Genomic DNA, 60948 nt, shown 5'->3' on the forward strand with positions numbered 1-60948 from the left:
TGTTAGAACTCCTAAGAGAGGTTTTATTGATGAAGAAATCCAGATAAGGGTGATGGGAGCGATTTTCAAACTTTAGGTAGTGGAGGAGGTTGGTGGTGGTGGAGGGGGGGCAGACGGTGGTGCATGGGGAAGAGGATGATGGACGGTCAGTGGGGTCCAAGGAGGTGATGGCAGATGGGAGAGAGAGATTTTTTCTGAGGATGGTGAGGAAACCCCTAGGTCGTACAATTCTGTACACCTAGGTAAGGAGGTTGTGGGGCATGTAGAGAGGGTCTCTATTGAACAAAAGGAAGGTAATAGTGATAACTTTTTGTTTGGTCAGAATAAAAGGGAGCTTTTGGAGGAAGTAAGTTTGAATAGTCATGATGGACAAGTGCCTGCGGTGCAGAACACCTTTCTGGTGGAGTGTAGCGATGTGCCTTTTGATGTGGATAAGGACATTTGTAATGGTCAGCTAGAGAGGAGACAACTGATGACTCACGTGGGTCCACTTTCTCCAAACTTGGTGGATTTTCCACCTTTAAGGAAGGCACTATCTAGTGGGCATGTGCCTGTTCTATTGTTGAGAACTTCTTCTTCTATGTCCATGGGGAATAAAAACACCACGCCTGGGCCTTGTGTTGCAGCTGTTAGTGACTCTGTACTAATTACTAATAAGGTGTACTCTACTCACAAAGGGATCCAATTAGCAAATAGTCATATTAGATTCAAGGATGATTCCGAGTGTTCGGATTTTAAGTGACTCTATAGAAGATTATACGAATGAAGAACAGAGGACATTGAAGATAAAAAAGAAATTGAGACTTGAGAAGCAGTCTAGAGGGCCAAAAGGAAGGAATGGAGCTTTGCCAATTTCGGTTTCCACTCCTCCTTCGGGTATTGATTTGATGACTCATGATCAATTTGAGGTGGTGCCAGAGACTCAAGTCGATGATGTGAATGTGGAAGTTTTGGCGGAGTCAAAACTTGAAGCTATCAAAAAACAGGTAGGTTTTTCTTTCTCTCCTAAAATTGGCAATTTGGTTGATAAGGAGTATATCAAGGTGGATCCATGATTGTGTCGACCATCAATATTAGAGGAATTGAGGGAGGGGTGAAGAAGAGGCGGATTAGGGAGTTGATAAGACAAAATAAGGTAGACTTTTTAGCAATTCAAAAAACAAAACTAGAGGACATTTCTTCGGCTCTTTGTTACAATCTTTGGGGTAGTGATGATTGTCAATGGTATTTTCATCCGTCGGAAGGGAATAGTGGAGGAATTCTCTCCTTATGGAGGAAATCTTATGCTAATGAGGTTTCTTGCTTCGGAGGAGATGGTTATGTTGGTGTGTGTTTTGAATGGGGGGTGCTTAGGCATAAGTGTATTGTCATCAATGTTTATGTGAAGTGTGATTCTATGTCCAAACGAAGGTTGTGGGAGGCCATCTTGGAGGAACGTTGCCAAAGAGGGAATGGTGCATGGTGTGTTCTTGGAGACTTTAATGTGGTGGCTAATAGTGATGAGCGTTGTGGTATTCATGTTGAATCATCCTCGAGCCAAGTGGTAGATATGAATTGGTTTAATAGGTTTGTGACGGATATGGAGGTGGAAGACCTAAATGTTGTGGGCCGTCAGTTTACTTGGTTCCATCCTAATGGGGTATCTATGAGTAGAATTGATCGAGTTCTAATTTCGGAGGAGTGGATGAATGTGTGGGGAGAAGCCACTTTATGGGTGCTTCCTAGAGACGTTTTCGATCATTGTCTGTTGGTATTGAGGGGTGATGGATGGGATTGGGGGCCGAAACCTTTTCGCTTTAATAATTTTTGGCTTACTAATTATAGTTTTAAAGGGGTGGTGGAGGAGGAAAGGTGTGTATGGGTGGATGAGTTTTGTGTTGAAATCAAAGCTCAAGAATCTTAAGTCTCGACTTAGAGAGTGGAATAGAGAGGAATACGGCGGTATGGAGGAAAGAGTAGAGGTTGGTGGGTGATATAAAGGAGTTGGATGAGAAGGGAGAGGAGGTGGGGTTAGCGGAGGAAGAGATCGCTAGTAGGAAAGCTAAATTTTGTGATCTTTGCAAGATTCTTAGAGCTAGGGATGTCTCGATTATTCAACGCTCTAGAGCTAGATGAATAAAGGAAGGGGATGCAAATTCTAAGTATTTTCATTCGTGCATCAAGAGACGATCTAGTTCAAACTCCATGAAGGCTTTGAAGGTAGGAGATGGATGGGCGGTTTCACCTTTTGATGTTCGGAAAGCGGTGGTGGATTATTTCATGATTCATGTTTCTTCTCTTTTGTGTGATAGGCCAAAGTTGGATGGGGTACCGTTTCCATCTCTATCCGAGGATGAGAATTTGCGTTTGATTGCTCCTTTTTCCTTATTGGAAATAGAGGCGGTGGTTAAAGATAGCGATGGGGATAAAAGCCCGGGACCGGATGGTTTTAATTTTGCTTTTATTAAGGATTTTTTGGTACTTGATTAAAGATGAAGTTAGAATTATGTTTGATCAATTTCATGCAAATGGGGCTTTGCCAATAGGAATGTTGGCTTTCTTTGTTACTTTGATTCCAAAGGTTTCCTCTCTGTTGGAGCTTAAAGACAATAGGCCTATATCGTTGTTAGGTTGTCTTTATAAATTGCTTGCGAAGGTTTTAGCTAGAAGAATGGGGTTATGACATCTATTATATCAACTAATCAATCGGGGTTTCTCAAAGGAAGAAACTTGGTTGATGGAGTCATGATGATTAATGAATAGGTGGACTATGCCAAAAAGGTGAAAAAACAATGTTTGATTCTTAAGGTTGATTTTGAAAAGGCATGTGATTCGGTGGATTGGGGTTTCTTGGTGTACATGTTGGTTAGAATGGGGTTTAGTGATAAATGGGTGAATTGGATGAAAGCTTGCGTGTGTGGAGGGAGTATGTCTATTCTTGTGAATGGAAGTCCAATGGAGGAGATTAATATCCAAAGGGGCCTTAAACAAGGGGATCCTTTGGCTCCTTTTTTGTTTTTGGTGGTTGCAGAGGGTTTTAGTGGGTTGATGAGGAATGCGATTAATATTAATTTGTATGAGGGCTTTCGTTTTACCGGTAGTGAGGTGGAGGTTTCTCATCTACAATATGCGGATGACACTCTTTGTATTGGTACACCGCCGGTGGAGAACTTGTGGACTCTTAAAGTTTTGCTTCAAGGATTTGAGTCGGCCTCCGGTTTGAAGATTAATTTTGCGAAGAGTTGTTTGATTGGGGTTAATGTTCAAACCAATTTTATGGACATGGCGAGTAGTTTTCTTCATTGTTCTCAAGGTTCTCTTCCTTTTAGATACTTGGGACTTCTAGTTGGTGCTAACCATAGGAGTAGCGCTATTTGGCAACCTTTGGTAGATCTTTTAGATCGGAGATTAAATTCATGGGGTCACAAATATATTAGTTTCGTGGGTAGAATAGTACTTATTAATTCGGTGCTTAATTCTATTCTTATTTACTATTTATCTTTTACGAAGATGCCAGTGGTGGTGTGGAAAAAGATTGTTAGATTGCAAAGAGAGTTCTTGTGGGGTGGAGTTGGAGGTGGGAAGAAGATTAGTTGGGTAAAGTGGAAGTCCGTTTGCCAAACAAAAGATAATGGTGGTTTGGGAGTGAGATATTAGGGTTGTTAATGTTAGTCTCTTAGCAAAATGGAGATGGAGATTGTTGGTAGGGAGGAATGCTCTTTGGAAGGAGGTGTTGAAAGCTAAATACGGTGACAACATTTGTAGTAAGGTGGAGGGAGCTTCTTATTTGTGGCCTAGATTCACGTCGTCTTGGTGGAATGATATTGTTAATCTAGAGGGATTTTATGGGAATTCGTGGTTCAATTTGGAAGTGGTTAGATGTGTGGTAAATGGTACTACAACGAGTTTTTGGAATGACATTTGGAGAGGTAATTCACCTCTTCAAGTTAAATATCCGCGGCTTTTCTCTATCTCAAGCCAAAAAGAGGATAGTGTTGGGATGGTGGGGGAAGTCCTTGAGTCCGGAGTGGAGTGGAATTTTGTTTGGAGGAGAAGATTATTTGTGTGGGAGGGGCAATTGGTGGATGATCTTAGAGATGATCTTAGGGGATTTCGGTTTGTTGACGGGGAAGATGGTTGGAGGTGGAAGTTGGAGGAGGATGGGTGCTTCTCGGTAAAATCCGCTTATGAGAAGTTGGTAAGTTTGGTGTTGATAGAAGATTTATGGAGGGAAGAGGAGAAACTAGTGTTTTCACAAGTGTGGAAAAGCCCGACACCTTTGAAAGTGGTCGCGTTCTCTTGGAAGTTGTTGCTTGATCGTCTTCCAACAAAGGTAAATCTTCATGTGAGGAATGTCCTTCCTTTGGAGGCCTCGATGGTTTGTGTGTTGTGTGATAATGGAGTGGAAACATCGAATCACCTTTTCCTTCATTGCTCGGTGGCTTCAAGGGTTTGGAGGGAAGTAATGAATTGGTTGGAGTATAACTTTTTAACTCGACCGAATCTTTTTAATCACTGCCTATGTTGGATCGCTTGGGAGAGGAATAAAAAGATTCGGCGTGGTCTTTGGCTCATTTGGCATGCCACTCTTTGGTCCCTTTGGAGAGCTCGGAATAACCGGATTTTTAATGATCAAGTATCGAATGTGGAGGATATCGTGGAGGACAGGGGCGGTTCTAAGGCCCGGCGACCCCGGGCACTCGCCCGGGCTCCGGGCCAAATTTTTTGCAATTTCTTGTGTAAATTTCTATGAATTTCTTATATAAACCCCTATAAATTGGGCAATTTCTTTACATTTTTTATTATTTGCTTGCAATTTCTTATGTACGCCCTATAAATGTGTTGCAAATTTTTTTTTGCCCGGACTTTAGAATATTCCTGGCTCCGCCACTGGTGGAGGACGTCAAGGTGTTATCTTGGCGTTGGTCGTTCAATAGGATCAAAATTCCGGTTTGTTTGTTTTATGAGTGGTGTTGGAATCCTAAGGAATGCCTCAAGCGTGAATTTTTTGGTTAGCTTTTTATTAGTGGGTTGTGGTTCTGCTAGCTGCTGGTTTTTTGGGGTTTGGTCCTGCAGGTTGCTTGCTGTTTCAGTGATGCACAGGGGTGTAAGTATTGGAGTTTTTCTTGATATATGCTGAATTAGCAGTTATGCTTCCCTTGCATTTTCTGCTTTTCGGTTGCCTGCTGTACTGTTTGGTGTTGTTGGTTTTGGCAGTGTGCAGCTTCTCACATCCTTTTATGTTTTGGGTTTAGGTTCCATTTATATACCGGGCTATCTTTTGGTTGGTGTTTCACATATATTCAGTACCTTGTAATTCTTCCTTTCTTGCTCAGTGTGTCTTACGCCGACTAGATTTAATAATATTGGTTGATTCAAAAAAAAAAAAAAAGTTTTCAAATTATCTTGAAAGAGATTCACAATTATTCTTATTGTACTCAATTTGCATGAATTGATTGAACGAATCAAACTTAAAATTTAGTATATTTACACACACTTTAAAATTTATTTGTGTCGTCGTCATCATCTTCTTCATGTTTAAGTACATGCACCGTTCTCCAAGTCAATATCTCACTATCTTTAAGGTTCAAATTATTTGTAAAAGAGATGGGCTAATTGTTTACGTATTACTAGACGTTTTCATTTCAAGATTATTTCTTATACATAAGGAAGACAACTTAGTTGGGTTGTCTCATACATCCCTAATTATGCTTTAAAATATACTTTCAATTATGCTTAAAAATATAATAAAAATTTTCAAGATAAAACTAATAAATGAAATGGTTGATTAACCACCACCAAAAAATTCAATTTTCATAAATAACCATCGATATATATATATATATTGTCAAGTAGGTTAGTGGCAGATTCACACACATTATGTGTGGAGAAGTGGGGGAATTCAAGGTTCGAATCCCGATCTTTGCATAAATTATCCCTGGTAGCTACCAACTGAGCTGCACTTACGAGACTTTTTTTGCGGTTAGTTGGTTTATATCTTATATAAGTAAAAGTATCGTGATTTTATTTTGTTTATTAATTACGTTTGACATATTATTTTTAAAAGTTAATTTCATTTTTGTTTTTATATTTGACCCTCTAAAATAAAATTATGGTAGCTCTGCTGCTAATTGTGAGTTAGGCATAGATGTGAGGATGATTTTATGATAAATATTCATCCTCAATTATGGGATCTTCATCCTTAGCCACTAACAATTGGGCAACTTTAAGCTATAGTATACTAAGAACAATCATAGTATTAAAATTGGATATCATATCTAGGCTCAAAACCTTACGTCATTGAGTTTATATGTTCTCTCACTATATGTTGTTTAACTTCAACTATTTCATTTAATGTAGGACTTTAACTTATATTTGACACATCATAATACATTCATTCTTTAAAGTGGGTTCATATGATCATTTATCCTCTCATTTTCTTTCACTAGGTTGTTTCGTTTTTATAACCTATCAAATTCAGTGTAATAATGCAATATTTGTATATCAACAACATAAATCTTCGACATATCTTTCAACCAAACAAATTTCTTTTTATTAATAAATTTAAAATTCAGAATTCAAACCTCAACTTTTACATAATACAATATCCTTACCACACTTACTTAATCTCACGGAAACAACAAGCTTTATTTTAAGTAACCTCTAGTGGAATGTTGCTTAACATCATAGATTAAAAAATTATTTATATATCACATCACATAAATTAATAAAAGTAATAAATTAATGGAAAGAGCTTCACCAAAAAAAAAAAAAACACCCACAAATGGCTTTGTGTGGCCGTAAAAAGCTCGAGTGGTTAATTATATTTTAGGTTCTAATAAATAGGCGCGTTTCTAACATTAATCCCTACTTAAATTTTATTAAATTTTTTGGTTCCCAACGTTTTTTTCGTTAGCAAAATAGATCCTCGCTGATAATTGTTGTTGATTGAGCAAACAGTGAAGCACACATGGATGCCACATCTGATTTTTTTTTGGTTAAATATGTTTTTAGTCCCTGTAAAATTGAGGCATTTTAAGTTTAGTCCTTACTTAATTTTAATAGTTGTTTTAGTCCTTACAAAAATACTATGCATTCAGTATTAGTCCCTGCTCAATTCAAATTTGTTCAATTTATGCTTAAACTCTTTATGTTGCCACTAGTTTTGCATGAAATGGAAGCATGTGGGTTGGTTCGAATTAATATCGAATTATTTTCCCACGCTCATTCAATATTTTGCCCCTGGTTAATGATATTAGGTTCTATTCAAATAATTTATGCCGATTCAACATCTTTTGGTCAATGTAATTTAAAAAAAAAAGCTTATTCTTCGGTATCTCATATAGGTTTCATAATTCTAGGAATTGGTTCTATAAGTGATATTGGACTCAACGGGGCCGTTTTACAAATAATATTTCGTGGATTTATTGGCGCTAGCCTTTTTTCTTGGCAGGAACTAGTTATGATAAACTACGTCTTCTTTATCTTAACGAAATGGGTGGAATGGCTATCCCAATGCCAAAAATATTCACGATTTTCATTATCTTATCGATGACTTCTCTTGCATTGTCGGGCATGAGTGGTTTTGTTGCCGAATTGATAGTTTTTTTTTTTTGGAATAATTACTAGTCAAATTTTATTTTTTTTGAAGGAATTACTAGTCAAAAATATATTTTTATGATGAAAATACTATCATAACTAGTTTTAGTAAGTTTTTTAGTCCCTACAAAAAAAATTTACTTCTAATTTTAGTCACTGCTAAAACAAAGTTTGTTTAATTATCCTTAAACTCTTAAATTTTTGAACGATTTTTTTTAGACAAGTTTATAACACTATGAAAGGTTCAATTACTAAAATTTAGAATTTTTTAACATGAAATGAATTAAATATGAATTTTTTAAAACGATAAAAGTAATAAAATCTGGACATATAAATCAAATTTTACGATAATTTTTTGCGGAGGAACTTTTAGTAATGTTCTTAACACGTCTACAAAATTGTTAAAAAACTTAAGAGTTTAAGCATAAATTAAACAAATTTGAATTGAGCAAAGACTAATACTGAGTGCATAACATTTTTCTAAGGACTAAAACAACTATTAAAATTAAATAACTCCTTCTGCTGTTTTTTTAAAGAAGTTGGAACATCAAAAAAAAAAAAAACATATTACAAAAAAAAGTCAGATGTGACATTCATGTGTGCTTCACCGTTTGCTCAATCAGCAACAATTAATAGCGAGGACCTATTTTGCCAACGGAAAAAAACGTTGGGATCAAAAATTTAATAAAATTTAAGTAGGGACTAATGTTGAAAACGCACCTAATAGGAATCTAAAACATAATTAACCCACTTTACTTCTACTATAATCAATTCAACCGAGAGCTATTTTTATCCAAGGATGTTTCATCTACTTTAAAAAAGCTAGCGGATTGTTTCTTTCAACATCAATTGGCGGGGATTACAGTCCTTGACAAACCGTTATAGTCTTACTCCTATTTATTTCATCTTAGAATTTTGTCAACAATGGTCCTTCGTCTTTAAATCAATAATCATATGAATCAAATCTTATGCTATTTTATTATTCTATCAGTCAAATACTGAAGAAAAAAAAGAGTAAATCAATATAGACTAATGGCTTTGGACTTCACGTATAGCAACTGTTTATGGATACTTTTTAAACAATGAAACTATATTCCTTGAAAACATTCTCCTCCTTTGCACTTGTCTCAGTCAAAGAATTCCCAATGCTATCATCACAAGTAGCACTGATAATTGTCTCGTTACTTGCACGTACACATTGGGACTTCGAATTCATGTCTGAAGATTCTGTGTTCTTCCTCTTCCTCTTTGAGTTGAGAAATCCGTACTCAAGAGCTTCCAATGCCTTTGTAGTTAACGGCCGGTTCCTTGTACTTTGACGGCGGTTAACAGTGATCGGTTGCTGCTCCTTATTTAAATCAGGAATCTCCTGTATCGCATTGAACTGGATTGTCTCAGATGAAGATGACAGTGTATGCGCACATAGGTCATCGTTTTGCTGTATTGCCTTAGAGGATTGTATTTCCATTTCAAGTGCTAAGTCAGGTGCAACTTGAGGAAAATTCAAGTCAAGTGCAGCTTGAGGAAAATTCAAGTCAATCAACATCCTGTTTTCAGAATTTTTTTCTGAAACTTCTCCAACCTGGTGATTCTCACTAACGCTGCCTTCATTGTTCACGTTCGGATTTCCTTTAGCCAGATAACTCGGGAAAGACAGAGTTTCTAAACTTACATTCAAATCCAAGCCCTCATATGCTTCATGTGGATTTGACGGTGAAAATGGCTCATTTAAATCAAAATTTCTGTCCATAGAAGTATTATCAGCACTAAGGCTAGACTCTCCGTTGTTACAAGCTCTCAACTGCTGCATTTCTGTGGTGCAGGGAAGATTTTTTGTGCAATCATCAGATGTCATCTTTTGAACCAATGGCTGCTCATTGATCTCCCTCGAATGCTCATCATCATGCAGATCAGAATGGCATTTTTTATTTTCTACTTCTACTTCAGTAGTGTTGAGGGTCTCTAGATTACGAGTATGACCTGATGAGTCTACGCAGACCCCCTTATCTGAAATTTCTTTAGGATGGATGTAGGAATTAGCATGTTCAACATGGAAAGAAGAATTAGCATGTCCAACCTTACCTTCAATAGGACTTGAAGCATTAGATTGCTCAATCTGATGTTCAACCTGATCTTCGACAGAACTAGCATGTTCAACCTGATCTTCAACAGAACTAGCATGTTCAACCTGATCTTCAACATGATGCGAAGAATTAGCATGTTCAACCCGATCTTCAACACGGCATGATGAATTAGCCTGTTCAACCTGATCTTCAACACGGCATGATGAATTAGCCTGTTCAACCCGATCTTCAACATGGTGGGAAGAATTAGCTTGTTCAACCGGATCTTCAATAGGTATTGAAGCATTAGCTTGCTCAATCTGATCTTCCAAGTCTTCAGATGTAGTTGTCTCAGAATCACTAGAACTGCAGCTTGAGATGGTAGACATATTCGCAAGTTGGAAAGGTAGGCTTTTCATCTGTCTCACTTTACGTTGATCTGTATCATGAACCATGCTGGTATCTACAATTGTAAATTTCACGAGATCCGGTTTGCAATTTGAATTGTGAGATTGAAACGAAGGACATTGATGTGTATTTGACACGCCATCTAGGGCTTGTTTGTTTTGCGTGTTTTCCTTATCTTCACTACTCTCAGTTGCCAGAATTTCAGTCTCAAGAAGCCTAGGGTCAGATGCCACTTTATTCAGTACATCACTTATAGAATCGAAGTATTGGCTACCTTTTGCCAGTTTCCTTCTTGAAAATTTCTTAACACCAGGCACAAGAAAAACCAAAGATTGTTTTGTTCCAGAAACAAAACTATCCTTTGGCTCTTCAGAACGCCAACCGTTTGCTAAAAGACGAGGCCAAACAGCTTCCCAGAAGAGATCACTGGATCGAGCTTTACTTAATCTAAAATTCCCCGTTAGAATCTTGATTATATCTGCAGATGCTAGAGAGGAGCAAGCTTTGCCGGCTGGTACTTCATGGCGAACAGAAAAGACGTGATTGGTCTTTGGTGGCTCAAGAGCAGTGCCTGTGAGGTCATGTTTCCCTTTGCCGATACCTACTGCAGCTATAAGGAAGTCGATGCCAACAGCATTCTTTAAAGCAAATACATATTCTTCAAATGGCATCTTTCCCTCCCCAAAATTTCTCGAAATCTGCAGTGTGTAATATTTACGTTAGTTCAGGAAAACTGTTTTTTGTGAGGAAATACATGGGTTTAGAAAAATACAAAATTACAAACGCAGCTTAGCAGCATGTTTGCAATGGCTATGTGAACTATGAACATGTTTAGAAGATAGCATCTATACTAATATTTAAGAAATGGTAATATTAGAAATAATGTGAAAAGGACAGTTAATTTGGTACGATAATATGTAAATAGGATAGATAAGGCTGTGTGATAATACGGTAACTTTTACCATGCTCGGGAAATGTTACTTTTTTTTTATTTTGAAAGAAGAAATGTTACTTATTTGAACAGTCTTGGTCAAAGCATCAAATTATTCAAATGCAGAGACCCAGGAAACAAGGAAAATCGCAAACTCTGCTACTTGGTTTCTTCTAAGAATGGGAAATGTCAGATTATCAGAAAATTGTCGATAAGAGCATCATCATACACATTTGTTGTTGTCATGTTTTTGTCTCTCTTCTTTTCCCTTGATTACCACATCTATTCTTAATGCAACATCAATGACTAATATAACAGCAAATAGTTGCTGAAATTTCTAATTTATAGTACTACTGATTGTCAATATGCATCATGATAGTCCACATATCAGCAAAGATGTTTCATAACAGTATGGTCCTGGTTATGTTGAAACGATATCTTTTATTTCAAGTTCAAATATTAGCATCACCTAAGGCCACTACATGCAAAACTACTTCACAGGATAGCTAGTAGCATGTCCGTGATAATTTTCCAGAAGGTAGTTGACAAGATCTTAAAAGACAATAATCATGATAGAAACATTGTGGCCAACATATGTGCACAAAAAAAAAAGGGCAACCCGGTGCACTAAAGCTCCCGCACAAATTGAATATTATACCAAGGATATACAACTAACAGAAATTGGTGAAAATATCATTTTCAGTTGTTTCTTAACATGTCGATGAAATCTAAAGCTTGCTGATGATTAATTAGTTAACCTCCAACAAAAATCATTGTTTAACAAATAGACCTTTTAAGCAAATATATAAGTCAAGAGCACCAACTAAAATGTTTAAATCCTGCTGGAACATTGCTTAACGAGGTATACATTTATATGGCAATTCCATTTCGTTGCAGCCGAACTCCGGATTACTAGGGCCCCCTTCCCCTAGGAACCGGAGGGTTAACAAAAAAATAAAAATAATGTCAAGCGTCTCAGATCAGAGATATACCTCAACCAAAGTAGCTTGAGAGTCCTGTGACACACGGGAAAATAATCTTGATAGCAATTCTTGTTGCCTCCAACCGGTGAATATTTTCTGGCCAAATATACATCGCTTAGTTTTCGCCTTCCGGCATCCTGACCATCGGGAATATCCTTTAGACTTAAAAAATTTACTGTAGTAGAAAAACAATATGTCTCCCATACTCTTAGTCCCAACAAATCTCTTCAAAAAAGTAAGGTTCTTCCCAAATGCATAGAGGCCAAGAAGAAAACTGTCATATTCAGTATCAGTCCAAGACTGATCATTCGGCAATTCAGGAAGAAGATACTTGCCACTCGACGAGTCAATATCTGTCTCACCATTTCTATAAGAGGATTTAAAATTTGAAAACCCTCCTCCATTTTTTCCTGCACAAAAAACATGGCCCTTTCGACTTGTGACAGATTCTAAAGGCCTATAACCGCAACTCCTTACGGATTCACAATGTGTCCACATAAGAGGAAGTGGTAATCCTACTAAAAATGATTCTGGCATATTGAGCTCGGTTTCGGAATCTCTTGTCTTTTTTGCAAGCTGAGAAAGATAAGGTGGTGTCACAAATGGAGGAAGTTCTGCCTGGTACTCGTCTCCAACACGAGGTACCACGTCCGGGTCATCTTCAATGCCAGAAACACCGGCAGGTTCCACTTCAGTGTCTTCGTTGTTGGCATCAAAACAACTCGGATTCATCTGCTAATAATGTACAATGGGTTGGAGAAATCATAACATAACAAGCTTTTCTAATTTAAAGCAGCAATATCATCATTCATTATTCTTGCACGGACACTTCTGATTGAAGTTATGTCACGTGTCCGACACGTGTCAGTGACACCAACACAACACAAACACATGTGATTACATTGAATTATGTCATTTTCTCAAATTATTATCAAAGTTCATGTTGTGTCCGTGTAAGACACGCATATGTCGGACACTGAACACGTCTTCAATCTGAAGTGTGGATACTACATAGCTTGCCCCTCATTGCAATTGCAAAGCATTAAGCACAACAATTTATTCAATCACAATAAGTGAATTGGTAACCAATTCAAATTCATAAACAAAACTAAAGGAAAATCTTGTATGTTAAATTAAAAATATTATTTTTTCAAAAAAATAATAATTAAATTCATATTTTACTCACATCAGAAAATTGATAAATATATTTATGCATTACTGCAGAAAATGTAATTCATACATATTTCCAATAAATAAAATAATTATTCCGTTGCTAGAATACAAAAAAAATGGATGTGAATCTTTACAGAGATAAAAGAGAACATTCTGATTTCTGAAAATCCAATCACGCAAAAAAGGCACTAGACATTCACAGCTAACGATAATTTCAAAAGTAAATCAAATTTCCACTTTATAGTGATTAAACACTAAAGAAAAAAACAATTAAAAAAATAAAAAATCGAATTAGAAAACGAAATACGAAGTAACTTCACAGTGAGTGATAAAAAAAAACAAACTTTGATATATAATTATACTAACAAAGTGAAGTAATGACAGAAGCAATAACAATGGGGTTTATTACGAAAATTGAGAGGAAAACCCCAAACTTTGATAATAAATAATTAAGACAAGTAGAAAAAACATGCAGAAAGTAGTAATGATTAGAGAAAAGACATGTAATGTAACCTTGATAGAGTTGAAGAATTCCCACGTGTGAAAATCGACCTGGGAAAATGGGTAGAATCAACAAACAAACCTCAATTGTCAACGTGTTTATTTCTATGCTGCGGTGCTGTTAAGAACAACTGAAAATTATAATAACACAGACATTAATTAAATTAATTAAACAAAGAAAATGATTTATACTATACTAATATAAATATAAAAGTGTAGTAGAGAGAAGAGGAACATAGTATAGATTAAGATTATTACTAGTAACTACTCGTGTTATCGTAAACATAGCTAAACTTTCATGACAGCAAAGTTGTGTTTCACCGAAGAGAGAGAGAGAGAGAGGACCAAGAAAGAAAACTAGCGATCAAAAGAATAAAGAAAGGAAATTCTCCGACGTTGAAACTTGAATCTAAGCTAACTTTTATATTCATTCATTGGCTAAATAAATAAATAACTCCTCACTTCTATGTAAACATAAAATAAAAACAATGCTTCTTTTAAAAATAAAAATAAAAAATAAAATAATGCTACATCATATCTCTTCCCTATTATAAACAAATAATTTGTTTTCAATTCGTAATATAAATTATGTATTTAGACTATAATATAAATCAAATACATAATTTATTCAATAAATCTAAAAAAAATGAATATTTGTTTTCTACACCGATCGAAGAGAGTAAAATTGTATTTATTGGCCTAAATTGTGATTCATTTAAGGATTAGACGTCTTCTAAAATATTCTTTATAATGAGTAATTTATTTGTTAAAAAAAAATCTCAAATAAATACACAAATACTTAAAGGTTATTTTTTTTTATAACTTTTGTCAAAGATACTATTAATTTTAAAAAAAAAATAATCATTTTTAAGAGTATTATATATTTTTGTTAAAACTTTAAAAAAGTAAAAAAAAAAAAAAAAAAAAAACTTCAATCGAGAAGCAGATATAATTTATGAATAGTTTTTCAAAAAGAGATATTTTATAGAAAAGTGAAAACAAAATAGAAATATTTTAGCATAAAGATATCCTAAAAGAATTAATATTCAAAAAAATGATTTTTTTTTTTGTCAGTTTCTGCGGAGTTCTGATGGAATCTGGTGCATTAGTGCTGGTATGATCGCACCTAAAAATGGTTTTTATTATGATGAAAAAACACAAAATGGTTTCTATTTTTTATAAAATCTTTAATTTTTTTTTAAGGGATATAAAATCTTTAAATTATTAAATATTAAAATCATTTTTTTATAATTTGTAAGAGACTCTAAAAAGAACAGGTCAATAAAAATATGATTAATTTTATTTATCGTTTTTTAATAAATGTCAAAGGATCGAATGGATATTTTTTAGAGAGAGTCATTTATTGTGAGATGGGGAACTACCATTTATACATGCTGCAGATATCTTTTATTTTTTCTTAATGATGCAAAGATCTTTTTATTTAGGAGTGCTGAGATCTTTCATAAAAGCTATTGGATTGTATTATCTATTAATTGTATGACATCTTATTGGTTTTATTTTTTATCATTTCTTGATATATTGATTTTTATAACACCGTGAAAAAAATATCCTTAGTAAAATATACTAGAGTATTTGTGATTAATTTAATTATGAAATAAAAAAGGCTACAGTATTTAAATTCATCTTACGTGAGACAAGACAGCACATCAAGACATTGTTTTAATTTGTATTAATTGTGTTTGCGGTCAAAAAAGGAATGGTATTAATTGATTTTTTTAGAGAGATTGTATTAATAAGTTTTTTTTTTAAAGGAGGAATTGTAATTAGTTATTAACTAATTAAAACAGTCCATATTTGATTTTTTAAGAATTTTCAACCAATCGTGGTCTTTTTCTTTTGAGAAATAATATTTGTACAATCATTTTGTGATAACTTTTGTACAACTTTCTCTCTCATACTCACATGATGGTTTTTTCATCTCTCTTTCTTTTTCTCTCTCCATTGTTTTTGACCAATAAGAAGAAAGAAAAAGAAGATTGTCACTAAAGTTGTCGTGGAATAGATGTATAAATATCATTGCTCTTTTTTTTTTCTTTTTTTGGCTATAAACTATCGTCGTTAGTCTTATCATCTCTAATAAAATAATATTAGAAAATAAAAAGAAGGTTTGGTCGTTTAGTTGGATCTATGAGATCCCTGTACACGTCCTCATACTGTTTGTTTTTAGAGAGAGAAACGGGTGGGAAGGGAAAAATCGATTAGGGGTAAGGTAGTAAATTGAGTAGTGTAGGACTGTACTGTTTGCCTTAACATTAACAATAGCAAATCATCATTTTTGTTTGGATTATGGTTGAGCTGGCAGTGTCCCTGAGCAAATAGGGTACAGTTACCGATTCCAACGGAGACGTGACAAACTTGCAAGCAAGCAGCAATGGTTGTCCTTTTTTTTATCCCTTAGTTTTTATTTTATTTTATAATCAGGAATTTGATAGAAAAGTAAATAAAATCTAACAAGTAATTACTTGCAAAAGCTATGATTTCATATAGTTTTAAACTTGCAAAATTACATTTATTACTTTTATTTTGAAAAATTATGTAGGTTTAAAATGAGGTGATAAAATATGACTACATGTCTCATGATCATAGTTCAGTTTGCATGGTTGGTTCAAACCACACGCACCTCATTTGTTCATCTTAAAAGGTAAATTATAGCCACTAACATACTTGATACTTGAAAAAAAAAAATACATGAGTACCCATGAGCAATGAAATTGCAAGAGATTTCTTCTAGTTTAACCATAGATTTTTTGTTCGAATCGGTGTTAAGAATGCAACAATTTTAAATCATTTAAGAAAGTTCAACCATCAATTATGGTTTCCAACCCAATTGAAGTTGTGCAAATATGATACTCAAGAACAACAACAAGCAAGTCTCATCTCACCAAATGAGATAGTTATATGGATCATATCAAGTCATAATATTTTATCATAAACCATATATTCTTTATAGTTTTTCTAAATTTTCGTCTCTATTAAAATATAACTATCCTTCTTCTGATTTATTATCTTTACTAAAAAATATGTCTTTTCTCTATATGCCCAAACTACATAAATCTATTTTCACCATCTTTTCTACTATAAACCAAAAAAAAAATATATGACTTTTATAGTGTAGTACTATAGTATCTATGAGAGGTGCCAGTATAAGATAAAATTGTGGTAAATTAAATCTCTCAGTAGTAAAAACGAATGAAAAATATGAGATGTAAGGTTAAAGTCGATTTTCGTATGAAAAATACTTTTGCTCTAAATGTATCTTCTTTAGTTTTTAAACGGCTTAAATGTATTTTGTTAACTTATTAAAGTCAAATAAACTACATAGACACGCACTTAACAGTTCCTTAAAGTCAAATTAACTACCTTATGACATGCTAATGAGTCAATATTTATTCAATTCAAGTCAACTAAGCTTTGTTCCCACAGTAAATTATAGAATAGACAACAATCAAAATGCCGCAATTTATTCTAGAATGATAGTAGTATTGATTTTTCCATATTCTTCTTCATTCTAAAATTTATGTATTGGCCATAAAAGTAGCTGTTTCATTCATTCAAACAGCTAATTTAAGACCATTCTATCCTTTATATCTATATGGAAAAATGGTTTTATACTTGGAAGTATACATCTAAAAAATAAAGCTTTTGTAGTGTATGAACGTTTAAATTTTAGACAAAATACACCATGGGACGGTTTTTTATTTGTCCCTTTCTTCCAATGTTATCTGTACACAATTTTATTTAAACTTATAGCTCATAAGTCATTCCCACTTTAACCATACGTTTATGAGGAATATCAAATAATTTTTCACTCTGCCTCAAATTTTTCTTCAAGAAATGGTAAGCATAATCAATCAAAATTCTCTTTCCAATGTCAGCTCCTTTACCAGCAATCACCTCATTTTCACCAATCAAGTGAACAACACCAGCCCTTGATGCTTTTTCAACTGCCTCAATCTCTTTTTCAATTTCCTCTTGTACTCTTTCTTCATCAATAACTTCTTGTGCTTCATCAACATTCAAGTTTTCATCATTTTTACCATCTTGTATTACTTTTTGAGACCAATAGTATTCCTTAACAATAAATTCCTTCAACCTCTCAACCATTATTTTCTCAAAAGGCTCTTGCTCATTGCGCGTATCGGTGTATCCGTATCGAACAACACATCGAAATACATTGAGTTCTTTAGGTTGTACTCGGCGAAAAAGGAACCTTTCTTCCACTGGGACTTTACTAATAGGCAAGGATTTGATTGAAACGAAAACAAGGACAGAGTGTAGTGCAGGCACATTTGCAACATAATGTTTGAAAATTGGTGGAATGCCTTGAACAAGCTCAGAATAAAACATTGCAAGGCCGGGCAATCGACATAAACTTGTGTCACAAACAACCTCTCTGAGCTTCTCAGGTGAAATCTTGTGATCAAGTTCGTAATAGTATTTTTTTCGGTACACGTTATTCCATACATACATGACGAACATTAGAATCGCCGCAAATGCAAGAGGAAGATAACCTCCTTGGTCAAATTTGTATAAAACTGAACTTAAATAAAGAAGCTCCACTGAACCAATGACGAGAACATAGCTAATGATCAAAAGTATGTGAGTCTTCCATATCATGATCATGATTAGTATGAGAAATGCGGATGTTAGTGTCATCACAAATACCACTGCTATCCCTGCATTGCACAAATGTATCCATTAAGAATTAGAATTTCCTTGCTCAAAATATTTTACTCTTAAAGTTGGCTTTGTTAATGTTAATATACTATAAAGTGAGAGACTTGTGTAAAACAAGAAAATTTAAGGGCATGTTTTAGGGTCGTCCTTGAGATTGAGGACCATGTGCAAAGTATGAACATGCTACCCTATCTTTTTTATAAATCACACTTGCGCACTCATGCACGCACGCGTTTGCACGCGCACACACATACATAATATTTTTTAGCCTCAACAAGTAGATCGCAAAAACTTGGTGCCCTTGAAAATATGCTGCCCTACAACCTAAACATGATGTTTGCTATCGGAGAAAGTTCATTCATTTTCAGTTTTCACATTCAATTACAAAATTATGACCTTGATTTTACTACACCGTTTTTGTTTTCAAAGATTTTCAAAGTAAAAATTAACGGCACTTTCTGTTTGCATTGAATTATTTGTGCTTATGTGTTGACTTAAGCACTTGTTAGATTGTATGGAAGAGCTTATGGAAACAGCTTATGACAAATTCATGAGATGTGTTCATCTTATTTGCATAAGTTCTCTAAGATAGATTATGAAAATAAATTATAGCTTATGAAAACGGTTTGACTTTATTTTATCTTCTCTAAAGAAACATCTTATACATAACCAGTTATATGATAAGTGCTTATGCTAGGTGGCAATTTTATAATTAAAAGTTAAAACTAAAATAAAATAAAAAATATGTTTTCTCAAATCAAATAGATTAAGTGCTGGTAAGAAAAAGAGTTACCATAAGCATTGCCAATTTTTGCTGTGGTTTTGAAACCAACAGTGATGGCAATACAAGCAATCATGAGGATGTAATTAACTTCTGGGATATAAACCTGTCCTTCATACTTGGCTGATGTATGTACAATTTGCACACGAGGAAAACATCCCAATGATAAGGATTGTTGGATTATAGAGAAAGTCCCTGATATCATGGCTTGAGAAGCAATAATTGCTGCCAGAACAGCAATCACAAACATTGGCCAATATAGAGAGTCTGCAATAATACATGAAACCTCCATTAGTTTGGCTATTTTAAAATGACTTGTTTATGTGCTTATATTACTCTTTAGTCCTTGTAACATGCATGATTTTCAGTTTTAATCCTTTTAATACTTATTTGTTCATTTTCAGTCCCTACAAAATGAGAAAAGTTGTTTTTGACCTTATCGTACAACTTTTTGTTGATGATTTAAACTAGGAATTACCTGGTATAGACTTATAGAATGTCTCACCGACAAGATCATTGTTTTTGCGAAGAAAAGATGCTTGTCCAGCATAAGCCAAAATGAGAGCAGGGTAAGTCACAGAACACATACTTATCTGTATAGACCGAACCGTAAAGTGTCCAACATCAGCAAATAGTGCTTCAGTTCCTGCACAAAGAAACAAACAAAATCAAATCAAATTTATATTCTACAGTTATTTGTATAATTGAATATATATGTAAAGTTAAAACCAAATGATATGATTATGAACCTGTTATAGACAACACAACACCACCAAGAGAAATCCAAGCATCTTTTTTATTCCTGATGAAATAATCTACTATGTATTTTGGATTTATTGCTTTTATAACTGATGCATCATGCGTGATGAAATTGTAGATGCCAATACCTCCAATGAATGTGAACCATATACAAATAATGGGAGCAAAACTGTAACCCACTTTGTCAGTTCCAAACCTCTGAACCATGAAAAGGCCAATCAAGATAGCAACTGATATCAAAACAATTTGATCTGCATGTGCACAACCAACACAAATAAATTGCATCAGTTAATAAGTACTGTCTTAATTCATAATCATTATCGAAAGACCTAAATGTGGTAATTTTTAGTAAATTATACTAATTTTACCATTGAAATCAACACAATTAATCATTTTCTTAATAATCGTGTATAAACCTTAAACGACTATTATTTAGAGACGGAGAGAGTAGTAAAATTTAAATTTGTTAAAATGTCTGCCCCTGCAGGGTACCTTACCGTCAGTTATTTGACTATCAGCTTGCTTGATCCCTCCAACAGCTGATAAAACTGCAATAAATTGAAACTTTAGTTAGCATAATTGCTTTTGTGACGCCAACATTTCATATAATATATGTACACCTCATATTTTATAATATTTATTCAACACTTTGTTTTATCTCTATCTCTCTTACTGAGACATTTATCGCATCATTCTCTTTATTACTTTCTCTCTCATCTCAAGGTGTATATACCCATTAGAGGTGTCCACCAAATTGTGGTTTTTTGTTTGTAAATTAATAAAAGATATTACTAAGGCGAGTGGCATAAACAAAAGCAAATAACTAACCAGAGATGCAAGGGGTGAGAACACCATCACCAATGACCATGGAAGTGCCAAGCATAGTAGCAAATAAGAGGAAGAGCTTGATGAAGTGACTGTTCTCAAGTATAGATTTAACCTTTGATGCTCTTTTCTCACGGCGGTTGTTTGGCAATTGCAGCTGATAATTGGACACATCTGCGTCCTCTAGTTGTTGATTCGGAATAAGTCCCACTCTAGCGTAACGGCATATTAGAGAGTACAAAGCAAAAGTTCCACCTAACAAATTATGTTCAAACTACATCTTAGTGTCGACAAGTATGGTTAATAAAGATTAAACTTTTTGACTTTATTTTCAACTGAAAAATATATTAAACGAAATTGATTACACTAAATTATTAATTAAATGATTTTTTTTCTTCTAAAACATCAAGAAAATTACATTTAAATCAAAATTCCGTAATAATATTTCTAAGATATTGTTATGAACTTAAAAAAAAGCTTATCTAAAATTTCGCTTTAGACTTCCTGATAAATTTCAAACAAATCTTAAATGGTCAAAATGCTCATAAACATTATTATGAAATTAAAACTAATAAAAATATGGAAGTATTCTGTCAACTTAGCTCAGTTGGTCGAAATATTGTATATATAAGGACTAGGGTTCGAACTTCAGACATTCACTTCTCCGCATTTAAAATATGTGAGTTCTGACCACTAAATTTTATTTTTTTTTGAAAGAATCTAACCACTAAACTATTTGACAAAGAAAATAAAAAATAAAAAATTGAAGTGTGTATAAACTATATAGTAGGGTACTAACCATCCCCATTATCGGTGGCCCTTAGGACGAAGAAGACATACTTGAGAAGAGGGATGAGAGTGAGAGTGTAAAAGATTAAGGAAAGAACTCCCAAGATATCATCATTGTGCTTTATGCCATCAGTGAAGGTGCTCGAGAACACATACAATGGGGACGTTCCGATGTCTCCGTACACTATTCCGATACTTTGAAACGCCAGTTGAAGTATTATTGCCGTTGATGGTCCCTACAATATAACATTACGTCGTATAATTATTAAAAAAAAATCAAAAAATCAATTTAATAATTATTAATAACAAGTTTAATACTATTACTACTTATTTATTTATTTATTTAATTTATGAATTTATATACTTTTTTCCATAATAAATTTATGTATTTTTTCGTTTTTTCTTAAGATAGATGTGATGAGAAACAATCTTTGAAACTCACATACACAAGTAAAGGGGAGGAGTTTGAACCTCGGCCATGACATTCGATTAATAATTTTGACATTTTTGTCGATTGAGTTAGGGTTCATGAACTATACTTTGATAGTTTTGTTAATGAAAATACTAATATTTTACAAAATCTAACCCACTAATTCTTTCAAAAAAAATAATCTAACACACTAATGGTTAATCCCTAAACACTAATATTTTACAAAATATAACCCACTAATCATTAATTCCTATGAAGCACTAACACCTTTAGGGCGTGTCATGATGTCCGACACATGCATGAAACTAAGACCAATGTTCTAAATTTTTTTTTTTTTTTACTTAGACACTCCTAGACTGGTGTTTGATCCCTATATAACACTCATACGATCCGTGTTGGATAATTTAGACAAATGTCTAAAACATTTTTCTCTCTCTTGGTTCCACACACCGTAGATACAAGAATTAGATATATGTTGAGAAAAGTTAATCAATTAGGAGGTTATAAAAATCAAAGTTAATTACAACGTTCTTAACTTTTTTTTATAATACATCATTCAGTCACTATTATAAGCAAAAAACAATTTTTTGATTCATTGAATAAATGATGTATCAAGTCGTTATTGTAGACCAAATACATCATTTATTCAATGAATATAAAAAGTTTGTTTTCGATTATAATAGTGACCGAGTGATGTAGATAAATAAATAAAGGTCATATACTATGATATTTTATTTTAGAATATTTTTTGATGAAATAAATTGTTCATACTAGATATTTATATATGTATTTTGATTTTTATTTTAGATCGTCTATAAATAAATTATATATGTGTAGCAGCGTTAGTGGCCTATATTTTTTACCTCTGTATATTATACGTATGTATGTGATGATGAATTAATCTATATGAGTGATTAGTACTGTACAAGTTAGTACTACTATGTTTTCTTCAAAATAAAAATAAAAAATAAAAAGTTAGTACGTACTACTAAGTTAACAAATTATAATTAGCACCTACTTTAGAGTAACGGGCATGGGAGATGGTGCGAGATTCCATTTCAAGAGAATCGTTTCTTCGATACTTTTGCAACGAAAGCTGTTTCTTCTCTTGGATTGGTACTCTAGGATGATCAGAAACATGATTTTGTTGTATGCTCTCCATGTTCACAACTACTGCTTCTTCTTCTAATGCCATTTTTAATTGAGATTTGAGAAGAGAGTATCTCGGTATAGTTCAGTGGAGGACAAGTTCATATCATATGCGCATGAAGGGTTGTTTAAATAGAGAAAACTAGAAAAGAGAGCATCCATGATGTTTGGAAGAAGGTGCAAAAGTCAGGATCAATAACGTGTTCTGTTTTATCAGATGATAAACACATGCATTATTTCCCACTTGCACTATTCAACGGTAAAAGTTACAAGTGATACGTTGGTTGGCAACGGCCGCCATTTTTTAGTTATTATTTTTTTTTTTAAAAAAAAAAAAAAGACATCATTCAACATCGTTAAAAATGTAAATGATGAATTACTCATATCAAGCTAATAGTATACAGTGGTAAAGTGCTTACAAATAATGTTTGGGATTCAAACGCCAGATCGTGTATATATTATACAATATCCCTCTCGATTGAGATAAGTTGAACGATTTTTCCTTCCTTTTCTAAAAGTCATAATATAAGATGTGAAAAACATACACAGAAAAACAAAAAAGAAAAAAAATAATAACACTAATATTTAGACACCTCAAATTTCTCAATGTCTTGTTTTCTACCTCTCCATTTCTATCATATCATTAATCTATTATATATAAATCTTTCTATTTTTCGCTTCACTTAGTGTTATGGAGATGTCTGAGTGTATACAAAACATTTTCAAAAATAACACTAATATGAGTACATTGTTGGTAGGTTGTATATATGTATCATTTATGATTGTCTATGTATCTTTTATGAGTTTAATTGCGGTAGGTTGACGGTCCAAAATAGTTTTGCAGACACAACCAATTCAAAACATTCTGAATTGTCACGTTTGGTCCACATAAATTAAAATCATTAATTGATGTGACAATTCAGAATGTTTTGATTGGTTGTGTGTGCAAAACTGTTTTGGACCGTCAACCCACCACTATTAAACTCATTTTTATATGAATAAAGATCAACTAAAATAATATATATATATATATATATATATGTATGTGTGTGTGAGAGAGATATTTTTTATTATTTATTTTTGAAAGACAAATGTTAGTAAATTGTTAGATTAACATTTACTCTCTTGTATGGGTTTGAACACATGACCTCCAACTCATTAACCCTTAGTTCAAACCAGTTGAGTTACTCAACCCCATAATATATATGTGATATTGATTGGATCTTTATATTATTATTAAAAAAAAAAAATAAGACTTTTATAAACAAAAACTATAATAATAGAAACATTAATTTCTTTGTACCAAAAAAAAAAATTATTTTATAAAAGAGTAGTATTATTTGAACAACCATTTGGTTGACAACTTTTGGAACAACCATAATTTACAAAGAAAAAATAGGTATTTGCACGAAAACCAAAGCAATAGAGAGATAAAGTAAAAAGTAATGTGAGTATGAGAGAGAAAGTTGTCACAAAAGTTGTCGCAAAATAGATGTTCAAATATCATTTCTCTTTATAAAAAGAGAGATTTTCTACTCTTTTTTATATGTTTTTAATTTCAAGTAACTTTATGACATTAAGGCTATGTTTGGATGGTGAGAGGAAAGAAAGTAAAAGGAAAGAATGATTAAGGAATGAAAGTGAATAGAAAGTGAAAGGAAAGTATGATGATTTTTGGGTTGTTTGGAATAAGTGAAAAAGTGAAAGGAAAAAAAGATGTATATTAATATAATAAATTGATATTTACATATTAATAAATAAAAATTGATATGTTAAAGTATACATAAGAATAGATATTTCAGTTAAACAAAATTAACAATTTTCCAACTTTAATTACAAAGTTTTTAATAAAGAATAAAATTTTTAAAACTCAATTTTGTATCAATAACTATAAAATTTGATAACTACGGTTAAAACATTTATTAATATTGTTGTATTTTTTAATTTTAAAACATGGATATGTTTGAGTGAAAAAAACATAGATATGTTGTCATGTAATACCTTTGATAGAAGAGGCTAATGGCTTTGTAATTTACTAACTAGGATAATAAAAAGAGAAATGATATTTGTAGTTGTACAACCATTTTTGTACAACTTTGTACAACTTTCTCTCTCATATCCGCATTATCTTCTTATTTTCTCTTTTTTTTTCTCTCTCTATTGTTTTTGACCAATGAGAAGAGAGAACAATGAGGTTGTCTCAAAAGTTGTATCAAAAGAGTTGTTCAAATATCACTCCTCTAATAAAAAAACAAAAATCAATCACTTTTTGAAAGAAAAAAAGGGAGTACGTCCAGCCAAATAAAAATGGAATACTTTGTTAAAAAAAGAAAATAGAATAGAGTATGAGTTTCAAACTTGAAACAAGATCCATCCACTCACTTTCTTTCCCTCTTCCAATCTTTCCATAGAACCAAACATAGCCTAACTACTGCACTCTGCACTCTTTTTGTGAATTGACTCTTCTATGGTGAGTAGTTTGTAAAGTGGTAAAATTAATGGATTGATACTAAAAAAATATAAATTAGCATTGGAAATTTTTAGAGGAAAAACATAAAAATTTTCTCTAATTTTGTCACTAAATTAAATTTTGTGACAAAAGAATTAGATAGAAATTTCTTTTATTTTGTCATTAATTTTTTTTTCTCCTGACTAGTAGTAATATGTACAACCACTAATAACAAATAAAATAAAATTGATCTAAGATGGGACAATTTGACAATTGCCCCATGCTAAAACTCGCCTCAATTATTTTGGGTGTTTCTCTTTGAATTATTTTGTTTTTTGGTAGGGTGGTGTTTGTGTTCAGGTACTTTATACTTTTTTTTTTCCGGTAATCCACTCTTTGCACACCTTGTGCAGGGTGTATTGTCGGCATTATTAATATATCTCATTTTAGCTTGTGAAAAAAAAAACTCGCCTCAATTCAATTACTAATATTCAATAGGTACACAAAAGTTTGAGTTGAAAGTTCTCTTACAGTCACGAGGGAGGAAAATATGTTACACAATTTGAAATTTACTTTCTCTTAATGTCCACTAAAAAGTGGTAAGATTATCAGCACACATTGGTATATTCTTCTTAAATCCCAAGTCTCTCAACTGATATTTGTTCATTCATATACCAACCAACTTAGGTGTGGAAGCAAACATTTTGATGACACAATATCATTAGGCCAGGACTAGAGAATATTCATTCCAGCCGTCAAGGTGGTTGTTTGGACTTTGGACCCATTGTGGGCTTGTGATTGAGTGAATAAGAGTGTGTGAGCCAATTGAGCGTGGGGGAATACTAGTTTGATTCAAATGAGTTGGATTAATTGACTCTCTTTTTTATCATATTAATTGAAAGATAATTCAGAGGAGAAATTTTATTGAAATAGAAACACTAGTAATTTACTCTTTTAAGTGAATAAACACATTCATCATTCTCCCCTAGATAAAAAAAAACATTCATCATTCAAAACCAATATGTGACCTACGTATTATTTTAAATAATCACATATTGCATTGTGACAAACATATAACCGTTAAACTTTGTGATGTTAAATTCAGTTAAAAAAATTGGTAGTGTGATAATTAATTCAAGGGTCTCGTTAACAAAATGTTATGAGCCTACTCTAAAGATATTGTTAAGAAATCTATAAAAAAAATTTACGTCTTAAAAATACAAATTAAACATATATCAAAGTTATAAGTGCACAAGTTTTGATGCAATAAGTTATTTATGTTCACTCCTTAAACAATGTCATAAGGAAATTTATTACTCCCTCTGTCCCAAATTGTATGTCACTTTAGAAAAAATATTTGTCCCAAATTGTATGTCGCTTTACAATACCAATGAAAAATTAATGTTACTTTTCCTATTATATCCTTAACTATTTATTACTCTTTTTTTTTTCAATTCTTTCATTTATCTTTCCCATGTCATTTATTGAGGACAATTTTGTAAAACAACTCATAATATCTCTTTCCCACACAATATTAATTACATTTCTTAATATGTGTGAAATGCCCAAAACGTCATACAATTTGGGACGGAGGGAGTAGCATTTTTGTTTATTCAAATACAAACTTAAATAAAAGAAGCCATATAAAAATGATAAAGATAATCCTTAAAAGACTCGTATAAAGGTCTATTCAATAATTTTTAACGGTAAGTGGGATGTAAGACAATCTTGAATATATGAGACCATTTTATTTATATAATATATATGTATATGTCAATAAAATAAAAAATATATATGAGAAATTTTTTGTTAGAATATGAGACACTTTTACCGGTAAAATCTATTGAATTCTTTTTTATGTGGATCTAAATCAAGGGTTTTAGCGGTCTTACCCTTGAATCGATCCTATCTTATATTTAAAGACACTGGTTGAAGTAACCTTATGAGTAATACGTAATGATTTATACCATGACTAATAGCTATAATTAAAATTTAAATAATTACAACAAAAAAAAAATCCTTCTTCGACGAAAAAATACCAAAAATTGTTAAGTAAACTTTAATATTTTTCAATTGTAGTCCTCGAGTTCAAAACGGAATAAACATCTTTATTGATAAAGAAAGAGAAATGATATGTGTACAATCATTTTTTGACAACTTTTAAACAACTTTATTTCTCATACTCACATTATATTCTTACTCTCTCTCTTCTTTTTTCTCTCTCCATTGTTTTTGACCAATGAAAAAAAAGAACAATAAAGTTGTCATGAAAGTTGTTAGTAAATAGTTGTTCAAATATTATTGCTCTTATTGATAAATTGGAGTGCAATCAATTAGTAAATAGTCAAAGATTGCATTGGTCATGGATAAAAGTAAAACATTCGCAATTTATTTGACCACATCTTATACACTTATTAACTAAATGAGTTCAACAACTTTGTTGGATACACTGTAATATTACATAGAGTACTGGACTAAAGTCTTAAATGATTTAGCAACTGGACGAGTCTAGACCAAACTCTTATAATATGACGAACCAAAATTCAAATCTCAACTTAATTAAGAGAGATATTAACATTTAGTGTTTGACAAATTTCAAATGAAACTCTCATAACAAGATGGAATTAGTTTTTATTATGAAAAATGTCTTAAAACGTTGTTTAAGGAACAAAAAAAAAAAATGTAACTTTTATATAAAAAAAATCATATAATTATATTTTAATAATAATTTTACTTATATTTTTAAGACAAAATACGATATATTAACGGTGTACCTACGAAACATGTTAGTAATTAGCATGAACCTTTTATTATATACTTCTGATTAATATTAGAACCCAAAGAGAAAAGTGATCACGAATCTTTGGTCCTGTTTTAAGCAAAATAAAATGTTTTTTTTTTGAGAGAATAAAATGTTTTTTTTAACACTTTAATACTAGTATTCTCTCAGTCTGCTCTTCATTTTAAATAAAAATATACGGATGGTTGAGCAAATTTTTCTATTAATCTTTATTTTATTTTTATAATTGTCTTGAATTACTTGTAAATTGTAATAATGATAGTGATTAGATAGAGGAAAGCAAACCGAGAGCCTTCACAAGTTCACATGGCTTTTGGTTCCAATTCAGTCAAAGCCTCAAAGGTTTAGGTCATCAGTCACGTGATTATTGTTTTGACCTTTCAAAGTTCATTTAGCATTTGCATCCGGTAGCCACATGCAATTTGCAATGCGGCAATACTTTATAACTTCTTGTGACCCCATGTGAAAGGATACAGGTATTTTTTTTTTCCTTGGTATTCTTTTTAGTTATGCTAACCGGTGCCTTTAAGATAATGGTTAAAGAAATAAAAAAAAAAAATTAAGTTAAAAATGCCATATTTTAGACTTTTAAAGAGTTGAATGCAAAATTAATATATTTGCTTCCTTAACCATTGCCCTGAAAGCACTAGTTAGTATTTCCTTTTTTCTATAACTTAAAAGAAATAAAATGTATTTTATCTTGAAATATAATGTAAAAGAAATCAAATGTATTTTATCTTGAAAAATAATGTATTATCGGCCGAAATAATTTTCTGCAGATATTTAACTTATAATGAAGAAAAAAAATCAACATTGTCATATAATAAGTATGACTTGTGTTATTTCACATTCATGTATGTGATAACTTTTGTGACAATCAAAAATTTTCAAAGGAAATGAGTTAGTGACACAAAAACCAAAGTAATAGAGAGAGAAAGTAAAAAGATAATGTGAGTATGAGAGAGAAAGTTGACACAAAAGTTATAAAAAATGGTTGTTCAAATATCATTTCTCAATAAGTATAAGTATTAAAAGAATGCTTAATTGCACTTTTGGACCCCTATCTTTCCAAAAGTTGCGGTTATGGCCTCCTAACTAATTTAAATACAAAACAGCCCCCTATGTTTTGATTTTTTAACAGTTTTGGACCCCAGTTCATTAGTAAGGTGTCACGTGGCCCCCTAAATAATACACGCGGCACCTCACTAATGGACTGGGGTCCAAAACTGCCAAAGAATCAAAACATATGGGACTGTTTTGTATTTAAATTAATTAAGGGACCATAACCGCAACTTTTGAAAAGATAGGGGTCCAGAAGTGCAATTAAACCTTAAAAATCAAAAAGTTAACATAAAAAAGTATCAACTAGGCATGTGTCTTCGTAAAAGTTAATCATCGACTAGAATGAATACTTCAGTCGAGATAAGAAAATACGTGGTTCTAGAATATCAAAAAATAGAAAAAAATTCAAGACATGTATGAAAATATTTGAGTGTCATTGCTACTACTGTATTGGACACTTTTCGCATGAAATATCCAGGGAACGAAATTTCCATATGACAACTTTAAAATTAAGAGAAGAGGTGGACCACTAACACAAGTTTCCTGTTGGCTACTTTTGATCTTTGATGATAATGGTTAAACTGTAACGCCTTATTTAATTATTTTGGTTGAATTAGAAATAAGGAGAGTTGTGTGGATTTAATTAAATAATTAGGAGTTAAGTTAAGGGATTAGAAAATTGAGAAGTCAGAAAAACAGTTTTACGTAAATATAAGTTTTTGGGAGAAAAGCCAAGGTAGCCAGGTGAAGAACCGGAGAGATTGTAGAGCTTTGTTCGTCTAAATTAAGGTAATGGTGAGGCTAACTTTCAATAATTATAGTGTATGTAAATTCTGAAATTGATTTAACATGAGGGTTGTTCTTGATTTTGGGAATTGGGAATTAGGTTTTCCATTGTTGAGTTCGATTAGAAAAGTGTAGAAACCATGACAATTGTGTTAAGAATTGATGTTCAGGTTGTAGAATAATCATAGGTTAAGTTTCCTATCAAATGTGGGATTTGGGTAGATGAAATTCAGTTTTTTTGGATGTGCAGAAATCATAACAGCAAGGGAAAAACTCGCTAGGAGTTCGCTATTGGCGAAACCTCCTGTAACAATTTTGCTATTAGCTAACTTTTCGCCATTAGCGAAATTGCTCAGTGGCAGCATACCCTATTTTATGTTATTGCGTCTTTTTCACACGTTTCTGTTTTGAATTGGCCTTTGGTGTAAACATGAAAGTTGTAGATAATTGCGTTAGCTTTTCAATGGCTTTGGTTTGACTTGAAAATGATTTTTGGTTTTTGAGATATGATGAATTATTATGTGAATATATACTACGTTGATGAATTTCGTTGTTAAGAGTCGTCCTATCATAGTTGACCAAGTTGTGGAGTAAGTCATAATTATTTATGCACAGTTGTCGTTGTCGTTGTCGTTGTCTACGTTGTCGTTGATGTTGCTGAGTTGTATGTTGATATACACAAAGTTGAGTTCATTGCATACTCATAAACCGTTGAGGGCTTATGCCCTGTGAATGCTTAGTCATTCAAATATGTTGAAAAATTGTTGGGGGCTCATGCCCTGTGAATGCTAGTTCATTCAAAACCGTTGAGGGCTTATGCCACGTGAATGCCTTGTCATTCAACACGTTGATTTTAAGTTGAGGGCTCATGCCCTATGAATGCTAGTTCATTCAAAATTGTTGAGGGCTCATGCCCTGTGAATGTTCGTTCATTCAAACCCGTTGAAATGGTACCACATGCATGCTGCATTGTCGCATTAGTCGTGTCGTTGCATAGCCGTTGTTGTTGGTTGAGTTGTCGGTGTTGTTGTTGTTGATGAAGTATGAAACATTACTGTTGAATATCTGTTGTTAATTATGTTGTTAGATACAGTTGATGATTTATATATCTATTATTTTTGTTTGTGAATTTCACCCATTCTGCTTGAAAATTGTTGTCTTTGCATGGGTAACTTGCAGGTGACTAAGAATAGTTGCAGTCGTGAGTGGATTCTCTCATGTGTGTCTTAGGTGCTCTGATAGGTAACGGGATGAGAATTTTGTTGTTGCTTTCTATTCCTTACGTATTATTCTATGAACTTTCATGAACATGTTGTTGGAATAAATTTTATGAGATTTTACGTTGAGGCATGTGTGCCAAAGTTGTTTAAATGTTGAATAATTTCCGCTGCGTTGTAATAAATGATATGTTATTGAAGTTGAATAATAAATAGTAATTTTATTCTATTATGATTTTATGAAAAGCAGTGTGACATTACATATATGTTGAAATACTCTGATTTTATGTACGATTTACATTGTTGGGAATAGAGGGTGTTACATAAACTACCAAATTATAATATTCAACTGTTGAAAACGCAGATGGCGATTCACTGTTACATGGTGAAGTGACAATTCATTGTATTCAAAAATTAACATTGAGCACATGCATCCTCTCATTCTTCTCGTTCTCTCACCCTTCCTTCTTCATCGAGAGAGAGAGAGAGAGAGAGAGAGTGTGTGTGTGTGTGTGTGTGTGGGGGGGGGGGGGGGGGGGGGGTGTGTGTATTAGGCACAAATTGGAGGAGAGGGAATGAGGGGAAGAAGAGGGTCAAATTTTTTTTAAAAAAAGTTTTGGAATCCTAAGTGAGGTGATGGTCGATGGTGGGTTGTACCTAACAACAACAATCAAATCTTATATCATTAAGTGAGGTTGACTATTTGTATCAAACAATGTCATCACATTCTAACACAAATCTCACAGTTTTTTTAGATCTTCATCAGTCAGTAGTGATTTGAATACCCTTCATCTACTCTACTTTCCTCAATACATAATCCATTAATCTTCTCTCTACATGTTCATGCCACAGTACCACCAAAAGGCATGTTAATGATTTGGAATGAGAGTCACCTTGGTCAGATTTCATAGTTTCTAGGGATTGAATGATGACACATCATCTTACGTTATTTTCAGCATGTTTTTCAATCATTTTATTAGCAATTTGAGTCAATAAAGAAGAGTTTTTGAGAAGTTGTTCATAGTTTAGGGGATATTTTATAACGTTTACATATCAAGTTGTGTAATTTTTGTTCTTCCTTAAACGAAGCGATTCATTTGAAGTTTTTTTATTGTAAAATCATGTAATTCAACAAATTAAGACACCTCGTGAAAAATGAAAGACATGAAATGAAGATTCAAGAGGCCTACAAAGAGATTACAAGTTGAGAGAATTTTGTCCCAAGTCCTAAGACAAGCTCGGAAGAAAAAGCACTCAAAAAGACGAAGAAAAAGGCTAAAAACACATTGGGAGCTGAAGTAATGTGTCACATGTGTGTCAAAGAGAGTATAGCAACTCTGTTTATAGAACTCACGCGTGGTGCGCGTGCGGTAGAGTATTGCAACTCTGTTTATAGGACTCACGCGTGGCGCGCGTGCAGTTCTAGAAAAAGCAGCTAAATGTTGTTTTTTTCTATTTGGGCTTGGGGGAAAAGCTCGGTTTTTCAACTCATAACTAGCTGAAAACTTGCCTATAAATATAAAATATTTCATTCACAAATTCTTATTCACAATTTAACGATTCAAAAAAAAAAAAAGACAATCGCTATAAACATCAATTTAAGAGTCTCTCATCAACCTTTGTTCTTATTGTATGTTTTATTTATTTTATAATTTGTTTTTAGCTGCGATAAATAACTAAACACTTATTAATTAAAGGTTCTAAGATGAAATATTTTAAGATTTATTTAATTTTTGTATGCAAAAAGACTTAATTTCACAAATTCTAGGGAAGCATGCTTATTTATGAGAAATTTGCGCTAAGCATAAAGTGAAATTTCCTACACAAGCAAGCAGCAGGCATAGGAACACAACAACAGTACATAGGTAAAAAACAATCGAGGAGGGTGCAGTGCAGGAAACTCCCTTCCATAAAATCCGTTCTCTTGTTCCCTAACAACTCTCAACCTCACTCTCTCATCTCATCTGCGACCAACAGGTTAGTAGCTGATTCGATCTGCCAGAATCCTTTCAGATCTGACCTTCCACCACCGGAGTCCGATTCCCCGGAGTTTCATTCACCCGTTGGATCGGATTCTCTTTTACCCACAAACCCATTTCACTTCCTTTGTCTAGCTTCAAGTTTTAGGTAAACTTTCGATTTTTCCTTCACCCCTTTTGTTGTTTCGTCATTTTAGAAGTGGGTTTTTGTTAAATTTTGAAATGGTGAAAGCAATTTGATTTTTTTTTTCTTTTCAGGATTTCATTTGGAATTTTGAAGTTGGAAGAGCTTTGTAGCAATTCTCAAATATGGGAAGCCAAAACGGTAAGGGTTATTGTTCTTCTCTTCATTCATGCGTTTCAACTGTTTGATTATATTTTTTGAAAATTGTAACTGTTTTGAAATACTAACTTGAATTGAAAATATAATATTAATCTCCATAGCACCCATGCTTTTGATCAAAGACATTGTGTCCAACACAACTTCAACCAATGTGATTACATTAAATGTTATTTTCTCAAACGACTACCGGTGACAGTGTGTTGGTGCCAGTGTCGTGTCTGTGTTTAGTTGATAGAATATTCTAAAGCACTCGCTTTTGAAAGGATTTGAACTAATTGTGCCACAATTGAGCGTTTTTTTCAAATCACTACGTAGACACCATACAACGTCTCACTCTCCGAGGTAGCCCTTGAGTTCATTTGCTTTTGGTTTAATATGGTATCAATAGGTATAGATGTTTTTCCAGTTTGTAGGTCCTGATTATAAGTTCTCGTTGACCACAACCTATACGAACTACGCTATCTTTTGCTTTTAACATGCAGAATTTTACTAGATTCAAAGGTGGTTGTTTAGATGAATCATAGTGATCCAAGAGTCAATAACAATGCTAACTCATTCTGGCAAAAATTCTTGCCCTAAAAAAAGAAGAGAGAGAGAGAGAGAATTATTTTTATTGGACTTCTAATATCTGATTTTTTTTATTTTTTATTTTTTGTGTGTATATGCAGCAGCAGCATTTTTTGATTATAAATCTGCCAAGGTTTTTGTTTCCGGTCATCGAGGTCTTGTTGGTTCGGCCATTGTTCGCAAGCTGACTCAACTCGGGTTCACAAATCTAATCTTGAGAACTCATACGGAGCTTGATCTCACTCGACAATCTGATGTTGAAGCCTTCTTTGCATCCACGAAGCCTGAGTTTGTCATTGTAGCTGCTGCCAAAGTTGGTGGTATCCATGCCAACAACACCTATCCTGCTGATTTCATTGCCATCAACCTCCAGATCCAGACCAATGTCATTGATTCTGCTTATCGCAATGGTGCTAAAAAGCTTTTGTTTTTGGGTTCCTCTTGCATTTACCCTAAATTTGCACCTCAACCAATCCCTGAAGATGCTTTGCTTACTGGCCCCTTAGAGCCCACAAATGAATGGTATGCCATTGCCAAGATTGCCGGGATCAAAATGTGTCAAGCATACAGAATTCAGCACAAGTGGGATGCAATTTCAGGGATGCCGACCAACTTATACGGACCAAATGATAATTTCCATCCCGAAAATTCACACGTTTTGCCTGCTTTGATGAGGAGGTTTCATGAGGCAAAGGTCAACGGTGCAAAGGAGGTAGTGGTGTGGGGTACGGGGAGTCCACTGAGGGAGTTTTTGCACGTTGACGATTTGGCAGATGCAGTTGTCTTTATGATGGAAAAGTACAGTGGAGTTGAGCATTTGAATGTAGGGAGTGGAAAGGAGGTTACAATTAAGGAATTGGCTGAGTCAATGAAGGAAGTTGTGGGTTTTGAAGGCGATCTCGTTTGGGATAGTACTAAGCCCGATGGGACACCAAGAAAGCTGATGGATAGCTCAAAACTTGCAGCCCTTGGTTGGACACCGAAAGTCTCACTTAAGGATGGGCTTGTTGATACCTATAAGTGGTACTTAGAGAATGTCAAGCAATGATTCTTCTGGTTATAAGCAGAATGTGCCATATCAAGTTTTATATAGGTTTTGCCATTTCACTAAGATGAGTTATTTTTATTAAATAATTATCCAGTTACAGTTATGATCCATTTTTCTGTACTAATTATGTGGGATGAATACTTGAGTGCTATTTTGTTTATTTATCTTGTTCAAGATATCATGGTAATGAAGATCCATTGTTAAAGACCATGAACAGAAGTTAGTTCATGTTCATATGGTTTGTTTTAAAAGTTTATGCCGATTAGCAGTTTTTTTAGTGTTCTCTTCCACCAAGTTATTCATGTGTCATTTGTTGCTTACTATGAGTTATTTTATTTGTATTGGAGCGAGTCGAGTTGGGGCACAAGAAAAACATGCTGTATTGGTGTATCATATCTTCTACCGTTTAATTGACGGGAGGAAAACGTTGTGTTGGTCTATCATAGCTTCTGGTAATTAAAGTTGGAATTCTGCTGCCACAGTTTGGTAGTTTGAGTCATTTTTCTTAGTTTTGATGTTTGTCCCTTCATTTTGCTGCTAATGGTAGCTTCATTATTTGGTATTGGTTTGTATTGAGCTAGTTTTGACATAAAAACTAGCCACTTAATGGTAGGCATTTGTATACCCTATTTCGATTAAAATATTAACAAGTGTCCCTGGAGTATTCTTTAAGGACCCTTAATAATAAACTTTATAAAAAGTTGTGTATTCAATACATTAAAATTCATAAGAGTTGTAATATTTGTACAACTATATCTAACAACTTTGATGACAACTTTTATTTACGCTCTTTCTATTGGTCCAAAACAATAGAGAGAGAGAAAGGAAGAGAGAGATTAAGAAATAGTATATAATGTAAGTATAAAAGAGAAAGTTGTTAAAAAGTGGATGTACATATATCATTTCTCAATTCATAATATTCGACTTTTTGAATGAATAATTTTAAAATTTAGGATCCTTAAAGACAAGACCCTTTCAAATTAAATGCATGCATGCAGCCGACCTGTGTCTCTACAGCATCTTTTAGCACCATCCAGCATCATACAATCATGTTTCCTTTTAAATATAGAGTATCCATTTTGTGCGTTTCAAATTGTCCATATAACTATATAACTTACAAACCATAATGCTAATTCCATACAAAAGAAAAGCGCAAGAATAACTATATGTTTAGCTTTAGATAAACCGGAAAGTTAGTTCCTAAGACGGAAATCATGGTCGTTCCTTGGTTAAATTATAAGAACCTGATCTATTCGTGCATTTCTTGCTTGAACTTTCCTGTAACATTAAGCGTTAGGACATGTCATCCCTTTTATTGATCCAAAACTAGATATTAGCTACAATGGGAAGGAAAAAAAAAAATCAAATAAAATGATTTTATTTTATGCAATGTGTCTTTCTCTATCCAACTGGAGGTGAAAAAACAACAGGCAAACATTTCTGGAAATCAGAGTTCTCATTTGTTAACTACCATTAATATATTTTAAGTCCATTACATTGTACAACAGACAGACTGGACCATTGCAAATACAGAACTTGCACCATGCGCAAGAATTATCAGGTGCATATAATATAACCAAAAGACATTCACAAAATTGGCCATGACACAATCGACACTGATCTACATAGATAGACAGATGATGGTCCAGCAGGAAAAGTGAAAAACAAGCGTGGTGGATCAATTTTTCGCTGTTCTTAAGGCCCTGTCGAAAATTGGGTTCTCTACCAACTCTCTGGCAGAAGGCCTCTTAACCGGATCAGGATCGATCATGGCCTGAATAAATATCAAAACATCAGATAAATTTACTAAATCAAACATATTAGCTCAACAAAAAAAGAGCACACAACATCATGAAAATTTTGCAATCGTAAAATTCAGAACGATGCTACTTACTACTTGGTACAAGAAATCAAGAATGTGTCATGAAGTTGAATATCAAAAAGTATATAAAACATGAGTTGTAAACAGGTATAGCAATCCATGGTGCTTCAGAAAATTCTGTGCAAATCACAAATTTTAAATGTGATAGTTGTATAACTCAACAATAAATAAAGAGCATTTTGTACAACATACTCTGTTTTTGAGATGTAGTACAACATGGTTTTTAGATGTAGTACAGCATGATTAATTTTCACTATATAATAAAACAATGTAAAAATACCACAGTAGCTTACATATTTTAACAATGATCAAAACAACATATATAGCCACAATAGAATCATAGTTCATTTGTATACGTATTTGTCTAGTTTGTTAAGTACCTCCTACAAGTCTACAAACCACACATTGGATTTATTAGTCGTGCAAACATGTTGAGAGATAATGTAAAACACATAGAGAAGTGAGAATCACCGACAATATTAAACAATGTATAGTACCTTGAGCAAGTTTTGAAATTGCAATGAATGACCAGGCAGGAGTGGCAACTTGCCTTCTTTAAGATTCAAAAAATGACATCCTGATTCTGGCATAGGTGATTTTCGGACGAGCTGATAAATAGAAACTCCCAGGGAGAAAATATCAACCTTGTCAAGGTGGTCATAATTCTCATTAAGGATTTCCTGGGGCATATAACGTGCATCTCCTTCCTCAATCGGAAGGCTACTATCAGTAAGAGTTGCACATCCAAAATCACCAAGCTTATAGACACCATTTTTTACATAAATATTATCAGGTTTAAGATCAAGATGAGCTATTCCCTTGTCGTGTATGAATCGCAGTGCATTAGCAACCTGTCCAAATTTCCATATCAAAACAAAATATGAATGTGATCAACGAATTATGTAAAAAGTTATGCAGGTTTACTATAGATTAAGGAAACCATGGCAAAAACGATGGACGACTTTCATCATAGATAACAACAGTTACTGATGATGATAATCTGTACCAAATCAAATCTACATAATAGTCAGACAAGGAAGCTCACTTGATATAAAACTTCTAACACTTGTCCTTCTGCTAATAACTCAGAGCCTTTGTTTACAGATAAGCTATGATCACATATCTCCATCTGAATGTACAGTTGTTCGTTTTCAAACCATGAAGTATAATACCCCACAATGTTCTCATGGTAACCTACAGAGGCAAAATGATAAACGAAATAAAGATAAACAAATTTAGAATAAAACCTACTCCATCAATGCTTGAACCTTAAATAAGAGAAAACCATAAAATACAAACCCAATGCTGCCAAAGCTTGAACCTCCATCAAAGCTTTTCTCCTTCAATCACAGAATATTGGTGTTAGTGGTTAAACCCAAGAAAAGAAGAAGTCTCCGTAGTATGAAGATGATACCTTTCTGTATCCAGCTGGAACTGTGTACTGCGTTTCACAGCATACAAGCAGCCATCTATTCGCTTTAATACTTTAAAAACACAGCTAAAGTACCCTCGACCAATTTGCTGATAAGAGAAGTAAGAGTTATACAAAACCATAAAGTTGAATGCGATGAAGGTAATACCAATTCAAAACAGTTCTCAACAAATAAAATTCCTTTTGAAACATGGTACCTCAATCTCATGAAAGTCAGTGCGATAGCGTGAGAGCCCATCATAAGCTGTAAATTTAGGGAAGAAACCTACAATCATACCATTATACAGTTAGAAAATGGCAATATAAATGAATAGAAAACAACAGATAAAAGATCAGGCCAGTTACAATGACTTTTCCACCATTAATGAACGGGATACTTGTAAAGGATTGACTAGAGTGATACCTGCACATTTGGATCTTTGGTTTGCATAGGGATCTGTCTCCTTTTGGGAAAGGTCCTTTAAATAGGGGTTACTAAAGCAAGGAGGAGGTATAGCCCTGCAACGCAATGTAGCTGCAGAATGTGACACATAGTTCTGGGCCTTCGGCTTACCAGCAGCTACCGTTATATCAACAGCTACTTCCTCTGCAACAGAGTCCTTACCAAGTTCCACAACTTGTTGATGGTCACCAGAAAAGGTAGGGCTAAGAGGGTTTGCTGAGACACCATCTATGACAAGTATGCATGTTGATTAGAGAAAACGGGTAAATAAATAGCATTGGAATAAGAAGAAAAGAAAAAAAGCAGCACTAATTTTTCCATGTGGTGGGAAATGGGAGCCTATGTAGCATGCAATGTATAAGAGTAACTGAAGAAAGAGTGTAAAGAATAACAGACTGTAATTACACTCTGCAGTGTTCCTACAATTTAACCAGATATGTTGAAAATTAACTTAAAAAACATGGTATAGTGTACAAACAATTAAGCTATAGGTTTCACCCTCCAGTTAGATATGTTTAGTCCAGACACCTTTCATAAAAAGGGGCTAGAGATTTTTTGTCCCAATTGTCTACAAAGTCATAAATTGGGAAAACTACATTGAAACTAGAAATGACAGGTATTCTAATATCCCCATTATGCACAATTGGGAGGTCACTGGAGTATAGAATAATCCGATGATTTCAGGGGGGGTGATCACATACTCTGAAGCACAGATACTCAAAAATGGCTTCTGAGTGGTACCCGATATGCACTCATACATGTCGTATCCAATACTTATGGTGTCCGTGCTTCATAGATCACATACTTCTTGAATATGGTGTAAGACATGTGCTTCTCTATCACCCTACAGTCTTTTCTAAGTGGTAGGGTACAATTCCATGAGTAGACATTTTTCATGCAAATTTGGCTGTTACGTTAAGTTAGAAGAAATAAAAACTACTAAATCACCATCAACATATGTTCACAATCCATACTGATTGGCACTCCATGCATAAAGTGTATTACTAGCAAGAAAAATCAAGCACTGCAGCTAACAGCAAACTCGTTACCATAAACTTGATGAGACATCCCGGTTTTTCAAATTAGTAAATCCATTTTACTATTTATAAATACATGTGCATACACAAACACGGTAAAATCATTCTGATATTAGCATGTTATCAATTTATTTTTCTAAATATATATTTTTATAAAAACAATTAATTATAATTTAATTAGCAATTAGCGAGTAAGAACATGCAGTAAAAATAAAAAGTCATACCCAGTCGACATCTTTTGCTTTTCGTAGTATTCAATTTCTCCGGGGATTTAGGGCAAGGGCTATTATCCTGCGGAACACATTACATTACAACAACAACAACAAAATTAGTTTTTTAATCTTTTTATTTATTGATACTAAAAAAAATTATTAATTTACTAATACACCCCACCTTATTGAAATCGACACCGTTCAAAATCCGCTGATTATCCGGAGTTATGTAATCTGGAGTGCTGTAGGAGAAAGAAACAAACACATGCATCACAAACTTGGAAACCAAAAAATGGAATCGATGAAAATGAAAAGGGATAAAGCGTGTTGTTACCAGAAGAAATCTTGACTAAGAATGCCATCTTTTGAATCAGCATCGGTAGCATCATTGGTAACCCTAATGGAAGGATTTTGATTTGCCTCTGAATCGATAAGGTTCTGGAAGTGAGAAAGGGCGGAAGAAGTTATAGTTGTTGTTGGTAACGGTTTGTATTGTTTGAGAGAGAATTTGCTGAGCTGAAGCTGTAACTGTCTTGTGTTACTCGCACCGAGTGGTGCCTTTTTCCTTCCCCTTGATTTTGGGGTTTTTCTCGTCATTTTCAAATCTTTGAATCTTCGATTCAAGACCAGTGAAGAAGATGAAGAATAATGGTAGTAGTGTGTTTGGTCTTTCAGAACAGTATATAAATAAAATACTATTATTGTAAATTTATAAATAAATAAAAATAATTAAATTGTTATTATTATTTGGGTACGGGGAAGCGGAAATTATTCAAAAAATGCGCGGGTTGATTTTCGAGTTAATTTGTGGTTGGGATTAATTTAGATAAGATTAGATGTGGGGAAGTGTATTTAGAAGCGGGGTTTACAATTCAATCTTGGCCGTTTATTTGTGCTTTTAAGGGAAGTGATAATTTGGGTTTGCAGTGGGATTTGACGTTTGGAGTTTAGACAGTGCGGTTTTGTGATGCGTGCTGCGGAAGCTGATTCATTTTTTTCTTTCCAAGTGGCATTATGTGGACAGTGCGCACGTGCCATTTTTTTAGTTTCGAGTTTGGACAGTGTGCACGTGCCTACTTTAAATTTGAGTCGGATCATTCGAGTTGGTCCGCCTCTTTTAAGCTATGTCCTCTATTAATGCGTCAAAAATTGGGCAAAAGGGCGGCACCATTTAAAGAGGTGGGCTAAAACACACACTCCTATCCCGTCAAGGGAAGAACTAACAAAGTTGATGGAATGGTCGGTCTAACAATCAAATTTTCATGTTTTTTTTTTTTTGTGGTAATTGTTGCTAAAAAAAACGCTACTAATATAAAATAAAATAAAAAATCTAAGAATAAATACACCATCATAAATCCAACAATATTTAACAAATTTCAATAATTTCGCCAACTCAATTCATTTTATGTCAAACTCAATATAATCATTTTATTTCAATTATAATCTCACTAAAAGAAAAAGAAAAATATATTTTATTGTTGTTGTGTCAGCAGATCTCAACAAATTCATACATTTCATCCGATGCAAATTCAAATAAGTCTCCTCCATAGATGATGTCATTTGAATCCCTTCCAAAAAAAACACTAAAGAAACAATTTTGAAATTAGGATAGAAATTTCATGTCATCTTTTTTTGTTTCTTTCGTACTAAATTGAGTTGTAATTTCTAGTAAAGAACGAAATCCCTACCTTCTTCTTAGTTATTTAAATGAAACACCTAGATATTTAACTATGAACTACTAAAATTGAGTTGCTTGTTATTGACTACTGGTAAAATAAAAATAAATAAATAAATAATTTTTAATGAATATAAGGGCCAGCCCACCCTACCAAGCCTTGTTTTTTGGCGGGTCAAATGAGAGCGAACCAACTAGAAAGCTGGGTTCAAAACGTCATCCCAACCCGCCTAAAATTGCATGTTAAGAGGATAGGTTAGACGAGTTAGAGCCGTTTTACCGCCAATACTTGAGAATGTGTTCATGTGCCAATGATCAAGTTTAGTTTTAGGTTGAAAAATTAAGACCTCCTAAGGGTGTACACATGCTTGGTTGGATCGAATTTGATCAAACTCGTTATCCAAACCGTTCAACTTTCAACATATCAAGTTTGTCACCCAAACCGCATTTTCACTGTTAAACTCAAATTGAATCATCCCGGTTATGAATGGGTTGTACGAGTTAAGTTCGTGAGTTGTGCGTCTAAAATAAAAAATTTATAAATTTTTTTTGAAAAAATTATTATTTTTTGAATTAAAAAATCGTGGTTTGGAATGAGAATCAATCTATTGTAGGTGAAATTAGGGTTAGGTTGAGCTCATAATTGTTTTTGGTAGAAATAGATCACGGATAAAAAATATACAAATGTTTCTTAAGTTTTTTGACTTAAAATAATATAATATAATAAATCAATACCCGTGGGTTGGGTCTATAGATTTGTGGGTTAAAAAATTTAAACCTAATACCCAACCCAACCTTAACGGATTGTAGCGGGTTGGTTCCAGTTAGACCAGTAAATGGTCAAATTCGGATAATTGATGGGTTGGTCGGTCTGAATCACCTGATTCGCAAGTCAATCCATGTCATAAAAAAAGTTTAATGATAAAAAAATAGACATAGAAAGATAATATTTATCAAAATAAAGAACACATGTCATTTCAAAAGAATACCATATTGCCTCTTCTATTCAAGACTCAACTCTTGTTGGTATTCTCCTCTTTGGCAATCTCTAACTAATTACCTGCATCTTAGATGAAATATCACACCTACATATTTGATTAACTGTCTTAACAAAAATATGGAGCAGGAGAATTTACGGTTAACCGCAAAATGAATTAGACTGAGTTAAAATAACAAGTCTTAGGCAACATTCACTTCACTAAATATACAACTTACCAGAGGCGGATCTAGTGTTAGGCATGGTATGGCAGCTGCCACACTAGATTACAGTCCATTTTTTTTTATTAATATAGTAGACCGAAAAGATAATATATATCACATAATTGGACAATGTTTCACAAATCAATGCGTGGTCCAGTGGTAGATAATTCTTTATCTATAGTTATGTCCATGGTTCAACTCGTACACTAAAAATTTTCTTTTACAATTTTGCCACACTAAACCATCATGTCTAGATCCGCCCGTGCAACTCGACTCTAGAAACAACAATGACAACTATAAACTTCACGTGCATGCTAAAAATCATAAATCCAGTATTTATAAATGTATTTTAGGTGTTTGATGAAAACTCTCATCATATTTATAAATGTATTTCTTTGACGTTCTGTTTTCAGGACATGAAAACGCCTAACAAATGCTTTTGCGTGTTTGTTAATTTGATTAATTTATAAAGTGGTATAAGATAGGGTATTTTTCTAGTCTTGCCAGAAAAGATATTAGAATTTTATATTGAATATGATATTAATCCCCATAAAATAGCTTGATGTTAAGTTCAACACTAAAAAAAATTCATCGATATTTAATCACTAACTTGGTAATTTCAATTAAAAAAAACTTAGTGATTTCAAGATATTTAATTATATCATGCAATTTTTGAAAATTAAGTTTTTAATTACTCTCAATTGAAATTTATATCTTGAGCTGTAACGTATTCATCGTCAATAAAATTATATGCTAAAATGTTTATAATGGCGTTGATCTCCCAATCAATAGGTAATGAAGTTGGATCCATGAGTACCAAATAAATAGAAACGTGGCCATGCCCATTCCCCTTTGTGTTCCCAGATGATTATAGACAAGCTCTTACGCATGAACAAAAGTTTAGTAATATTATCATTCTTTTCTTTTTTGCTCTGAACCAACTTTCAAATTTATTAAACGAGACATTCAAGTAGATATTCTCGACACAAACATTAACATTGATAATCTGATTATAAACAATCACATATGTTATTGTTGTATCAGTAACCCAGACAACAAACACATCATCGATATGAAGTGTCCGTGCTGACCATTAATTTAAGGCCAAAACACATTTGTAACCCCCCAACTTCAAACTCTTCTGACACGCATTTTCCTCTGGAGGCCTTAGAAAGTAGTGAGAAGGACTGCATTTTGAATGTGTAATGACTTGGCGGAGCTTTCCTTCATGTAAAAGATATAAATATAAATTATCACCATTTCAGTTAAATGATATGCATACTATATCCACCTTCTTTTAATGTATCTAATCTAATAATAATGGAATAATTTCAACTGTTCTGATTTTGTATTTACGACAAACACATCAAACTAGAGATGTTGTTTTTGAAAGAAACGATTCTTACTTTTCTGTTGTCAATCTTATCTCTAAAAAATAAATATAATAATTATAGACATATATATTTGTAAAGAAACACACTTGTGTTACCAATTGTTGTTTATATGAATCACCTTTCATGGGTGTGGTAGACAGCACTGGATCAACAATATTCATATCCATGGTAGACAGAGCAAACATTGTAGTGAAAGAACTAATTAATGAACCCTTAATAAAAAAGAACTAATTAATGAAGGTTTTTAATATGGATTTTGAGGTTTCTCAATTTTTTTAATTTCTTACCTCCTTTGTCCAAGTTATTCACCTTATTGTAACAAGGAAGGGATTGTTTGTGATTTATGTATTTGGTTGCACATATCTTAATTATACTTAACAGTTTCAAATGAATTACACATTGAACAATTCTTTGCTTGTTGCGGCAGAAACGACATGAAGAACTTATTTGACGTTTGCAGCACAATCACATATTCTGTTCTTCAATTCATATATATTAAATCATTTCCTTGAACTTGACCATAATTGAACTTGCTCTCATTCTTTCAAACAAATTACTAACCACAACAAAGATGATATCATGAAGAATAAAGGCATGGAAAGAATAAAAAATGTTGCCACCATTCAGCTGCTTAATTGGGTTTTAATTGATTATAATCATTAAGTTATTTATACACAAAACTGAAATATTTATATTATATAAAAAAAAATCTGCAGGATTGCATCATGTTCTTCAAATGTCCCGACAAAACTCAATTGGCAGCTTTGCATTAAGATGTATTAAACTAGCAGCAAAACTCAAATTCTCTACAAAAGCGTAAATAAAAGCAATCACAACTTGGACAAAGGAGGTAAGCTTGGTTGAAAAGAAGTTTAATTATATACTTCACGGATGTGAGTTCAATTATCCTTGTTGACGTGTAGATTTTATTAACAAATATTTTTGAGGAAAACATTCTCTATGTCTTAAAACTTATATAATCCAATGATCTCATAGAAACCAAATCGCCTAACTTTCATAATTTTTTTTAGAGTTAATAGTGTTTTTTACCCCTATAAAATTTTCAGTTTGATTTGTATTCTCGTAAAAATTTTATTTTTCAGAAAACACTTTTAATAGGCCATTTTCAGAATATTTTTTCAAGAAATTTTGGTTTTTGAATGGCCTATTAAGGATGTTTTCCGGGATTTTTTTTTACGAGGATGCAAATCAAACCGAAAATGACATATATTACGGGGGCTAACATTTTTTTTTTACAATTTGCATATATATAAACTAATGTTGATGAAAAGATGTAGGCCAATTTTTTATTTAATTTATACTTGGATTAATAAAAATAAATTCATTAGACATGCAATATTGAAACACTTTACATGATTCACCTCTCAAAGGATGCGAGTGACAAAGATGTGACATAGATTATGGATTAAATAAACGACATATTAACATCAAGTCGTTGTAGTATAGTGGTAAGTATTCCCGCCTGTCACGCGGGTGACCCGGGTTCGATCCCCGGCAGCGGCGAGATTTTTACAACTTTTAATTTTTTTTTTTTTTTTTTTTTTTTTTGTGTGACTATATCCTTCTTAACTGAACAACGCAGTGATAGAAGTTTGCATACTTAGCGGGAGAACAAAGCTTCGAATCAATCTCACTTCCACTTTAATGGCCACTCTTCCTGCTTCTCCTTCACCCCCTTGGCATACTAATCCTAACCCTAATAATAATAATCCCAATTCTATTTCAATTCCGAACCCTAATTTCCATCCTGATCAATCTCAAACCCTTGATTTCGATTCCCTTATGTCTCCCCAACCTCAATCCCCCTCCGCCACCACCACACCGCCGCTGCCTCCGTCGCTTCTTCAACTCTCCTTCAACCAAGACCACGCCTGCTTCGCCGCCGCCACAGACAACGGCTTCCGCATCTACAACTGCGACCCATTCCGCGAACTCTTCCGCCGCGAATTTGGCGGTGGAGGAATCGCTCACGTTGAGATGCTTTTCCGCTGCAATATCTTAGCACTTGTTGGTGGCGGCTCCCACCCTCAGTATCCTCCTAACAAAGTCATGATCTGGGATGATCATCAAGGTACTTGCATCGGTGAACTCTCCTTCCGTGCCGCTGTTCGTGGTGTTCGATTGCGTCGTGATCGGATAATTGTGGTTGTGGAACAGAAGATATTTGTTTATAATTTCGCTGATCTGAAGCTGTTGCATCAGATTGAAACTATTGCTAACCCTAAGGGTTTATGTTCAGTTTCACATGTTTCTGAATCTCTTGTTCTTGCTTGTCCTGGTTTGCATAAGGGTCAGATTCGTGTGGAGCATTTTGCACTGAAAAAAACTAAGTTTATTTCTGCTCATGATTCCAGAATCGCTTCGTTTGCTCTCACGCTTGATGGACAGTTAATCGCCACTGCCAGTGTCAAGGGTACGCTCATTCGGATTTATGATACTGATAGCGGCACCCTACTTCAGGAAGTATGTGCTAATTGCTCTTACTTACATTTGTGTAGTTTTTTTCTTGATAATTAGTTATGTTTCTTTTATTGGATTAGATGTTATTAAGGTTTAATGTCTCTATTTGTTGTTTTATTTTTGTTCTATGGTGTGGAGATCTGATTTTTGTGTGTGGGTAATTGAGACATTTTGGTTTTTCTGTGAATTTCTTGGATGTGGATTTTAGGTTAGAAGGGGTGCAAATGCAGCAGAGATATATAGTTTGGCGTTTTCCTCCACAGCTCAGTGGTTAGCAGTTTCAAGTGACAAGGGCACTGTTCATGTCTTTAGCCTTAAGGTTAATTCAAGCGGTGTTCCTGAGAATGAAACATCACAAGGTTCATCATCTAGTTCAGATGCTGCCATTGTCCCTTCTAGCTCATCTCGCTCCTTCATTAAATTTAAAGGTAAAATATTTTGTTGCTTTTTTATTAACTTGAAGAGTATTTCTTTCTAGGGTTTTGCAATGGTTAAGGTAACCAAAATTAGTAGCTTTATATTGGAAACAACAATTTATAAAAATTTTACAAGTTGACTTGACTACTTTTTATCATTTTTCCAACACAAAATTTCTATTTTTGTTCCTTTATCCAATGCCACAAGGGCAATGGTTAGCATTTCCCTTCTTTCTATTTGACAACCTATTTAGTGGGATAAGACTTGGTTGTTATTGACTATTTCTTTCTTTTTGTTAACCAAGAATGAGTTTGAGATGCCCATGTTTTCCTTTTATGATTTTTTTTTCCCTTCTCATTTGCAAAGAGAAATAGTGTCAATTCAATTCTCTTTTTTCTTGTTGATCGACTGTTACTATGCGCCTTCAGGAGTGTTGCCCAAGTATTTCAATTCAGAGTGGTCAGTTGCTCGGTTTCACTTGCATGAGGGTACTCAGTACACAGTTGCTTTTGGTGTACAAAAGAATACAGTCATAATTCTTGGCATGGATGGAAGGTATGATACAAGGAAATGACAAAAAATATAGCTTGTATATAAGTTTAGTCTTTTAGATGATAGCTATTCTATTAATATAAGACACTGTTAGTTCTATTAATAGTAAAAAAATTGATAAATGTTATTACTTTTAAGTATTACTTAGTTGAGGATTTAAAGAATGACCATGTGAACCAATTTTTTGTTTGCTACTACTGTCATACTTACTATTTTGCTCTAAATTGAATATGTAATATGGAAAAAGTTGCTCTAAATTGAGCTTGTCTGAAAAGAGAGCGACTGAATAAGGGTGCGGTCACCTTTAGTTTTTTTTTTTGAGTTAAGATCATAATGTATTTTAATGTAATACTGTCCCAAATTTATCTTCACGATTCAATTGAGAAGTTAGCTCTGAGATTATTCGACCACAAGAATTGAATGAAATAGAAAGAATACTTTATTTAAGAAACACGATAGAATAAGAGAGAATCTTTCCTCCAAGAGTTTCCCCTTCACAATAGAGAATACTCTATTCACAAAGACGATATTCAAAGGTGCTCTCTACCCTTTGTGCTCTCTTATTTTTACACATACTTTCTATGACAATCTCAACTAACTAACTAACTTCTATAACAATTATTAACTGCTTCAACAATTCCAATTTCCCTTTATGCTATAATCCTTACAAAAGAATTAGGTGTTCCACATATAATTTTGTTCACGTGGGTTGGATTAGTCTTGTGCCTCTTTAGATAAATCCTTTCCTATTAATCTATGCATTGGGTATTATTTTTTTTTGGGTATCCCAAATAAAGGTGAACGTTTATGTTATATGATCTTAATGATTTACATTTGATTATTCTCTGCAGCTTCTATAGATGCCAATTTGATGCAGCGAATGGAGGGGAAATGACCCAGCTGGAACATCACAACATTTTAATTCCAGAAACTGCTTTATGAGATGAAATCCTGTAGCATTTGACGCTTATCTTTTAGTTAGGGTTATTCTACAGGAATATTCACCGTGTAATAATATCAGAAATAGATCGAGAGTGTAATTATTAATAGATGGGTGGTTGAAGTAACGCTGACACCGTTATTGTTTACTCTGTGTCGACTAGTTGCTTCCATTGTAATTTTGTAATTATATAATTCACTAAATTTTTAACTTATAAATATTGAAAGCTGTTGCGAAGCAAGCAAACACTTTCCTAACAACTTATCAATTCCTTTCAAACCAATATATATATTTTTACATCATAATAAAAGCATGGCGGAGTGTTTGTCAAAATGATTGACAACTGCCATAGGAGAACAAATTTGCAGGAATAGGAAAGCCCTTATAGATACACCGATTATATTTGTGGTGAGATATTGCCACTCAAATATGCCAAGATAACCTTTTTAACGCCCCTGCAGATTCAGTTCAGATTCTATTTGTTTGTCCCACATTCATTACATTTGATTATTCTCTGCAGCTTCTATAGATGCCAATTTGATGCAGCGAATGGAGGGGAAATGACCCAGCTGGAACATCACAACATTTTAATTCCAGAAACTGCTTTATGAGATGAAATCCTGTAGCATTTGACGCTTATCTTTTAGTTAGGGTTATTCTACAGGAATATTCACCGTGTAATAATATCAGAAATAGATCGAGAGTGTAATTATTAATAGATGGGTGGTTGAAGTAACGCTGACACCGTTATTGTTTACTCTGTGTCGACTAGTTGCTTCCATTGTAATTTTGTAATTATATAATTCACTAAATTTTTAACTTATAAATATTGAAAGCTGTTGCGAAGCAAGCAAACACTTTCCTAACAACTTATCAATTCCTTTCAAACCAATATATATATTTTTACATCATAATAAAAGCATGGCAGAGTGTTTGTCAAAATGATTGACAACTGCCATAGGAGAACAAATTTGCAGGAATAGGAAAGCCCTTATAGATACACCGATTATATTTGTGGTGAGATATTGCCACTCAAATATGCCAAGATAACCTTTTTAACGCCCCTGCAGATTCAGTTCAGATTCTATTTGTTTGTCCCACATTCATGCCGTCGCTATGGGGCTCTTATACAGGCATTAAACATTCATTTCCTCAGAAATTTGCCTCGTTATTTATTATGTAACTAAACTAGAAACTGGATAAAATAGGCACTGCCACTTTATACACCTATCTCAACGATGCTAGCAAATACATAAGCAGACAAATGCTGGTCAGGCTCTCAAACACCAACCAGTTTCAAGGTTGATTCAGACATGAACATAAACAATCTTATTCTATTTTGTTGTGAAGTCTTACAAAATGTTGTTTAGTGAAAAACGATTTGTTTATTTTTTTTTTTCATATGACAATTTAAATCTTGGTTGTGTCTACTTATCTTAAAGATAGAGGGAGACGAATCAAATTTTAGCTACCATAAGATGCTGATAAAAAAGAAACAACTCTAAAGCATCACACCTTCAGTACGTTCAAATTTCTCATTTTGATTCCAAATTTCATACTCACCTTTTCAGTACCTTCTAAGGAATAAATAACACCCACGCCTCTCTTCCACCATGGGAAGCATGACACAACACCTAAAGCACCGAATAACTTCCATTCTCCTCGGTTTCATTTTCAAGGATTTTATTCGTCTTGTTCTTTCTCATCGCTCAACATCTAAAGCCAAGGACCAGGTATCTTCCATTCATGTTGCTTTGATTCATTCTTGTTGCTTTGTTTCTTTTGACCCACAAATCAAAACACACCTGAAAGTGCAAGTTGCCGGTTAATGTGGAGGCTCTTCAAGTAATGCAGTATTTATTAGGATTTTCATCTCAACTGTTAAATTTTATATCATGTACCATGAGTTAGACATCATACTTTTGCCGGCAATGGCGAGTTGATTTAGTGATGGTGTTTTTGTAAACTAAATAACCTAATACCAGCTCATTGATATCAATGACAATATTTTCAGGATGCTCAACATCTGTAGGAGCTTAACAGGAATACTGACCCCATATGAGTTACTTTCTCAGTGAATGAGCTATCATTTGTACCATCCTTCAATAAATACATATTGTAGCAGAGCAGCTCCCTATCAGAAGTAACTGCTATGTTGGTGTTCTATGTCAACTTACAAGCTACATGAAAATACTGGGAGAGTGAGCACTATGCCAAGAGTTCACTGCCATGCCTTTGATGCTCAACCTCCACAGAACTACATCCTAAGTCCTTAGTCAGTCCTCTTTCTTTCATCATTCCTCTTATCCTCTCAACATCGCTCCATCTTCCGGCCTCTGCATACAGATTTGACAGTTGAACATAATAGGCAGTGTTATATGGCTCCAACTCAACCAATTTTGTAGCCGCAAACTCACTGAATTCCAAGTCATCACGAGATTTCGAACCAAGCAATAAGGATCCCCACATAGCTGCCGTCGGCTCAAACGGCATACATTTGATGATGTCAAAAGCCTCTTGCAATTGACCAGCACGTGCCAAGAGATCAACCATACAAGCATAGTGTTTGACATTAGGAAGAAATCCATACTTTCCATCAACCAACATACTAAAGATAAATCGACCCTTTTCCACCAAACCCGAATGACTACACGCAGAAAGAACCGTGACCAAAGTCACTTCATCCGCTCTAACTCCATCCAACTCCATCCTATTAAACCACAAAAGAGCCTCCTCAACACTCTTAGCCAAAGCTAACCCTTTAATAACAACATTCAAAGTAAACACATTCTTTTCCTTCATATCACAGAAAACCTTCAACCCCTCTTCCACTCTCCCACACTTGACATACATATCAATCAACGCCGTCCCCAAAATCACATCCAATTCCCACCCATTCCTCCTCACCATATCATCTATCCACACTCCCATTTCAATAGCACAAGAGCTAGCACAAGCAGACAAAGCATTCACCATCGTCACCCTATTCGGCACCACACCCCCATACTGCATTTGTTCAAACACAAGCAAAGCATCATTATACTTCCCACCGTTCCGATAACCCATTATCATTACAGTCCACGACACAACGTCTCTCTGAGGCATTTCATCAAACAGTTGGCGACAAAGTTCCAAACACCCATAAGAGGCATATACATCAAGAAGAGAGTTATTAACATAAATATCATTAACATAACCGAGTTTAATAACATGAGTGTATACACATTGTGATTGAACAAAGTCGTGTGAGTCGGAAAGTGATTTAAAAAGAAAAGGGAATGTGAAGTTATTGGGGAGAATGGAGTTTTTGTGCATGTGGGAGTATAGAGAGAGAGGGGTGTTGGGGATATGAGAATGAGAGAAGGCTCTGATGAGAGAGTTGAAGATGAAAACGTGTGGTTTTGGAATGAGGTGAGTGAAGAGAGGTGAAACATAGTTGAGAAGGTTATGGGATTGAGATGCTGTGATTAAGTGCTCTGCGATTGTTGTGTGTGATTGAAGGTTGTGAATTATGATTTGTGCTTGAATTTGTTTTACATGAATTTGTGTACGGCAGAAACTTTTCAGCAGTTTTACCACTCTTTCTGCCAAACAACTCATGTTCCCATTCATCTGTTTAGAGAGTAATGAAATAAAGAAGAAAAAATGCATCAATCACTATTTTATAGGGTGGCATTTTGCATGCAATTGTGCACCATGCACAAACTGCTTTTTTTTTTTTTTGACAGATGGAGGTTTTGGTGGGGTGGGGTGACTTGCTAAAAATAAACCATTAATAAAAGAAAACATATTATAATGAAAAATATTGGTTTTATTGTTTTTGCTAGATACACCCTCCAAAACTTAAACATTGAGAGTAGTAATTCACACATTTGTAACACATCAGTACAGCTAGTTTCCCACTAGTTCTTTTTCCCATTTTCTTCTTGCATCTTCATCGCCCCCATCATGTTCTTCAGAATTTCAGAAATGGTTACTCACCATCAACATTCACATTAACTTAAAATTGATATTCATCAACAAAGTTGTTCAATATCATTTCATTTTCTATTGAAGTTTGGAAATTGCATCTTAGTTTGGTTTTTAGATCTGGATTTATTAAATCTGTTGGTTGATTTCTGAAATCTTTAAACTTAAAGGTATGTATAAGACTTTCTTTATTTTAGTCCTTCTATCATTTTGTGTATTGATAAAATGTGTTAGTTGATATCTAGCTTAGCTTCTAGCTTACTTACAACTGTTTTTGTATTTGATTTCGTTTTTGTTTGCTTCCTTTCAATCTTTTTGATAAAGCTAGTTTTTTAAGATGTTTCAACTTCCAATCAAACCACACTTTACTCCAAAAAAAGGTTTGATTGTTAACAAACGACACCACTAATTGTCGTCAAGATTAATGGGTTGCTTAGAAAGGATCTTGATATATGCATCGGTCAGCGCAAGCTATTGTGATCCCCAATCAACAAATATGCCGCATTCTTCATCGACTAACCAAGCTTACACCTCTAACCCTAACGACAACTCTCACCCTAATGACAAGTTTATTAGACCTACCGTACTTCAAAGATTTCAAAACGACTCATCAAACTCATAACTCTTACCCTAACTGGAAGAATCTTGAGGTCAAAGTACTTGGATGAACGTTCAATGATTAATCAAACTCTTTAACGATTAATCAAGCCTGTAACTCTAACCCTAACGACAATAGTCTTCGACCTAAACTGCTCTAATAGTTAGATCAAGAGGTCACAACGACTAATCAAACCCACAACTCTTACCCTAACAACAAGAATCTTATGCGGAAAGTACCGGATAAATGTTAACTGATTAATCAAGATATTCACTACGTGGTTTGTATTTAATTAATTTTATCTTTATTATTAAAACTAATTTATAAATTCAATATACATAACAAATTACAACTATTTTTTAAACACATTGAAATGAAAATAACATAATAATACATTAATTAAATAAACTCAAGAATAAAAAATGCAAAAACAAATTCTTAAAAATACAAAAACTCAAACTGGCTAACAAATAAATGTTTTGCGTATTTTAATGTTCATTTACCTTAACCCATTCAACAATTATATACACACTTCGGTCACCAAAACAAGTGAAACTAAATTTTTTAAATTTATTCAATAAATTATCTATGTGGTCTTTAATATACATCACACACACTATTATAAATAGTGACTGAACAATCTATTTATTATCCAACTATTACACCCAATGTGTTCTTATTCTTAATTTTCGAAATAAAAAATAAATTCCAATTACAAACGTTTACATTACTTCTACTAAAATTTTCATCATTTTCGAATTTCCCATTTAAGTAAAAAATATCTAATTGCAGAAATTATATTTTCGTTTTCTGTGGGATTACAACAAAGTTTAGTGATATTAAGTGACATTAACCAATTGTAAGTGGGATTACAACAATGTTTAGTTATAATAATAGCAATTTTGGTTTTTTCTAGTGATATTAATAGCAACTTTCGTATTGCGCTAATACAAAGACAAAAATTATATTCAGCCCATAGTCACTTAGTTCTAAAACAAGGGCCCAAGTCCAATACACAAGTGACAAAAAACAGCAATTAAATATTATCATTTATTCTAGGCTTAATTGCACTTTTGGACCCCTATCTTTCCAAAAGTTGTGGTTATGGACCCCTAACTAATTTAAATACAAAACAGCCCCCTATGTTTTGATTCTTTGACAGTTTTGGACCCCCAAGGCAAAAAATAAATAAAAAATTTGACACGTGACACCTCACTTAGGGTGCCACGTCAGCGTTGACCGAGTCAACAATGGACTGGGGGTCCAAAACTGTCAAAGAATCAAAACATAGGGGGCTATTTTGTATTTAAATTAGTTAGGGGTCCATAACCGCAACTTTTAGAAAGATAAGAGTCCAAAAGTACAATTAAACCTTTATTCTAATGGTTGGACCGCGTGTATTGTTCACGCAGCAGGTTGCCCATGCCTTTCTCTCTCCAAATCTTAACGGTCAGCATTAAAATAATAATAAATAAGCGATTCAGATTTAATTTAGGGTCATTTTCACACAACTTTTGTATGGTGTACAAATTTTTTCCTTGTGCATCGTAAACCTTACATAATTTTTTTTGTAAAAAAAGTGGGAAAAAGAAAATGCGCATCCAGGGAATCGAACCCTGGTCAGCACCGTGGAAGGGTACTATGATACGTCTACACCAGATGCACTTAATATTAATAATGATGAAATATTTTAATACTCTGTCAATGATTTCTCTGATTATTATTACACGTTTTGCAGTGTCTATATTTTGAAAGTGTAGTGATATTTGAACAGCCATTTTTTATAATCACTTTTTTTTTTTTTTTTTTTTTATGATAACTGAACACGTTTTTTCACACAAATACCAGACACCAATGGCAAAACAGTAAATGATTATAAACAAAGGGGGTAACTTGGTATTTTCACTCCCCTTCTTCCCTTCATCGTCTTCTTCTCTTCCCAGATCTCTCTTTCACCATTACCACCACCTTCACCATCACAGCATTCGTCTTCACCATCACCACCACCATCCTCACCACAACTCCATCACGCCGTCCTTACCACCGTCGCCGTCATCCATCACCACATTCGTCGTTTCATCTCGTCTTCAATAATAGATCTGACCTTCGATCTCGTCTTCTCCATCACGCCGTCGGCGACCTTCGCGTTACCATCACGCCGTCGGTGACCTCTGTCGCTCTCTCTTGTGACCTCTGTCGCTCTCTCTCTCTCTCTCTCCTGTCTCACGACCAGTGTCTCTCACGGTGTGCATTCGAACGTCGCCGGTGAGTGACTTGCTTAGAAACAGTGACAAAGAATAGCAACTGTGTACAGGGAAGGAAAAGGGAAAAAAGGGAAAGAAAGTGTATACGGTGTCTTTTTTGTGTGAAAATATCTTTATCCATTTATCATTTCTGCTTTTTTTTTTTTTTCCTCTCTTTCTGTTGGTTAAAAACAATGGAGAGAAAAAAAAAAAAAAGGAGAGAGAATAAAAACATAATGTGAGTATGAAATAGAGAGTTGTCAAAAAGTTGTCACAAAAATAGTTATACAAATATCATTTCTTATTTCGAAATCGCGCGACTTCGGCCCTCCTCCGTCCACCGCCGCCGGATTCAACCCCTCCAGTTTTTGCCTCGCCCAACAACAGGTAATAGATCAATTATCATGTTCCCCCCTTCTGCTTTGAATCTTCATTGTTAGGGTTGTTTAAACATTGAATTGGAAGTTTTTCATATGACTCTAGTTGTATTAAATTGGTTGTACTAGCTTCATGACCCAGCTAAGATTTTAAGTGGATTTAGAATGAATTTGGGTTTATAATTTCAGTGTTGATGGAAGAATTACGGTTTAAGGATGAATTTGGGTATATAATTTTGTATTATCTTCATCCCTGTGTTTTTTTTTTTTTTTGAATTGACATCCCTGTGCTTTTAGTTAGTTACTCACATTGGGAAATTGCTATTTAAAATCCATCTGGTTTGGTTCTTCTGTTCTGAATCTTTGCATGATTGATAGTTTCTGAAACATTGGTGTAGTTGATTAATAGTGTTAATAGTATTAAACAGCTTATAACAATTCTCATTTTTTTTTCAGCTTATTTTCATAAGTTTTTAAAAATAGCTTATGCCAATTTTCATTTTTTTAGCTTATTTTCATAAGTTCTTTAATATAGCTTATACCATAAAAATAGCCTATAGCATATCCAAAAATTATTTAACTTTATTTTATCTTTTGCTATAGAAAGAACTTATGTAAGCCGCAAATAAGTTGTTTTATAAAAAAAATTATGAAGGCCCCTTAAATTGACACCTCTAACTATGAGTAATATATATGTATTATGAAATCATTGTTATTACCTTATTTTCAAACTTCATACTTTTGTGTTATGCTTAATGGCACACTAAACACATGTATGATTTGATTATTGAGTTTAGAAATCCACCAAATTATGCACAATCAACCATCTATATTTATTTATTTCGGAGTTACTGTGATTATTGTTGTGAGCTGTTTATGATGATTTCCTCATGGCCCATAAAATGTTTGATCAAATATGTGACTAATAATTTATCTTGGCCATAGATATAATTATTATTTACGTGACTGTGATTATCTTGGCCATCGAGTTGACTTGTTGAAAGCCTGTTTTCGGACTGGTTGAGGGGATGATGTTCACTACCTGTAACAAGAAATGCCTTAACCCACTTAATTCATAAGAATTATTTCATTGCATTGCATGGACACCAGTATTTTAATTCTCAAAATAACCACTGAAACTAGTAATTTGATAGTTTTTAAAAAAGTCTATAGATGCAATGTAATTGTCTATTCGCCTTCCATTTAAAATTTCCTGAAATTTTACATCCAAACACAACCTTGGTGTAGTGACTTTGCATCAGCTTTTGGAGGTATAGAGTGTAGAGCTGTGAATAAAGCATCTACCTTCGAATCAGTTTGCAATATTTTATAAAATATTATGCAACAAAAGAATGTATTTGGTTTTTAAGGTAATGAATTCAAGAGTTTATGGTTTGGATGTCACTTTCAGGTTTATTATAGTCACTTGAGGTACAATATTGCTCAATTGTTAATTAAATAAGTAAAAGATAAAACATTTTATTCTTGGTATGATTCATGTTAATATTCTGACTTGTTACTTGAGCATCCTAATTTCATCATTTTAGTAATTACTGCCGCTAGTCTGCTACCGCTGGCATGGTATGGTATAGTACCTCTATTGATGGACACACATATTGATCTGTGTTTATACAGTTGTATATTGTGCTTGATCTGATGTAGTTATTAGTACTAAGCCTTTATGTCAAGTATCCCTAAATTTGCATACTTATTTGAGTTTTTATGTGTGCATGTTGAAATATGTATTGTTTTTATGACCATCAATGCTCATCAGCAGGGGAAGTGAAAACAAAATTCAGAATTAATAGCTGACAAGTAGCAAGGGTGCAGTATTAGATAGAAATAATGCGGATCGTTGGACTGACTGGTGGAATAGCAAGTGGCAAGAGCACTGTTTCCAATTTATTCAAGTCTAATGACATCCCCGTTGTCGACGCTGATGTAGTTGCCCGTGTATGTTTCTTTTTCATCGTGTTTTTCCTTCTTTTGATTTTGCTTTTAATTTGGGCAAAACCCTCTCAAGTTCAGTGGTTATTATTATGATTTGAATTACCAGGAGGCGTTGAAAAAAGGAAGTGGTGGATGGAAAAAGGTTGTTGAAGCATTCGGGGAGGAAATTCTACTAGACAATGGTGAAGTTAACAGACCCCGACTTGGCCAAATTGTTTTTGCCGATCCTGATAAGCGTCAATTTCTCAATCGGTACTCTAAATTTATGTCGTGGGAATTGCATTACATTTGATTTTATTTTTGTTTTTACTTTTGAAGTTTCTGCTGTGATGGTTGTTTTAGATTGTTGGCTCCTTATATATCCTCGGGGATCTTTTGGGAAGTTGTGAAGCTGTGGTCAAAAGGTTATAAGGTCATCGTTCTCGACGTCCCTTTGTTATTTGAGGCCAAGATTGACAAGTTCACGAAGCCCATAATTGTTGTGTGGGTTGATCCTGAAACACAGATTCAGAGACTCTTGGCAAGAGACAATTCTAGTGAGGAGGATGGTCGGAACAGGGTTAATGCTCAGATGCCGCTTGATGTTAAAAGGAGTAAAGCTGATATAGTAATAGACAACACCGGTTCACTTGATGACTTGAATGAACAATTTCAGAACGTTTTGGTTCGGGTCACTGGACCTTTGACATGGTATGAGTTTTGGCGTTCTAGGCAGGGAGTCTCGATCATTCTTGCTTCACTTACCTCGGGTGTTGTTCTATGTATGAAGGTATTTAACGACAACAGTTTATAACCACTTGCCTATAGGTGTTTTGTGAAGTGCTTTATGGTATCTATTTCTAAATTCACAACAAATAGATATACCATAACACTGCTCAAGTTCCAAGACGATATTTGAATTTCCATGTTTTTAAGTAAGTATAAGAGAAGAACTATATTGTTCCCCTTGTTTGGGTCTCATTTTCTTTCCTTTTATCGTTGGTGGTTTGGAAAATGACTAAAAGTTCATTTGGTCATAAGATTTTGGGGTGATATTATTGCTATATTATTACATAGACTTAAATATGAAAATAGTCCCTGCAAATATCTGACATTTTGGTTTTAGTCACTGTAAAAATATTTTTTTGTTTTTAGTCCCTATAAATATAAAAAATTTGGTTTTGGTCCTTTGTATTTTGTTTTAGTCCTTGTAAAATTGATTCATATTGGATTTGGTCCTTGTAATATGTAGAATATTTGATTTTAGTCCCTCAAAACGAGGACTAAAATGAATACTAGAGGGACCAATTTCAATATGAAATGATTTTACAAGGATTAAAACAAAATACCAAGGGCCAAAACCAAATATTCTATTTTTGCAGGGACTAAAACCAAAAAAATATTTTTATAGGGAATAAAACCAAAACGCAAGATATTTGCAGGGACTATTTCCATATTTAAGCCTTATTACATATATATAATTGCAGGATTTGGATTGTTTGCATACTACAGCCCATGCATTCACACAGTCAGCACAGAGGTTGCCATTGGATCAAGATCGGTTTGTGCAAAAAAATCTAGATTTTAATGTTTTTAATACCAAATATGAAATATGGACTGTCCAATCTCAAACCAACGCCCGCCGGTGTGCTAACTGCGTGACGGATTGCGACTGCAGGCAATCCAAATCCATAACTGTAACCTTTTGAAGGAAATATGGTGTGTATGGGCAAATCCAAATAAGGAGAAGATAAGAGAGGAGTGGGTGAAAATATCTTAAAATTTATGGTAAGCTCATGTAATGACGCTTGCGTTTTGATTCTTACATATATTTAGACTTGGAGCTTTAAATCTTCATTGGCCTGCAGAAACGTTTAAATCTCTGTGCCCCACTAAATTGAGGAATTGTTGCACACCTTCATTACTGTTTTTGGCTACTCCATAAGACAAGATATGCAATATTGATAATGGCTTGCACTAAGTGGAAGATAACCTGGTATCCATTATCAAATCGTGCAGTATTGATATGGATGTTTTTGTTCTAATATTGAATGATACGGTTATATCATTTGCCAATAGACTCCGTAACATCTTATATTCTTATTCTAATGATTGATGGTTTGAAGTGCAACTCCCACACTTCAGTCATAATCCATTGTTTTATTTAATTATTATTTTTGAGGCACCACTATTGTATTATGCAATTTGCTTTCATTTTTTTTGTATCTCTAAAGACGAGGTGTCTATGACATGCATGCATACGCAAGTCGTATTGCTGTGAATGTGATTAGAGTTTCTTTATGCGATCGTGATATCATTTTATATTTTTCATTCTTTGCTATTAACTTCTGGTTGTGGTTGTCTGCTGGAGACCGGAAGGAGCCACCTATGATGTGCTCTGTGTTTTAACCTTTTTGCTTTACAAGTATTGCGCGCAATGAGACACTTGCTGCAATTGTGGTGGGTTTATGATTGGTTTGGTGAACCTTTATCATCCAACGATGAAAAACATTTTGTTCGCCGTGCAAAATTTAACTGGCTTGTGCAAAGTAGCATTAACCCAAATACAAACATTTAAGAATAAAATACACAAAAATCAAAGAAAAATTATCCAAAAATTGGTAGTGTTGGTAATGTGATAACTGTCATCTGGAAATCTGTATGAATGGGAAGAATTATTGAATAGTGATCGATACCTAAGTACCCAACTAGCTAACCAACTACTCGTCAGTCAATTATTATATATCCTCTATCATGTTCTTGCGTCAAATTAACGTGTTAGTTGAAGCATAATATGGGATATACTAAGTTGTATGTGAATCTTCTAACCTCCGGACCCTTTATCATAT

General features: G+C 33.7%; 8 protein-coding genes and 1 non-coding gene across 19 annotated transcripts; 5 read left to right on the forward strand and 4 right to left on the reverse strand.

Annotated features, from left to right (window-relative positions):
- The first annotated feature begins 2184 nt into the window (after window positions 1-2184).
- LOC112416733 (uncharacterized) lies at window positions 2185-4916 on the forward strand. Its single transcript, XM_024771091.1, has 6 exons — window positions 2185-2425; window positions 2472-2635; window positions 2743-3366; window positions 3490-3576; window positions 3710-4312; window positions 4851-4916. Exons 1-6 carry the CDS (start codon window positions 2185-2187, stop codon window positions 4914-4916), a joined length of 1785 nt encoding a protein of 594 aa, XP_024626859.1.
- Window positions 4917-8415: 3499 nt separating this feature from the next.
- Window positions 8416-14060, reverse strand: LOC11442030 (uncharacterized). Of its 3 annotated transcripts, XM_039827637.1 has the most exons (5): window positions 13896-14059; window positions 13650-13768; window positions 11973-12695; window positions 9737-10747; window positions 8416-9706 (listed from the first exon to the last, which is right to left on the reverse strand). In XM_039827637.1, the coding sequence occupies exons 3-5, from the start codon at window positions 12693-12695 to the stop codon at window positions 8654-8656; spliced, it is 2787 nt and encodes a 928-aa protein (XP_039683571.1). In that variant the 5' UTR covers window positions 13650-13768; window positions 13896-14059; the 3' UTR covers window positions 8416-8653. The 3 variants fall into 3 exon arrangements, with proteins under 3 accessions (XP_039683571.1, XP_003625894.1, XP_024626361.1); XM_003625846.4 differs by having other exon boundaries at window positions 8416-10747; window positions 11973-12698; window positions 13896-14060; XM_024770593.2 differs by having other exon boundaries at window positions 8416-10747.
- Window positions 14061-17316: 3256 nt separating this feature from the next.
- On the reverse strand, window positions 17317-23148 carry LOC11442031 (potassium transporter 5). Its single transcript, XM_003625847.3, has 8 exons — window positions 22938-23148; window positions 21500-21725; window positions 20704-20955; window positions 20373-20423; window positions 19866-20126; window positions 19595-19762; window positions 19129-19383; window positions 17317-18334 (listed from the first exon to the last, which is right to left on the reverse strand). The coding sequence occupies exons 1-8, from the start codon at window positions 23112-23114 to the stop codon at window positions 17403-17405; spliced, it is 2322 nt and encodes a 773-aa protein (XP_003625895.1). The 5' UTR covers window positions 23115-23148; the 3' UTR covers window positions 17317-17402.
- Window positions 23149-33158: 10010 nt separating this feature from the next.
- On the forward strand, window positions 33159-35617 carry LOC11442032 (putative GDP-L-fucose synthase 2). 2 transcript variants are annotated; one of them, XM_003625848.4, is made up of 3 exons: window positions 33159-33509; window positions 33620-33686; window positions 34373-35617. In XM_003625848.4, the coding sequence occupies exons 2-3, from the start codon at window positions 33671-33673 to the stop codon at window positions 35317-35319; spliced, it is 963 nt and encodes a 320-aa protein (XP_003625896.1). In that variant the 5' UTR covers window positions 33159-33509; window positions 33620-33670; the 3' UTR covers window positions 35320-35617. The 2 variants fall into 2 exon arrangements, with proteins under 2 accessions (XP_003625896.1, XP_013450340.1); XM_013594886.3 differs by having other exon boundaries at window positions 33175-33509; window positions 34376-35617.
- Window positions 35618-36756: 1139 nt separating this feature from the next.
- On the reverse strand, window positions 36757-41002 carry LOC11430691 (wee1-like protein kinase). Its single transcript, XM_003625849.4, has 10 exons — window positions 40659-41002; window positions 40506-40566; window positions 40337-40403; window positions 39037-39303; window positions 38831-38898; window positions 38616-38722; window positions 38501-38541; window positions 38247-38395; window positions 37699-38052; window positions 36757-37093 (listed from the first exon to the last, which is right to left on the reverse strand). Exons 1-10 carry the CDS (start codon window positions 40919-40921, stop codon window positions 36998-37000), a joined length of 1473 nt encoding a protein of 490 aa, XP_003625897.1. The 5' UTR covers window positions 40922-41002; the 3' UTR covers window positions 36757-36997.
- A 5043-nt stretch (window positions 41003-46045) lies between these two features.
- Window positions 46046-46117, forward strand: TRNAD-GUC (transfer RNA aspartic acid (anticodon GUC)). The gene has a single exon. It is a non-coding gene; the product is annotated as a tRNA-Asp (tRNA).
- A 51-nt stretch (window positions 46118-46168) lies between these two features.
- LOC11431898 (autophagy-related protein 18a) lies at window positions 46169-49243 on the forward strand. The gene is made up of 4 exons (XM_003625851.4): window positions 46169-47077; window positions 47283-47502; window positions 47920-48046; window positions 48895-49243. The coding sequence occupies exons 1-4, from the start codon at window positions 46259-46261 to the stop codon at window positions 48983-48985; spliced, it is 1257 nt and encodes a 418-aa protein (XP_003625899.2). The 5' UTR covers window positions 46169-46258; the 3' UTR covers window positions 48986-49243.
- A 972-nt stretch (window positions 49244-50215) lies between these two features.
- Window positions 50216-52708, reverse strand: LOC11420982 (pentatricopeptide repeat-containing protein At5g56310). 2 transcript variants are annotated; one of them, XM_024770612.2, is made up of 2 exons: window positions 51037-52708; window positions 50216-50788 (listed from the first exon to the last, which is right to left on the reverse strand). In XM_024770612.2, the coding sequence occupies exon 1, from the start codon at window positions 52632-52634 to the stop codon at window positions 51192-51194; it is 1443 nt and encodes a 480-aa protein (XP_024626380.1). In that variant the 5' UTR covers window positions 52635-52708; the 3' UTR covers window positions 50216-50788; window positions 51037-51191. The 2 variants fall into 2 exon arrangements, with proteins under 2 accessions (XP_024626380.1, XP_003625900.2); XM_003625852.4 differs by having other exon boundaries at window positions 50885-52708.
- A 2760-nt stretch (window positions 52709-55468) lies between these two features.
- Window positions 55469-60284, forward strand: LOC11431450 (dephospho-CoA kinase). Of its 7 annotated transcripts, XR_005643059.1 has the most exons (7): window positions 55469-56180; window positions 57948-58123; window positions 58227-58372; window positions 58463-58889; window positions 59587-59660; window positions 59778-59887; window positions 59968-60284. XR_005643059.1 is itself a non-coding variant. In XM_039827739.1 (6 exons), the coding sequence occupies exons 2-6, from the start codon at window positions 58016-58018 to the stop codon at window positions 59806-59808; spliced, it is 786 nt and encodes a 261-aa protein (XP_039683673.1). In that variant the 5' UTR covers window positions 55469-56180; window positions 57948-58015; the 3' UTR covers window positions 59809-59904. The 7 variants fall into 7 exon arrangements, 5 of the variants coding, with proteins under 5 accessions (XP_039683673.1, XP_024626461.1, XP_024626462.1 ...); XM_039827739.1 differs by lacking the exon at window positions 59968-60284 and having other exon boundaries at window positions 59778-59904; XM_024770693.2 differs by lacking the exon at window positions 59587-59660 and having other exon boundaries at window positions 55470-56180.
- The last annotated feature ends 664 nt before the right edge of the window (window positions 60285-60948 follow it).

Source organism: Medicago truncatula, chromosome 7, assembly GCF_003473485.1.
Source record: "Medicago truncatula cultivar Jemalong A17 chromosome 7, MtrunA17r5.0-ANR, whole genome shotgun sequence".
Lineage (NCBI taxonomy): Eukaryota > Viridiplantae > Streptophyta > Magnoliopsida > Fabales > Fabaceae > Medicago > Medicago truncatula.

What these genes read in the sequence shown, in the direction of transcription:
- LOC112416733 (XM_024771091.1), top strand. Translation starts at nt 2,185, where the DNA reads ATGAAGGCTTTGAAGGTAGGAGATGGATGGGCGGTTTCACCTTTTGAT. An exon ending in TAAAAGCCCGGGACCGGATG is followed by an intron (nt 2,426 to 2,471) that starts GTTTTAATTTTG and finishes ACTTGATTAAAG; the next exon opens with ATGAAGTTAGAATTATGTTT. An exon ending in TTGATCGTCTTCCAACAAAG is followed by an intron (nt 4,313 to 4,850) that starts GTAAATCTTCAT and finishes CCCGGACTTTAG; the next exon opens with AATATTCCTGGCTCCGCCAC.
- LOC11442030 (XM_003625846.4), bottom strand. Translation starts at nt 12,695, where the DNA reads ATGAATCCGAGTTGTTTTGATGCCAACAACGAAGACACTGAAGTGGAA. An exon ending in CTCAAGCTACTTTGGTTGAG is followed by an intron (nt 10,748 to 11,972) that starts GTATATCTCTGA and finishes TACACACTGCAG; the next exon opens with ATTTCGAGAAATTTTGGGGA.
- LOC11442031 (XM_003625847.3), bottom strand. Translation starts at nt 23,114, where the DNA reads ATGGCATTAGAAGAAGAAGCAGTAGTTGTGAACATGGAGAGCATACAA. An exon ending in CCCATGCCCGTTACTCTAAA is followed by an intron (nt 21,726 to 22,937) that starts GTAGGTGCTAAT and finishes GTTATATTGTAG; the next exon opens with GGACCATCAACGGCAATAAT. An exon ending in TGTTGTGTTGTCTATAACAG is followed by an intron (nt 19,763 to 19,865) that starts GTTCATAATCAT and finishes TTCTTTGTGCAG; the next exon opens with GAACTGAAGCACTATTTGCT.
- LOC11430691 (XM_003625849.4), bottom strand. Translation starts at nt 40,921, where the DNA reads ATGACGAGAAAAACCCCAAAATCAAGGGGAAGGAAAAAGGCACCACTC. An exon ending in TCAAGCTTTGGCAGCATTGG is followed by an intron (nt 38,396 to 38,500) that starts GTTTGTATTTTA and finishes TTGCCTCTGTAG; the next exon opens with GTTACCATGAGAACATTGTG. An exon ending in AATTTCAAAACTTGCTCAAG is followed by an intron (nt 37,094 to 37,698) that starts GTACTATACATT and finishes ATATTTATTCAG; the next exon opens with GCCATGATCGATCCTGATCC.
- LOC11431898 (XM_003625851.4), top strand. Translation starts at nt 46,259, where the DNA reads ATGGCCACTCTTCCTGCTTCTCCTTCACCCCCTTGGCATACTAATCCT. An exon ending in GCGGCACCCTACTTCAGGAA is followed by an intron (nt 47,078 to 47,282) that starts GTATGTGCTAAT and finishes TGTGGATTTTAG; the next exon opens with GTTAGAAGGGGTGCAAATGC. An exon ending in CTCCTTCATTAAATTTAAAG is followed by an intron (nt 47,503 to 47,919) that starts GTAAAATATTTT and finishes ATGCGCCTTCAG; the next exon opens with GAGTGTTGCCCAAGTATTTC.
- LOC11420982 (XM_024770612.2), bottom strand. Translation starts at nt 52,634, where the DNA reads ATGCATTTTTTCTTCTTTATTTCATTACTCTCTAAACAGATGAATGGG.
- LOC11431450 (XM_039827739.1), top strand. Translation starts at nt 58,016, where the DNA reads ATGCGGATCGTTGGACTGACTGGTGGAATAGCAAGTGGCAAGAGCACT. An exon ending in ACGCTGATGTAGTTGCCCGT is followed by an intron (nt 58,124 to 58,226) that starts GTATGTTTCTTT and finishes TTGAATTACCAG; the next exon opens with GAGGCGTTGAAAAAAGGAAG. An exon ending in AAGCGTCAATTTCTCAATCG is followed by an intron (nt 58,373 to 58,462) that starts GTACTCTAAATT and finishes TGGTTGTTTTAG; the next exon opens with ATTGTTGGCTCCTTATATAT.